The 72,089-nt window shown below is 37.2% G+C and overlaps 3 protein-coding genes across 12 annotated transcripts; 2 read left to right on the top strand and 1 right to left on the bottom strand.

Moving 5' to 3' along the window:
* The first annotated feature begins 18,090 nt into the window (after positions 1 to 18,090).
* Positions 18,091 to 23,421, top strand: LOC107625892 (uncharacterized). The gene is made up of 2 exons (XM_016328622.3): positions 18,091 to 18,494; positions 22,019 to 23,421. Exons 1-2 carry the CDS (start codon positions 18,231 to 18,233, stop codon positions 23,297 to 23,299), a joined length of 1,545 nt encoding a protein of 514 aa, XP_016184108.1. The 5' UTR covers positions 18,091 to 18,230; the 3' UTR covers positions 23,300 to 23,421.
* Positions 23,422 to 34,629: 11,208 nt separating this feature from the next.
* On the top strand, positions 34,630 to 36,940 carry LOC107625894 (Polynucleotidyl transferase, ribonuclease H-like superfamily protein). 2 transcript variants are annotated; one of them, XM_016328625.3, is made up of 7 exons: positions 34,630 to 35,140; positions 35,244 to 35,303; positions 35,430 to 35,542; positions 36,047 to 36,115; positions 36,357 to 36,408; positions 36,564 to 36,700; positions 36,797 to 36,940. In XM_016328625.3, the coding sequence occupies exons 1-6, from the start codon at positions 34,859 to 34,861 to the stop codon at positions 36,693 to 36,695; spliced, it is 708 nt and encodes a 235-aa protein (XP_016184111.1). In that variant the 5' UTR covers positions 34,630 to 34,858; the 3' UTR covers positions 36,696 to 36,700; positions 36,797 to 36,940. The 2 variants fall into 2 exon arrangements, with proteins under 2 accessions (XP_016184111.1, XP_016184110.1); XM_016328624.3 differs by having other exon boundaries at positions 36,564 to 36,940.
* A 26-nt stretch (positions 36,941 to 36,966) lies between these two features.
* MEE44 (Nucleotidyltransferase family protein) lies at positions 36,967 to 48,799 on the bottom strand. Of its 9 annotated transcripts, XM_021116271.2 has the most exons (20): positions 47,618 to 48,799; positions 46,348 to 46,890; positions 46,145 to 46,264; positions 44,106 to 46,064; positions 43,921 to 44,037; positions 43,496 to 43,678; positions 43,330 to 43,392; positions 42,469 to 42,540; positions 42,278 to 42,380; positions 42,123 to 42,193; positions 41,288 to 41,407; positions 40,009 to 40,068; positions 39,727 to 39,767; positions 39,547 to 39,624; positions 39,379 to 39,463; positions 38,725 to 38,901; positions 38,333 to 38,580; positions 38,038 to 38,100; positions 37,343 to 37,923; positions 36,967 to 37,239 (listed from the first exon to the last, which is right to left on the bottom strand). In XM_021116271.2, exons 1-16 carry the CDS (start codon positions 48,461 to 48,463, stop codon positions 38,770 to 38,772), a joined length of 4,593 nt encoding a protein of 1,530 aa, XP_020971930.2. In that variant the 5' UTR covers positions 48,464 to 48,799; the 3' UTR covers positions 36,967 to 37,239; positions 37,343 to 37,923; positions 38,038 to 38,100; positions 38,333 to 38,580; positions 38,725 to 38,769. The 9 variants fall into 9 exon arrangements, with proteins under 9 accessions (XP_020971930.2, XP_088359994.1, XP_088359992.1 ...); XM_088503868.1 differs by having other exon boundaries at positions 38,415 to 38,580; positions 42,123 to 42,380; XM_088503866.1 differs by having other exon boundaries at positions 37,343 to 37,920; positions 42,123 to 42,380.
* Between the last annotated feature and the right edge of the window lie 23,290 nt (positions 48,800 to 72,089).

Consider the following 72,089-nt stretch of genomic DNA (forward strand, 5'->3'; position numbering starts at 1 on the left):
CTATATACTTTTAAATATTTACCATTTATTGAAGGAATTCTTTTTCCTGATCCGACTTCAATAATCTTATAGGCATTTCCAGAATAAATCTTGTCAACTACATAAGGTCCTTCCCAAGTTGGAGAGACCAATTACCATAAGTTTTTGACTTTTTTTTTCTATAGGCAAAATTATTTTTCACACTAAATCTCCAACTGCAAATGTCTTTGCTTTAACACGGCGGTTGTATGATTTTGACATAATATCTTTTTGTCGAATCACCCGCTCTAAAGCTCTCAACCTTTCGTCATCTAGTTCATTGAGCTCATCATGCAAAGAATTCCAATAATCTACTATTGGTATGTCATCTTGTCTAGCCACCCTTATACTTTGCAGATTAATATCAATTGGCAACACTGCATCATGACCGTAAACTAACTTATATGGGGTGGTTCCAGTAGAACCTCTCGGAGAATTTTGATAAGCCCAAAGAACTTGACTGAGAGTTTGGTGCCAATTTCTTGGCTACCTTTCAATGTGTTTTTTAACTAATGCAATCAAAATTTTATTCGCTGCCTCCACTTGTCCATTGGCTTGGGCATAATACGATGTAGAAGAAAGCATTTTTATATCCCTAGACTTGGCATATTCCATGACCTTTTTTCCAATAAACATGGTTCCTTGATCAGTGGTAATAGACTGAGGAATTCCAAACCTATACACAATATGCTCCTCAATAAAATCAATTATTTCATTGTGAGTCACCTTCCTTAAAGGAAGAGTCTCTACCCATTTAGAAAAATAATCAACACCAACCAAAATAAACTTATGACCTTTAGAAGAAAGTGGGTGAATCTGTCTGATCAGATCTAAAACCCAACCTCTAAACGGCTATGGCTTAATTATAACATGCAATTCTGACGCTGGAATATGTTGAAGGCTTCCATGTTTTTGGCATTCTTCACAGGACCTAGCATAATTTATACAATCCCACAGCCTTCACCAACCTATCCTCCATGCGATCCCATCGCCAACGCCTTCCGAACCTCCTCAATCCCAGTAGAAAATACAAGTAATATACAATGCAAGTAAAGCACAAGTAGAAGTATATAAGGCAATTAATTCAGATAGCAAGTAAGCATGTTATTCAATTAGGAAAGCCATTATAAGTAAACAAAGCATACAAGCAGATAGAAAATGCATATGATGAATGTTTGCCCTACTGGCTGTGATATCCATGGAGATGTCGCCCTTCGGATTTCTCATATGGGAACCCCCGAGATATAGTGCCCGGATCACTATCCAGGTACCGGCGCCTGCACACCCTATAGATCCGAAGGGATGCGAGCGGGATCTATTGCCACCGACCTCACATCTCAACGCAAGCGGGACGAACCACCGCCCTTACGCCGCCGCCGCTACCTCGAACAAGCGGGATCCAACCTCAGCCCCTGTCTGAGCGCATAGCGTCTCATAATCTCAGAAAATCATCGTTTCAGTGGTTTTCAAAAAGCATTTTTCAGTATATAGAGATCCATCACTTCAATCCGAGTCTCCGACTCACCTCAACCAATGTCCATTCATAACTCGGTATTCAAATATCAACAATTTATCATTCCTCATCTCATATATTATTCATCCTTCCTCTAACGTCAAACCCCTTATCAGCACACCAGAAACCTAGGCCTCTGTTTTCTAATTTATCATAAAACCACGTACTTGAACCCTTAAGTTTTATCCTATGTTCTAATACTCAAAACTACGCTCAAAAATCTTAAAATGGTGTTTTAGAAGCTCACAACCTTGTTGGGAAGGTAGGATAGTTGAAAAATAAGCAAAATTTGAAAAACAGGACGTGTGCGGTCGCACAGGGGTGTGTCCGTGCGCACGTCCAGGAAATTTTTAATAGTGTGCGTACGCACAGGGGTGTGTGCGTACACACATGTGTCAAAACTCAAATTGGTCTGTTCACTCGCACGACCTGTGCCAGCACCCCCAACAGACTGACCTTCCCAACGTGTACGTCCGTACAGCCCTGTGCGTCCGCGCAGGTTGAAGTTTTTCCTTAGATATGTGCGCGCACAAGCTGTGCTGGCGCTGCAAACAGAGCGCACTCCCCTGCCTGTGCATGCGCACAGGTGTGTGTGCGTCCGCACAGGTTGAAATTCTTGCAGGGTGTGTGTCCGCACGAGAGTGTGCGTCTGCACATATCAGTAATCATGAAATTCTGCAACTTTGCATAATTTCAGATTTTTAACACCAACTTTGAATGATCATAACTTCCTCTACAGAATTCCAATTTTCACAAACTTTATATCGATTTAAAGGGTTTTCAAAGACCTTTAATTCTAAACCAATTTCAATCAATTTCGAAAACCGAGGCAAAAGTTATGATCGATCAAAGTTCATCAAAATTCCAAATTTACCAAACTTCACCATATACACAAATTATTACCATACACATTCCAAATCATACCAAGCCATTTCACACACCCCTCTTCCATCAAAACTAACTTGTTGTGCCATAATATACCAATATTACTACACTTTCCTTCACATAATCATCCTTCTCCTTCTCAACATCAATTTATCACATAATACACATTCTAATCAATCTTTTCTCACATTTTGCAACCACTTTACCAATTCATCTATTCCAACCTCACACATTTTATCACAATTCACTTATCAAATTCATAATCAATCATCATCACTATATCATCACTAATTTACAATAAATCATCATACATCAATATTCACAATTCATCAACCATTATTATCCATACCTATCCTATAGGTCACTAGCCTAAGTGTCCATGAATATTTTATACTACATAGAAAAAACAAAAACCATACCTTGGCCATTCCCTTTATGCACCCAAATTCCAACTTAGCACAAAGAAGCTTCCAACCACAATCCAAGCTTTCAATTCCACTCCAATAAGCACAAATAAGTTCCAAGAGCTCCCAAAGCCACTATAACCCAACATATAAAAGGGTTCATTAAGTGAACCCATCATCCATAACACACTCACTAACACACACCACCAGATGAGAAGAGAAGGAGAAGTGAGACTCCATTAACACTATTTACATAGAGCTTCTCAAGCTCATATCTTGAGCTACAAAGCTCCGATCGCCGCACTGTTTGCGGCTACGTGTTCCTTGTGAAGAGCTCTACAAAATCCACCCAAAAAACCATCAAGGTAGTCAAGAAATATTCTCAGTTTCTCTCTTGAAAATGGTTGATGAATTGTGAATAATTATGTATGATGATTTATTGTGAATTAGTGATGATATGGTGATGATGATTGATTGTATGAATTTGATAAGTGAACTGTGATAAAATGTGTGAGGTTGGAATAGATGAATTGGTAAAGTGGTTGCAAAATGTGAGAAAAGATTGATTAGAATGTGTATTATGTGATAAATTGATGTTGAGAAGAAGAAGGATGATTATGTGAAGGAAAGTGTAGTAATGTTGGTATATTATGGCACAACAAGTTAGTTTTGATGGAAGAGGGGTGTGTGAAATGGTTTGGTATGATTTGGAATGTGTATGATAATAATTTGTGTATATGGTGAAGTTTGGTAAATTTAGAATTTTGATGAACTTTGATTGATCATCACTTCTGCCTCGGTTTTTGAAATTGATTGAAATTGGTTTAGAATTAGGTCTTTGAAAACCCTTTAAATCGGTATAAAGTTTGTGAAAATTGGAATTCTGTAGAGGGAGTTATGATCATTCAAAGTTGGTGTTAAAAATCTAAAATTATGCAAAGTTGCAGAATTTCATGATTACTGATATGTGCGGATGCACCCTCGTGCGGACGCACACCCTGCAAGAATTTCAACCTGTCCGGACGTATACACACCTGTGCGCACGCACAGGCAGGGGAGTGCGCTCTGTTTGCAGTGCCAGCACAACTTGTGCGAGCACATATCTAAGGAAAAACTTCAACCTGTGTGGACGCACAGGGCTGTGCGGACGCACACGTCGGGAAGGTCAGTCTGTTGGGGGCGCTGGCATAGGTCGTGCGAGTGAACAGACGAATTTGAGTTTTGACACTTGGTTTTATGATAAATTAGAAAATGGAGGCCTAGGTATCTGGTGTGCTAATAAGGGGTTTGACGTTAGAGGAAGGACGAATGATATATGAGATGAGGAATGATGAATTGTTGATATTTGGATACCGAGCTATGAATGGACAGTGGTTGAGATGAGTCGGGGACTCGGATTGAAGTGATGGATCTCTGTATACTGAAAAATGCTTTTTGAAAACCACTGAAACGATGATTTTCTAAGATTATGAGACGCTATGCGCCCGGACAGGGGCTGAGGTTGGATCCCGCTTGTTCGAGGTAGCGGCGGCGGCGTAAGGGCGGTTGTTCATTCCGCTTGCATTGAGATGTGAGGTCGGTGGCAATAGATCCCGCTCGCATCCCTTCGGATCTATAGGGCGTGCAGGCACCAGTACCTGGATAGTGATCCGGGCACTATATTTTGGGGGTTCCCATATGAGAAATCCGAAGGGCGACGTCTCCATGGAGATGTGTCGGGTTGGCAGTTGAACCGACAATGTGATATCATAGCCAGTAGGGCAGGCATTCATCATATGCATTTTCTATCTGCTTGTATGCTTTGTTTACTTGTAATGGATTGCCTAATTGAATAACATGCTTACTTGCTATCTGAATTAATTGCCTTATATGCTTCTACTTGTGCTTTACTTGCATTGTATATTACTTGTGTTTTCTACTGGGATTTAGGAGGTTCGGAAGGCGGTGGTGATGGGATCGCATGGAGGATAGGTTGGTGAAGGCTGTGGGACAGCGGTGTTTGTTTAGAATAGAAATTTCCTAAGATAGATAACCCTATTTATTTATGTTAAGGTGGAAATAATTATGTTTATTTGTTTTAGAATGCTTTTAAGTTGAATCTTGTGACGGATATAGAGCTTAGGATTGCCTTTCGCGTCCCGGGGTCTTATATCCTACATCACTGGGCACTATTACCATATTGAGAACCTCCGGTTCTCATACCATATCTTTGTTGTGTTTTTCAGATGCAGGTCGCAACCCACCTCAGTGAGTTGCTTGGGATGGTGACAGAAGCGGAGGATCCTGGACTATTTTGGAGTCTTTTTTGGTTTATCTGTTTATACATCTCTCTTTTGTATTTCGTTTTGCCTAAAGGCATGTTTATGAGAGAAAAACTTGTATAAGCTATTTCAAACTGTCAGTTTTCTATATGGTTTTGTATACTTGTATATGGCTAGCCGGCTTAAACTCCGCGAGTCGTGGCTAGTTTCCTACGATATTATATACTTATCTTTTGATATATCTTATTTGTTTCTTGTGCCTCAAGCTAGTAGCTTCGTTAGTATGTTTTGCGCTTTTGAAATCTTGTTTTTGAGCTATATCCTTCATCGGGCTTCTAGATTATATCATTTCTTCTATACATATTATACGTATGAGTTTAGAACTGTCGTAACCTCTGATTAACCTTTGCTTTACGACGCGAGGTAAGGCTTAGGCTAATTAGGGTATTACATTTAGTGGTATCAGAGCGGTTCGTCCTCGTGAGCCTGAGGGATGGACCGATTGTGCTTCATTGCATACTCTGTGTGTCTTTCTTTGATGCTATTAGGTTATCTACTTGATATTTCATAGCATGCTTGTTTGTGAGTGCCTGTTTGGGATAATTGAAACACTAGGCTTTTGATATTAGGACTGATCACCTCGATATCGATTGTTTGGTGTAGACAGGAAACCCAATGGCCACTCACGGACGAGGTCGACCACGTTCACGAGAGAGTAGGAATGAGCAACCGGCTGATAACCATGCCGAGTTCATGGCGGTGATGGCGAACCTGGCAAGCACCTTGGAAGCGAATGCTGCTGCGACTCTGCAAGCTGTGCGAAGGTTAATCCAACCGGCCGGAAGCGGAAAAGAAAATGAAGAAAGTGCTGAGGACAGCTTGAGTGGTGTCCCGAGGACTCTAGTTGCTTTTTGGAAAGCCGGCCCACTGGTTTTCAATGGTTCGACAAACCATACTGAAGCAGATAACTGGTTCCAAGCTGTGGAGTGTGCATTGCTAACTCAACATGTACCGTATGACAAGTTCGTGGAATATGCGACTTATCAACTAGTGGGAGGAGCTCATCAATGGTGGCAAGGAGAGCGCCGACTACTACGCCGATAGAACATGAACATTTCCTGGGCGTTATTCAGGGAGGCTTCTATAGGAAGTACTTTCATGAGTCACTAAGGGAGGCCAGAGAATTGGAGCTCTTGCAGCTGAAGCAGGGGTTCACGACTATAGCAGAATACACCGGCAAGTTTGAGGAACTCTGTAGGTTTTCGAGGATAAGTCAAGGTACTCTGGAGTCTTACGAGGAATGGAAATGCATCGGATACGAAGTGGGGTTGAGAGAAGACATCAGGCGTGTTGTGGCTCCACTGATGATGAGGAGATTTTCTAAATTGGTGGACACAGCGAGGTTTGTTGAGGAATATGCAAGGACGGTAGCCTTGTCAAGGAACACCCATGGAGGGAATTCTAGTAGGGAACTCGATGATCACCTCGGACCAAGGGGACAGAACTTCAAGAAAGATAGACATACTCCCCAGCAACTGCAAGGTCAGGGAAACTTCAGAAGAGGAAACAAAGCTCAGTTTCATCAGGCAAAAAGAAATGGTCATTTCTATAATTGTGGGAAACCTATGCATATATCTAAGTATTGTCGCCATGGGAGAAAACGAGATGAGAGCCAGAATCAACAGTCAAGCTGTGTGTTTGCTTTGGATGCACGTGATGTGACAGGGTCGAATCCTCCGACGAGAGGTAAGCGTATACTTTGAATACCATATATTGCCTGGACATGAGTGTAGCTTGGTTTTATCTTTTGCAAAGTCGTCGTTAGGGCTACAAGGGTTTAGAGTTGTGTGGGAGTAAACTATGGGGAAGTAAGATTCTTTTGGCGGTAGTCGAGGGCGTCGAACTGGTGATGACGAACGATCAGAGTGGACATACCGGAATAGTCACCAAGTATGGTTAGAAGTCTTGGCGGTTCCCTGTATAGGTGAGGGGTACGGTTCAGCGCTAGTGGCAATGGAAGTATCGACTAATGCCTTTGCGGTTTTAAACTATGAATTTTGCGGTTTTAAGGTTTAGAATGATTTCCAATCTGGTTTGGAACTTTGGTTTAAATGATTCGATTTTGAAAGTTAGTCAGAACTCTTGATTTAAGAGATATGGTTTAAAAGAACAGTGGGTTCTCTGATTTTGTTCAATTGTGAAAATAGTTTCCAATTTCTCCGATCGAAAGAGATTCAATTTAAAAAAAATCATGATTTGAAGTAGGCAACTTCCGAGTAAACTATTTTGACTCATTTCAAAACTTAACAGTGACTTTGTCTAGAATAAACTGTTTTGAATGATTTGGTTTTGAAACTAGGATTGGAACTTTTGATCAAAGAATACGATTTAAAAAGGAAAACGAGTTCTAAGATTTTGTTAACTTGTGATTTTGGTTTGCAAAATTTAACTTATCCAAAAAAGATTCAAATGGAAAGGTCTTGATTTACGAGGTTCAATGAATTTAGGAAAATTATGCCTTGAAATATTTGATTTACAAATAAACGGTTTTTGACTCTTTTGATAAGATTTTTAACAATGTACTCATTTAGATTGAACTTGTTTTAAAGGTTTTGAAAAATATTACAAAACTGGTGTTTGTTTTAAAAATTTTTTTCGGATTCTTAATGACGATAATCAGAGTGACGCAGTGGAAGATGTACGCTAAGTTGTCGACATGTGAATTCTGGAAGGAGGAAGTGAAGTTCTTAGGTCACGTGGTGAGCAAAGGAGGAATAGCCGTAGATCTTTCTAAGGGGGAAAGCGGTGATGGAATGGGAAGGACCGACAACGGTGACAGAAGTCAGAAGCTTCTTGGGTTTAGTCGGATATTACTGGAGATTCATTGAAGGAATTTTTCCCGGATTGCACTACCGATGACTAAGTTGACAAGGAAGGAAGTGCCATTTGTGTGGACGTCAGGGTGTGAAGAGAGTTTCCAAACTTTGAAGCAGAAGTTAACTTCAGCACCTGTTTTAATCTTGTTGGAACCGCATGAACCGTTTGAAGTATATTGTGATGCTTCCTTGAAGGGTTTGGGTTGCGTGTTGATGCAACACCGGAATGTGGTGGCTTACGCATCGCGTCAGCTAAGACCGCATGAGGTGAATTACCCCACTCATGACTTGGAATTAGCGGCGATTGTGTTTGCATTGAAGATTTGGAGACACCACCTGTACGGAGTAAGGTTTAGCGTCTTTTATGATCATAAGAGTCTCAATTATATCTTTGATCAGAAAGAGCTAAATATGCGCCAGAGAAGGTGGATGGAGTTGCTGAAAGATTATGATTTTGAGCTGAGTTATCATCCTGGAAAGGCGAATGTAGTAGTAGATGCTTTGAGTCAGAAATCCTTAATGATAGCTTAGATGATGATTAAGGAAGAGGAGCTAGTAGATAAGTTTGTTGACCTTAAGCTGGATATTGGTGAAGTTGCCGGAAGAGCTTGTTTGAACCAGTTACAAATCTCAAGCACGTTTAAATCAAAAATACAAAAGGCTCAGCAAGATGAGCAGAAGCTTCAACAATTGTTTTAACCAGTTGGTGATAAGAGGTGCAAAGAATTCTGTAACAGCCCAGACCACCCGCTAGCACGATATTGTCCGCTTTGGCACGCAAGGCCTCACGGTTTTGCCTTTGACGATAGGGATGGTAGCCGAAGCCTCCCACACTCACTCGTCAAAACGTGTCATGCTAGGGAGAGGTATCCACACCCTTATAAGGCATGCTTCGTTCCCCTCCCCAACCAATGTGGGACTTTACAATCCACCCCCTAAGGGAGCCCAGTCGCTGGCACATCGATCCAGGCTCCGGCTCTGATACCATCTGTAACAGCCCAGACCACCTGCTAGCACGATATTGTCCGCTTTGGCACGCAAGGCCTCTCGGTTTTGCCTTTAACGATAGGGATGATAGCCGAAGCCCCCCACACTCACTCGTCAAAACGCGTCATGCTAGGGAGAGGTATCCACATCCTTATAAGGCATGCTTCGTTCCCCTCCCCAACCGATGTGGGACCTTACAATCCACCCCCTAAGGGAGCCCAGCGCCCTCGCTGGCACATCGATCCGGGCTCCGGCTCTGATATCATCTGTAACAGTCCAGACCACCCGCTAGCATGATATTGTCCGCTTTGGCACACAAGGCCTCACAGTTTTGCTTTGACGATAGAGATGATAGCCGAAGCCCCCACACACACTCGTCAAAATACGTCATGCTAGGGAGAGGTGTCCACACCCTTATAAGGTATGCTTTGTTCCCCTCCCCAACCGATGTGGGACCTTACACTCCGTGCCTTGGAGGCATCATAATAGGAGGATTAGTCAAATACTGCTTGATGTTGTCAAAAGCTTCTTGATGCTCTGTTTTCCATTGGAACTCTTCCTCTTTTTTCAACTTGATCAGAGGTGCAAAAATTTTGGTTTTTCCTAATAGATTGGAAATGAACCTTATGAGGTAATTGACCTTCCCTAAAAATGCTTACAGTTGCTTTTTGTTAGTTGGGGGAGGAGCCTCTAAGATAGCCTTTACCTTATTTTTGTCAATTTCAATCTCGTTTTTCTGTACAAAAAAACCAAGAAAATTCCTTGCACTCACACCAAAAGCACATTTTAAGGGATTCATTTTCAATTTATGCTTTCTCATTCTTTCAAATGCTTTTTTTAAATTTTCTATATGCTCTTTTTTAGCATTTGATTTGACAACCACATCGTCAACATAAATTTTCATAAAATTTTCAATAAAGTCATGAAAAATTTTATTCATCGCCCTTTGATAAGTTGCACCAGCATTTTTGAACCCAAATGGCATCACAATCCATTCAAAAGTTCCTAAAGCACCTGGAAACCTAAATGCAGTTTTTAACACATCTTCCTTAGCTATGTGTATTTGACTATAACCTGAATATCCATCCATAAAACTTAACATTTCATGACCATCATTAGAATCTATCAACATATCAGCTATAGGCATTGGATATTCATCTTTTGGTGTTGCAGAATTTAAATCTCTAAAATCAATGCAAACCCTTAATTTTTCATTCTTTTTCATGACAGGAACAATATTAGAAATCCAGTTAACATACCTTGCTGTTCTTATAAACTTAGCCTTAAGAAGTCTTTCAATCTCTTCTTTAATCTTCTGCACGACTTCAGGAGCAAATCTCCTTGGTGGCTACTTGACAAGTTTGATATTGGCTTTCAATGGCAATTGATGTTCTACTATTTCACGATTCAAGCTTGGCATATCTGCATAATCCCATACAAAACAGTCGCCATATTCCTTCAAAATCTCCACCATTTCTTGTTTGAAATCATCAGGCAGCATCTTGCTAACATATGTTGGTCTAGGATAATCACCGTTACCAATATCTACTTCCTCCAAAGGATCTTGCACCTCAACCTTTTTACAATGTCAATGTTATTTTTTTCAAAACCTAAAGGACCATCATCATATATACAATCATAAGGTACACTGTCAATACACCCTTCTCTACATGCCATATAGGCCACCCTTCTCTACCTGCCATATAGGCTGACAACCGAGCCAGTTGGCTCGTCAAACTCATCATCTAAGTTTCTCCTGAGGCCGTATCCGCCCCGGCCTTAGGAACCAAAATAAAACCATTCATATCTATTTTGCACATCTCAATACTTTCAGGATTAAATACCTTGGTGTCAACCGTCAGTGGCTTGACTCCAGGATTATACATCTTGAACTCCACATGCATCTCATCATAGTAACATGTACTATTATCAACGGAAACTTCTTCCACTCCTCCATCTTCGTTCCAGAAAATCAACTTTTGATGTAAAGTGGATGGAATAGCACCCATTCCATGAATCCAATCATGTCCCAAAAGCAAGTTAAAACCAGCCTTAGAAGGAACAACAACAAATAGAGTTAGCCTATTAACAGAACCAACCTCAATTGACCGCAGAACCACACCTCTAACAGAAGAAGTCCTTCCATTAAAATCTGTTACCCCAATGCTACTTTTAATCAGATCTTTTTCAGTCTTTCCAAGCCTTCCCATCATTCTTTCAGGCATGAGATTGACAACAGCTCCCCCATCAACCAAAACCTTATTGACTATCCTTCCATCAACACGAGCCTTGATATGCAGTGGACGCAAGTGTTCCTTGTCATTTTCAGTAGGCTTCTCAAACAATCCTTCACCACACATATTGTCATATAGTAATTAGCATTCGCTTCCAGGAAAGACATCATAACAATCATCTTCTAATGACTCTACTTTCCAGACTTGACTATACTCCTCAGGCAGTATTGACACCACAACTATAGGTTACTTAACACCAAATATTGCTTCTAAGCTGTCATCAAAACCAGTGTCAAAATTATCAGTAATTAAATCTTCATCATTTTCTCCCTTGTTTTCAACCATTACCTTCTTTTCAGCAAGATTCTTCTTTACATTTTTATTGCATTTAGGGTTATTAGAAGAATTGCCTGTTTCTACAAACTTGGCCATGGTTGGCAAAGGAGGAAAATCTACACCATGTCCCTTGTATGGATCCAAAGGAACATACTCAGGTATATTCTCTTTTTACTCAAAAGTTGTAAAAGGAGAATACTGTGGAATATTTTGACAACTTGGCCAAAGAGAATAATTAGGAACCTGCTGCATGTTAGGATTATAACAAGAATAAATTGGCTTTGAGGGAATAGGCACATTTTTTGGAATATATATACTACCTTTGTCTTGTGCATGATTCATATTCCATAACTGAGACTCGTAGTACCTGGGCTTAAAAGGTCTAGGCTTCACCCATTTGTTTTTCCCTCTTGCAAAAGCAGTAGGTTGATTTTGCACATTTTTCACATTCTGGACTCATTTATTGTTTAAAATTTTGGTGGGAGGAACTCTAGTCTTTTGAGAAAATCCATCAGGTTTTCCATCAATCATGACTACAGTCTTCATCTTTTGGTTGACGGGTTGTACCCTAGTGTTGTTGACACACTTGTTCAAAGGAGTTTAACCGCCCAACTTTTGTTTTCCCTCGGCTATCTTCCGCTTTACCTCGTTAGTTTCATTTTCTTTTTCACCAATCTTCTTTCTCAACTCAGCCTTTTCTTTCTCTTCAACTTTGTACTTTTCAAACTCTTTTGTAGCTTCCTTTTCAAAAAGAGCATTACACTTTGGGTACATAGCAACGGTGCTATCAGATTCTTTAATTCTCAATAAAAAATCTAACAAATCCTCACCAGGACGAGGATAAACTGGCTTTTTGTCTTGCTAAAAAATTCTTAGGTCTTTATTTTCATCTTGAGCACTAGTCATTGTAGCATCAATTTTTATCATGTTGACTGACAAATTGAATGGCTCAACATAATTTGAATCAGCAGCAAACGGTTCAGCATCCACCTTCATAGCAGTTTTATCCTCAAACTTCAACCTTCCCTCCTCAATGGCTTTTTGTATCAAATCCCTGAAACGGACGCAATTATTAGTGGTGTGTGAGAATACCTGATGAAACTTACAAAATTTTTTATTCTTTATTTCATCAACTGAAGGCATCTTTTTTCCTTCTGGTAAAATAAGTTGCTTATATTTTAATAAAACTTTAAATATTTGATCTGCCTTAGAAATATCAAAAGAATAAGTCTTATTTTCAATTTTAGAATATGAAGAAACAATCAACATATGCAACCTTTTTAGAACATTTTTTGAAATTTTCTTTTTCTTTTTTAATTTGTTCTATTTGTCTTACTCTCTCAGCTAACTAGGAAAGATCTAAAGTATGTTGATTGACAAGTTTCTTCCTAACTCCAAATTCTAACCCATTAGTAGCCATTTTGACAACTTCAGTTTCTGGAATTGGAGTAAAATACTTATTTCTCATGTTTCTAAATCGTGCCAAATAAGTGTCAATGGATTCTCCTTCTGCACGTTTGACAAAGAATAAATTCGTAAGACTAACTTTCAATTCACCTCAAAAAAATTGATCATGAAAATTTCTTTCTAATTGTGCCTAAGAATGTATAGAATTTGGTCTCAAGTTGGAGAACCATGTAAATGCATTTTTTGTTAAAGAATAAGGAAAGTATCGCATCTTAAGGTATTCATTAGAAGCTGCTTCCCCAATTTCAACAGTATATCGAGCAATATGCTCTACTGTAGACTCATTTTTTTCTCCAGAAAATTTTGTAAGGAATTTTAGAATTTTTCAACCCCTTGGGAGCTCTGCTTGTTGGACACATTCAGGAAAAGCAGACACAAAATATGTACTATTTAAGCAACCAACATTAAATCCCAAATGGTTTAAAACTTGTTCAACATTTCTTGCTAGATTATAATGCCCCCTAAGTTATTTTGCCTAAGTCTTTCTAACATATCATCAGCATTTTGACCATGTCTAGGCATACATAATTAGGAATTACTCCACCATTTTGGTCGACATTATCAAGTCCTAAACCATGGTTATCATTTTCTTCTAAATTTACCATAGTAGCAATTCTATTGACTTGCCTATTCAATTGCTCTATCCTAGTGTTTGTGTTTTCTAAAAGAGGATTTAAAACTGTCACCATTTAATGAGTTAACATGTTTACTAGATCATGGTGACTTTCATCCATCTGTTATCTAATATTTGCTAAAGATCTAACGGTCTGACTAGGTTGATTAACAGGCATTGCTCTTGACATGTCAGGAAAAACTGGCCTGGAGTTTTCTACCCTAGTAACAGTGGGTGTAGTAGGATTAGATGCACTATTATTTCCTGTGTTAATAGCATGTGAAAAATTTTATTGCGACACATGTGAACCTGACACCCCAGAAATAGGTACACTTGACATGCCATATGCATTCTGGTAAAGAGGATTCTGAAAAGTTGAGTAGAGAGGCACATGCAATCCTTGTGTCACCATGGGAGGACATACCCCGGTGGCAAGCCATATGATGGCCACCCCACGGTATTTATGTGAGTTGCATTTAACCCTGGATGGGCATGGCCAACGCCATCATGCCTCACTGACGACAAGGTAGGCTTTGCGTTTGACATCATGGGAGAATTTTCGGATTCATTTCCTCTAGTCTCATCGCTGGAAGTAGAAGAAGATGTTGCAGATGTATTTGACATGTCAACTGACACTGATTTCTTGGTTTTTGGATAGGGGTGAGCACGGGTAGTGGGTACCCGATTGTCTGTCCGAACCCGAACTGAACCAATTAAATTGGTTCTGAAACCAACGGGTAATCGAGTCCAATCCGAACCAAACCAATGACCTTTGTTAGTGATTGGTTCGGGTATCGGTTCTGGGGGTGCGGAATCCGAACCAACCCGTAAACCTGATCATATATTAATTAAATAAAAAATAAATATATATATATATATATATATATATATATATATATATATATATATATATATATGGCTTTTAGTGGCTTTTAGTGAGATTATTCACTATTAATATATTTGGATTTTAATGAGTTTAGTTTTTAATGTATTTGGTATTTAACATGTTTAGATTATTTATACTAATGTTATATGTTTATTGTACTTGTTGAATTTTAAGATAAAAATTTAGTTTTTTTATGAATTTCAAAGTCATCGGGTACCCAATTACCCGAACCAAACCAATCTGTTCTTAATCGGTTTGGTTTGGTTCGGGTACATGCACAAAAAATGCAAATCCGAACTAATTACATTTTGATCGGTTTGGTTTTAATTTCACCTTGAACCCAAACCAAACCGACCCGTGCTCACCCCTATTTCTGGAAACACAATCTTCCCACTGCGTAACCACATGCAAATTCAAAACTCCTAATTTTTCTTTTGACAAACTACAATCTATTGACAAGGTCCCACCGGACGTGCCAATTTGTTTTACTCAAATTTTGTTTATGTTTAAAAGAAAACGTGGGTATCTTAATGTCGCAATTGTAACGTCAAATAAAATTAAAAGGAATAAAAGTAACAAATAAACATATAAATGCAAGGTGCCGGTGGCGAAGTAAATTGTAGAAATTGAAACAAATAGGAAATTAAAAAGAAGATGAAGGAAGAAACATGAACGTAAAAGAGAAGAAGACGTAAAAGTAGAGAAATTTTATTAATAAAAACTGGGAAAAAACAAAGTACAAGTGTTTGAGAACATTTTGGGTTTCTAAGTGTTTTCCAAAAAGAACTGAACTATTTACAATGTGTTTCTAAAGATTTATTTATAAACTACCCTAATGTCAGCTGACAGTTACCATTGGTACACCTATTGCGGGAAATTTAGATTGGCCTGTAACCGTTTTCGCACCTCTTGTGAATTTCAAAAATCAAATAGATAACTAACTGTCAAATGATCTAATTTAATTTAAAATAGATATAAATAGGGTAAAGTATACTTTTTGTCCCTGAAGTTTGCTAAAAGTTTCAAAAATATCCCTAAGTTTTGATTTGTTTTAATTTTGTCCCTCAAGTTTTCGATTTGCATCAATTTTACCCTTATTACTAATTTTTTGATAATTAATATTTTTCTTTTCAAATATACCCCTCCCTTATTATACCTATCATCGTCATCATCACAACCCTCTGTCTCTCTTTCTTTCTCTCTTTTCATCTTCACCGTCCTCTCCACCCCATCATCACTACAACCCTCTGTCTCTCTTTCTTTCTCTCTATCTCCATCACCACCATCTCCGTTGAGCCCCAATCTTCGATGACTACTACGCTTTTTCTTCTTCTTCGCACAAACCCAGCAACAACGAAGCCATCGCTCTTCCTCCTTCTCCGTTAGCAAACCCAGCCTCATTAATTATTAGTACTAGTTGGGTTAATACATTTTTTTGTTTCTAGATTTCACACAAAGCAAAGCAAAATCCTTTTGCTGCCACACCAACCTGAAACCCTGACCCAACAACAAAGTTTCTTCCTTTTTTTTTGTTTCCAGATTTCACACAAAGCAAAGCAAAATCCTTTTGCTGCCACATCAACCTGAAACCATGACCCCAACAACAAAGTTTTTTCCTTTCAATATTACTCGTACTATACCTCATTGGAAAATTAATAACACAAAAATTAAATGACAAAGAACCAAACATGATCCATTTCAACACACTTCTCATTTCTCAAAATGCCAACATCCAAAAGAAACAAATTTATCATCATGACCATGATCATACTCCAACCTCCTCTCCTCTCCCAAAAAAAATAAAAAATTAAAAAAAGAGAGAAAATAAGAAGAAGAGCAGGATGAGAGAAAAGACCACATCTTTAAACACCTGCATCATCAAAAAGTATGGTTTTTTTTTTTTAAAAAACTTCATTGTTGGGCAAAAATGCATGCTTTTTGAAATTTCAATGAACATATTGAGAGTAAAAAGTGGTAAGAGCATTGCTAGAGGGATCCTGCGAGAAGAGTTCCTCCAAAAACCGATTCTATAGAATCTATCCCACATCTCATTCTCTGTTTGCTAACAGAGAAGGAGGAAGAGCGATGGCTTCGTTGTGTCTGGGTTTGCGCGAAGAAGAAGAAAAAGGGTGGTAGTCATCGAAGATTGGGGCTTAACGGAGATGGTGGTGATGGAGATGGAGAGAAAGAAAGAGAGACAGAGGATTGTGATGATGATGGGGGTGGAGAGGACGATGAAGATGAAAAGAGAGAAAGAAAGAGAGACAGAGGATTGTGATGATGATGATGATGATAGGTATAATAAGGGAGGGATATATTTGGAAAGAAAAATATTAATTATCAAAAAATTAGTAATAAGGGTAAAATTGATGCAAATCAAAAACTTGAGGGACAGAATTGAAACAAATCAAAACTTAGGGATATTTTTGAAACTTTTAGCAAATTTCAGGGACAAAAAATATACTTTACCCATATAAATATTATATATGAAGACATTACCATGTAACTATTTATTTTTTTATAATTTTCTTATAAAGATTATATTTTATCTAACAGTATTAAATTAAATGTAATAGTTTTTTTTTAATTATACATATATTTTCTAGAAAAAAATTATTATTATTTGCTAGATCCATTTTTTAGTTAGTGTAAAAAAATAAAGATTACAAAAATGTGGTGCGTGACTATGATTGCTATAATTTTTAGGATTAAGGTCTTTTAAAGTAAAGAGTTAATCACTCTTAAACTAAAATAATGAGACTTATATATGATAAAAATTATAAAATCAATAGAAAATAATTTATTACTTTATTATTTTATCGACTAGATCTAAATTTTAATTTTTTTTCCTTTAAAAAAAGAACGGCCAAATGTATGATAGTCGAATATTTTTTTTAAATAAATATAATGTTTATTAATATTGACATGTTTTATAAAAAATTACGTTTTTCTTTTCTATTACATATAAATGTATCTCATGAGTCAATGGGACATATTTAAAAATTTGTTATTTAGAGTAAATGGTTAAAATAGTTTTTAAAAAATTTTTTAATCAAATTTATTTTTTAAAAATTTTAAATTAGTTATTTTAATGTAATATATTAAGTGACACCATAATATACACATAGTTATCCTAATTAACGATTAATATGATAAGTTTATGAAATTAGATCAAATTACAATGCTTTAAATTTTTTTTTAATTAAATTTTAATTTAATCTAATTTTATAAACTCATCATACTAATAATCAATTAAGATTCTTATGTATTTTGCAGTATCACTTAAAGTGTCACATTAATAAATTTTAAAATAATTAATAAAAAATAACAAAAGAAGTAACTAGATTAATTTAAATTTTTTAAAAAATAATTTTAATTAAAAATATTTTTAAAAACTATTTTAAAAAACGAAATAATTTTTTTAGCAACAAATTTGCCCTTTTATTTTTATTATTTATCACGGTGACCGTATAAAAAGATTAGCTAGTAGCTAAATTTTGTTACTTATTTGACTTGGCACTGCCAACAAGTAATTTTCTTGGATTGTGTTTATTTTTGTAAATATTATATTATTTAAAAAAATCATGAAAAACTCTAGTGAAATGAGAAGTGAAACGACGACCCAATCGTGCGTTCCATCCGGCTACAGGCATTGGCAATAACAAGAGCATCTCCCTTCTTGATTCCCCTCATCATCTTCTTCTTTCTCTTTCTCTTCCTTTTGCGACGACTTCGCTTCGTTGCAGAGCCATGGATTATTCTGCGTACCAACAACAACAGCAGCAGCAGCAGCAACAACAACAACAAGCATATTCATATGAGTATGATCCATCTCAAATCCAAGCTTACGATCAATCCTATGCGTATCAACAACCATATTATCCCTACACTCAACAATACGCGTATTATCCTGATCCAACTCAAGCTCACCTTCAATTCCAACCCGAATCCGCACCGGTTCACCCTCCCGGTGTCAATCCTGAACCGGCTCCTCAAAGACCCACGCACGCCCCGGTATAATTTCCCCCTTTCTTTTCTCTTTCAATTTAATTGATAATTTTGTTGAGTTTTTCTCAGTGATAAAAATATGATTATTTATTTATTTGATTTGGATAATATAGGATTTTGCAATGAGTGCATTAGAGAGCTGAGAGAAAATTGAAGGGCAAATTACACTGATCTCCCATGAACTTTCCTTTTTAAAGGAAGATAATGTTACCTTATCCCTTTACAGAGGTGTTTAGTGTCGCATTTTGTGAAAATACAAGGATATTGGATGAAGTATTACCTACATATTTAGGAATGCCAGTATATGCTATTAGAGATCGAGGGAAGTTTGGTTGAATTTCACTAAATTTCATGGGAGTGAGTGTAATTTGCCCAAATTTTATTATGGGACTACTTAGTCTGAAAATGATAGAATCTCGGATAAGGTGGTTTGGTTATGTACAGAGGGCTTGTAAACCATAGGTAATAAACAGCAGTAATGTGGTATTAGAAATGAATACATTGGAATGAATATTATGGTAGTTTATTATTGTGAAAATGGTGATGAATTTGTAATTGGTGGTATTGTTTTGTTAGTGGAAAGAACTTGTAGTCCATAGCTAAAAGAAAGTATCAGAAAGAGAATTTGGGTTATAACTACTACGAAAAGGGATGATAGAATCTAAATCTAGTGTTAGGTGGTTTAACTATGTATGGAAGTGGGGACTATGTAGATTAGTAGAAGTCTCAGACTCTTGGTAAGAAGAGTGGATCAAATGGAGAGTAGTTGAGAAGCTAATATAGAATGAGGCAAGGAAATCTATAAATGGAATCGTCAAGAAGGATTTAGATTTCTAAACATATTAACGTAATTTGTTAGTTGATAGGAGACTATGGTGTGATAAATATGCTTACTACATCTAGTTGGACAAGACTTGGCTCTTCTTGTTACACATTTGGTTATGTGTTATGAGAATTATTAAAGGAATGGAACGTGTTGCTATTGGGTATGGATGCCATAACTATGTTGTTCTTGAATATTTTCTTTCTGCCGCAATATTGTCTTTGCTGAGATTGATATCATTGACTATCAGTTGATTCTTCTCACATCATACTATTTCAGTGTCTTTATTTTGGAAAGTATAAATACTATCACTATTTTAGAACAGCTTTTATTAAAAAAAGAATATTTTATAGCATAACTTCTATATGTCCTTCCTCCTTTGGTACATTTTGTTCCTTACCTGCCTAACACTTTGTATCAGGTGTCGAGCATAAGGGAACAAATAGCAGTTCCATAGAAAGTTTTACTCATCTATTTCTTACTCTAGTTATGATAACATTCTTACTGAGCAAAATACCACCCAAACTTCTATGGAAGTTTTATTACTTGTACCGACATTTGGTGCTTGATATATAATTGGATAGTACATCTATAAGCACCTCATCAAGTTTTTACATTTTTTCTGGAATTTTGACCAACAACAAAAGCCATGTTTTATTGTACCACTAGGTGAGTTTGCTATATCATTTAATCAATGCCATTGGGATCAATCAAGATTTTTTTTTCTTTTTATTTTTCATTGATACAATAAGGTCTTTGTCTTTTTCCTCCCTAGGTCTGTTTTTAGATGAACATGAGTACAGGACTGCATTTAAAAGTTTGTTAACTCAAAACTTCATTGTTAATGTTCTTAGTTCTGAGTGTCTACATATGTTCAAAGTGCTTTCTAATTTTACTAATTCTTCCCAATGATTGTGGCAGGGGAAAAAGAAAGCCATAGCAGCTTCTTTTTCTCAAGTGTCTCCCTGTTTGGCACTAAACAAGATTAGTGGGAGGAACATGTGGTAGACTCAGTTCAGCATATTTGCTGCTACACTAACATGCTAGTTTCTCAATTCCACCTAAAAGACAATTGTATGTTTGAAGAATTAAATAGAAAAGGCTCATAAAAGATTTTGTAGCACTTAATCATTTTTAAACATTTTGTTATGCTTTTAGAGAGAATATCTTGCTGTGCTTCCTCAGGAATGGGACTTTCTCTGGACAAAAGGCCAATATTTGAATAGGTATTATATCCTCAGCTTTTCATCTAAACCATTCAGAAGGTGTTGAGAGCTCTGCAAAATTGGCCACAGCACCCTAGAGTGACCAGATAAAGACAGTAATTGCAATGTATGAGTTAATAAATGGCTCTAACCTATGGTGCCACATCATTACATCAATGCCGGATGGTGCTGGGTCTTTGCTGGTTGCTTTAGAGCTGATGTGGGCATCAGATCGTCATGTTTCTCTTTTTAACTGTCTGGCTGTTTAAGCTGAAAAAGCAGGCCTTACAGTTAAAGAAAAGAAACTTTTTTCTTTTTTTCATTCATTGGATATGATTTTGGTTTGATATCTTTGTTTCTTCTTCTGTCAGAGGGTGTTTTATCTTCAGTTTCAGACTTAGGGAAGCGTTGAGCATGTTTTCAGGACCTTGAGAAATTGTCCAGGAATGCTTGATCAACAGTATCTTGAGGCTCATAAAATTGTCAATGGGTATGATTTGGTCAAAATCCCCAGTTGATGGGTGGGTATTGATTGATTAGAAAATTATGGAGAAATGGTATATTAACCATTGATGTTATCTCCATAATCAGGGAATTCCATGTTTGATAAATGGTTTATCAACATGAAATTTGATTCTCCAAAATGGGAAAATAAAGCATTTTCCGTGTTTAGGGCCCTCATGCTTAACATTTTGGTGATGTTTCTATATTCTCCTTGCATTGCTGACTTGTTAGATCACAGAGACAGGGATGGTGGAAGAATATGGGAACATTTCTAAATACTGGATCCAGTGTTAGTAGCCTTCAATTTAGTTTTGGAATTAAGGTGGACCAGGGCATGAGGCCCAAAACTGATTAGTTTTGGATTGAAAAATGGCGAAGGAAAGCATCCAAAAGAATAAAATTGTTAAACCTACATAGCAAAGAATCTAAGCAAATTGTAAAAATTGCTTTTCCATTTCTTTTGTTCCTTTTTCGTGCAATTAGATCTTTGTTATGTTGTTGCTTGACAACAGTTGAGGGTTTTAATTTTTCGTTGAATTGATTATTTATGTTTTCAGGTGAATGACAACTTGTTATTTTGAAATTGATATTTTGATTTTTGATATACATAGATTAAACTTTGTATTTCATAGTCATGGTTCTAAATTTCTCCTTCATTATTAACTTTCGGAAGCAGATACTTCCTTTTCTTCATTTTAATCTCTGTCATGATACTGTTTCTCTGGTATGTGCAAGCTTTGGTTAGTCACAAGTTTTCCATCAATTGACTTGCATACCATAATGTTGACGGATTATTGTGGATATGAGGAATTGCTGAAAGTTTATATTGTTATAACTGTTTATTTTGCTGAGTATCACTGCCCTTCTGATATGGTGTCATTTGTATGGATATCAGATATATTGTCATTCTAATTTGTTCCTTTGTTTAACAATGTTTTACCTGAATATTGCAACGATGTAAATACAAGCTTGTGTTCATACTTGAATTCCTATTACAGACTGCGCCATTTCAATACAGAGGTAGGGGTGGCAGGGGTGGTAGGTCGTTTAGAGGGGGTGGGCGAGGCCAGTTCAATCGCGGGAGGGGACGCGGACACTTCCCTGCTAACTCTTCTGCAACTGTCGTATCTGATGGTGTAGATTTGACTTCTGCTGCTGGGGTTACTTTAGTGGTGCAACCTTCGTCATCAACATCACCCAAACAAGCTCAAGTGCCTGGCGCACCACCACCACCACCACCACCTAAGGCATGGTGTGAAATTTGTAAGGTTGGATGTAATACTCTGGAAGTCATGGAACAACATAAGAATGGAAAGAAGCACAAGAAGAATGTGAAAGCCCGTGAAGAATTAGAGAGACAGAAGGCAATAAATGAACAAAAGAAAGAACAGATTCATACAGCTCAGCCTAAGACAGTCAAGGAGTCGGGGAACAATGGAGGCCCGCCAGAAAATATTGGCACTGAAGTTGCAGCTGCTAATCAAAATGACGAAGCACAGCTGCAGAATAACCTTGGAGAGACTTCAGCAGTTTCAGCTGAAGAGCCTGAGGGAAAATTCAGGGATAACACTGCTGGACGGGGACGGGGATTGAAGCGTAAGATGAGAGGGGGACGAGGATCTAAATCAATGAGGACTGGTGATGGATCAAGAAAGCCAGTGCAACCTCAAGCAGCCGAGCAGTTTGTGCCTTTTAAATGTGAATTGTGTAATGTCAAGTGTGAGTCCGAGGTTGTTTACCAGAGTCATGTGACCGGGAAAAAGCACTTGTCGAATCTCAAGCGTGCCCATGGCCCACAAGCTTTGTCCGGAATACTAGGGCTTCAACAAGCACTTAACCCCCCTGACATCAATGCCCTCTCAAATGCAATCAATGCTCAAGTCCAACAAGGTGATAATGATCCGCAAGTCCTTTTGGCTCAGCTTCTGATGAATGTATTATCTCAAGCACAAGCACAGGCACAAGGACAAACACCAGGAACTGCACCGCAGACTGGTCCCGTGGCTGCTCAGATGCTGGGTGCAGTGCCCTCTATTGCTGGATCCAGTTATGAACCCCAGCTGTCTCAGACACAAGCCTTGGAAATTATGGCACATGTTAATGCTCCGGAGGATTCTAACATCGGTTCCCAAAATGCAGGTGGAAATCGTGAATTGAAACAGCAGCATGAGTATCCCCAGCCTAGTTTAATTGCGACTTTATCAGACAACTCAGGGGCAGCAAATGACCAAATAGCTTCAGAGTGTGAAGCTTCCACCTCACAGAACCAAGATAAATGATAGAACCACTCTTATTTTATTTTCTCTCTCTCCAGTGAATTTTGCACTTTCTTTGGGTTTAAATTTCATTTTATGTTGTTTGGACTACGTTTCAACCAGATATATATATCTATGAATGCTGCATGAAATTCTCAAATGAATGTTATTGCTACGTTCCTCTATGTTGCTTGCTGCAACTTCTTGGTGTTTGTTCCTGGGATGCATTGGCGAGCTTGTTCATGAATGAATGATGATCCTTTTAACATTTAAGCAGACAAAAACTGAATATATTTTGACCATGTAGATTGTAATAATTGTGAGAAGATACTGATGTAAGATGAAAATGAAACATATCCGGATTTTTGAAAGAAATTTAGCATGAATTGCGGGATGCGCAGCGTTACAAACTTCGTTTTAATATTATTGTTAATGCTTTTAAAAAATTCTGTTTAAATTCTATATCATCTTCATCTCCCCGCCAGTAAATTGTCTAAAGAAATGTCAATAAAAATGTTCAACTCAGCCCTATATAAATATTTCTTCTTACACTTTCAATCATTTTGATTACAATTTTTATTAAGTATTCCCAATTTCCCATTATCCAATACTCAGTTCCAATAAATCAATGTACCGCTAACAATAACAAAAAAGACAAAGAAAAAAAAAAAGTGATTGTATTTCATCCGAAGTCGGTGCTAATTGAGGCTCCGTTTGTTTTATGTTTAAGTTCCGGTTATATACAAGCATAAATAAAATACGGGTCAATTTTACATTTTCAGTAAATATTATTAGTTTTTATTAATATTTGGTTAATAGTAATTTATATGTATAGAAATTTTGTATATAAGAGATATATAATTTACTCTTATATTTATCAAAATTTATAGTTTTATACATATAAATCAATAAAGTTTATATTGATTAAATATGAGTGAAATTTTACCTTAGTCCCTAACAATTTCACAAAATCTCTTTTCATCCCTTTAACGAAAGCATAATCCTATCATGACTCTTATCCATTACTTCTATCAGATATTCGGGCTCTTTCGTTAATAAAAGAGTATAACCTCAACCTGACCTCTAATCATTACCCATATCTACCACTATTTTTTGCATTCTCTTTTTCTCTTCACCATTTTTACTACTATTATCACCAATATTCACTATCATTCTTTATTTTTGCTGCACCACTTCACTGCCATCATTTTTTTTCTTTTTGACCAAACCAAAACCACGAAGTTATATCTCTCCCCCTACTTCTCTGTTCACCATCGGCAATCCCCTACCATCATGGCTACCCTCTCTCTCTTTTTCTTATCCTTATCCTTACAATCCCTCTATCACTAGCTTGTTCCTGTCTCTATTTGGTTTCACACTAAATTTCAAATCTGCATCTCAAGTAGAGAACCTTACATCGAACAAATTAAAACACCGACGTATCCCATACTTAATCATAAAAAAATCGATATTTTAAGTAAATATCTATACTCAATCATCAAAATCCAGAAAATGATAACTCCTAAAATCATATCCCAAACCAAATTTAAGTATTTAAGCAAATAAAACTACTCAATTGAAAGGAGGTGGTAGTGAGTTGGTGCAAAGAAGAAGAAGAAGAAAATAATGTTATTGGACAATTTATTCATTAAATTATTGACTTAACGGTTTACGTAGGCAAGATCCGATCCGTTAACTCTAGATGAAGGCATTAATGAAAAGAGCAAAATGTCTCAAGGAGTTAATCGTTAAGGGTCCTAATGAGATTATATGTCACGGTCCTAAAATGAGCCATGACTGGCGCTCAGGAGAATAATCACATACCAAGCCTAATATACTCAAATATAAGTTGAATAAGAATGTTACAAATATTTTACAAATTCTAAAATAAATAGTTATACATTTTTAACAAAAATTAAAATAATTAAAAATGGTTAGATCGTGCTTGTGACATATGGAGCATATAACATCTAGGGACTCAACAAAGAATAGGTACACAGTGCAGATCGTTAGTCTTGAATAGAAAGTCTCACATAGTCAAGTATTTGTTCCTGAAAAATGTTTTTAGAAAAAACGGGGTGAGTTTTACAACTCAGTGACTAGACAATACATTTATAATCAACATGAGACCATATAAACCATTGTTATTAAAACCAGACCGAACCGACCGATTCAACCAAAAACCGATGAACCGGACTCTATACCGATCCAGTTCGATGATTGGACCGCACAAGGCAACGAACCGGTGCGAATCGGTCAAACTCAGAGTGAATCAATAAAAACCGGTTAAATTCGGTAAAGACCGATCCAACCGAACCGCTTTAATTTCAAAATTTTCTCAAAATGAAAGAGATGGGGTTCAAATCCCCTCTTCAAGGAGAGAAATGGTAGTCACAACCACCAAGCTGACTTGTTTGTTATTAATATATTTGCAAATTAAATACATATAGATATCTTTCAGCAAATAATTTACTTCTATTTAATTTATTTTAATTTTAATTATAAACTCACTCATTTTTAAATTAATTATATTTTTATTTAACAATAATTATAAATTCACTTATTTTTTTCTTTTCATAATTATATAATATCTATTAATATTATTTTTCAATAAATACTTGTAGTATATATACTAGTATAATAGATATAAACTAATTAATAAATTATTAAAATTCGAAAATAATAGTTATTTTAATATAAAAATAAAAAAAATATTTATGATAGAGTAAAATTAACAAAATACTTATTGTTTCTGTTCTATATTGTTTTAGAATAGCTAGATATTTTTAAAATATTAGTGAAATATGTATTTTAAATTTTAATTTTAAATTTTTTACTATTTTTATTTTTTATTTATATTGGACCAGGTCAATCGGTTCAACCAATGACCTACCGGTTGAACCAATGACTCAATGACCTAGTAAGCTGACCGGTTCGGTTCTGACAACTATAATATAAACATTATTACCAAATTAATTTTAATTAGAAAATAGTAGTTAATAATCATAAGTGAATCAATAAGAAAGTTCTCATACAGAAATCAAATCAAAATTTTACACTTGGGCGACTCCACCTCTATGGGTAGCCCTTTCCTCTAGTGTGTCCGTACGGAATAACAGATTCAACGTGTGGTCTACACGTTAGTTTAGCAACGCCCCTACTAGCTGAGGTCTGAGCCAGATGCATCTAGGTTAACGTCATAACTACTGTTAACTAAGGTTTTCTAATACAAGCCTCCCAAACCAATTCAAAACATATAATTTCAAATATAACCAATCTTTGATCTTTCAAATATATGCAGTATCAAATCAAATCAAATAATACTTTCTCATCAAAAATCCTTTTTAATCATATGAAATGTCGAATATACTTTACAAATTCAAAGTATATAAGTGAGTATCAACAATACTTCAATGTTTCAGAAACACATATTCAAATAAAATTAAATATTCTAAAATAATACAAAACTTCATCAAACGTGTATACAGTCTCATGTGCAGAATGAAAATCTGAATTTTACAAAAATAAATATTTAGTTCTAATAAATCCATTATTAAAATCAAATTCAAATCTTTTGTTGGTAACTTGTAAGTATAGTCATAAAATCAAGCAGCATATATCGAAATAATTATAGATGTAAAGCCAAATAATTATAAACGTAAAGCTTACTCACAGTGTGGTCCTAAGGGACCGAATAGACCAAACCCGAAGTGCTGAATTAAAGGATACGAAAGAGCGCAGAATTTGGACTGGAGTAGTAGTAACAATTTCAATTCTCATTGCAGTAACGTTAACAACAACCTTAGTAGCAACAACATAGGACAACCATGGTAACAATGGCAGTGAATCCAACAGTCTAAGGTAGTTTAAAATTGAGCAAAGGCATAAAGGGATATCAAGCAAGATAGGACAAAGTCAATAATAAGGCTTTACAGCAAGACAAGGTAGAACAAGATTAGTCTTACCAAAGGAAACAAAGGAAACAAGGGGATGGAGCATCAGCAATTCCGGTGGCCCTCTCCAGCGTCAACGGTGAAGGACACAGCAGAATAATGGTGGCGGTGGTTCTTCTCCTCTGGCAGCGACTCCTGCAGCAGCACTACAAGCTCTGACGAACAGGGGAGAGGCACGGGTCAGCCACGGTGGAGCAGAGTAGAGGCGGAGGTAGCTTCGGGGTGCACCAGCGGTGAGCTTCAGCGATGACAATGTCTCCCTCCGACGCAGCCCCTTCGACAGCGACAACCGTTACTCCAGGGCCATCCCAGTAGCGACGATAGTGGTGCTTCCTTCTCTCTATCCATCTCTCTCCTTGTTCATCTCTCTCATTGTCAATGATGACAACAACTCTAACCCTGACCCTTTTTCCTTCTTTTCTTCCTTTCTTCTGTTTTTTCTTTCTCTTGTTCACTCTCTCTACTTTTCTTCTCTATTTTGAGAAGTGTGTGTTGGTAATTTAGAAAATTAGGATTAGGATCTTATTTGGAAAAAAGAAGAATAAGGATATTGTAAGCACTGTAAGCAAAATCGGATCGGACTGGCCGGTTCGACTGAAAAATCGGTGAACTGGATCCTATGCCGGTCCGGTCCAATGATCTGATCGGATGAGGTGATGAGCCGGTGCGAACCGGTCAAAATCGGTCAAACTCGGTAAGATCAGTTCGACCGAACCGCTTGAGTTTCAAGATTTTTCCAAAATGTTGAAGATGGGGTTCAAACCCCCCTCCTCAGGAAAAATATGATACTCACAACCACCGGGCTGTTGAGCTTGTTATCAATACATATGTAAATTAATATATATATAAATATCTTTCAGCAAATAATTTACTTCTATTTAATTTATTTTAATTTTAATTATAAACTCATTCATTCTTAAATTAATTATATTTTTATTTAACAATAATTAAAAACTCGTTTATTTTTTTTATAATTATATAATATCTATTAATATTATTTTTCAATAAATACTTGTAGTATATAATAGTATAATAGATATAAACTAATTAATAAATTATTAAAATTCGAAAATAATAGTTATTTTAATATAAAAAATAAAAATATTTATAATAGAGTAAAATTAACAAAATACTTATTGTTCCTGTTTCATATTGTTTTAGAATAGCTAGATATTTTTAAAATGTTAATGAAAATATGTATTTTAAATTTTAATTTTAAAATTGACTATATTTTATTTTTTATTTACATAGGACCGGGTCAATCGATTCAACCAGTGACCCACCAGTTGAACCAATGACCCAGTGGCTCAGTAACTTGACCGGTTCAATCACCGATTCGATTCTGACAACTATGATTGTAAGAATTTTACATTATACTTTGGTTAAGGATAAAAAGAGATTTTCATAAATTTATTAGAGATCAAAATGAAATTTCACTCATTAAATATTGACCAAAAATACTAAAAAACACTGACTTCCAAAAATGGATCAATATTTACTATTTTTTTTTTTTGGTGACTTAAAAGAAAAATAAACAAAACTAAGAAAGAAAAAAAACAAGAAACTGCTTAAGAAAGGCAGTCCCGCTGAATACTACTCTCAAACTCCTTCCAAGGCAATGGAAGCTCCACTTGGGGAGAAATAGTCCTCATTGCAGTCTTTGCCATGGTGTCTGCTACTGTATTTGCATCTCTCAAGATCAACCGAAGATCAGCACGCCATTTCCAAGACATGATATCTCGGATTTTTAACACCAAAGGATCAGTAAACCCAGAGCAATCTTGTAAATTATTGACAATAGTAAAAGCCTCCACACAGTCTGTCTCACATATAATGTCTCTTTGTCCCGAGTCCCATGCTAAAAGAAAGCCTCTCCAAATAGCAAACAACTCTCCTTGCAAAATGCTACGACTCTCAATTGTTCCCAGACAGCCTCGTTGCCACCTTCCCTTCCAATCTCTGCTAACACAAGCAAAACCAACTCGAGCACCACTGCCAGGATAGCTAGCATCACAATTAATCTTAAAGGTACCCACTGAGGGGGGAATCCAAGAGCCACTAATGGTTGAGGGGATAGATAGTCATTGCAACTCAAAAATATTTCGGAGCTCCTTTTCTAAGGACAAAGCCATACCAATCACCTTGTCTGTGGTCCAATGCTCGTGAGGATGAAAGATCTCGTTGTTTCTCGAACACCAAATCCACCAGAGACCAGAAAAGAATCTAAAGGGGCGCTGTTTGCTATTATGTAAGAACCAACTCATCAAATCCACTGGTTGATCGGAGATCCCTAAAGCTTGCCAAACAAGTTGGGCTTTTGGACAATCCCGAATACAATGTAAAACCGACTCCTGACTTGAGAAACATCGTGGACAGCTATCCGTGTGCGAAATGCCCCTTCTAAAACGAAATGCAGCAGTAGGAAGAGCCTCCCGAAGACATAGCCAGGCCAAAAATTTGTGCTTTTCCGGAACATGTTGACGCCAAAGCCAAAGCCAATTACCCCTATCCTCCCAACTAAACATCTTCTTACTGAGCCATAAATAACCACTATGAGCATCATAAACCTTTGAGGCCGCACCAGTCCAACACCAACCGACCTCTGAACCAGCTTGAACATCTGGGTTGTAAGAATTAATGTTGCTCTGCAGAGACTGATTCAGAGGAGAATAGATATTCTCAAGGTTCCACTGTCCAGATGACCAAAGGTCCAAGATCCTGAGATCCGAATCAGAAATGTGAACATAATCCATCTCCTGACACAGTCGCCCCTCTCTTCTCCATTTAGAAAACCAAAAGTTCTGTTCCAAATCCCCAATGCACCAACTAAAACCTTCCTTTAGAATATCCCAAGCTCGACATATACTCTTCCAAACATAAGATCCACTTCCTCGAGACCGACTAAAACAATCATCCTTAGAAGAATGGTATTTCTCCGTCAACAGTTGAACCCATAGCTTGTTGGGATGGTGAAAAAGTTGCCAAACTAGTTTTCCAAGAAGAGCAATATTGGCACAAAAGGGATCTCTAATTCCCAGACCTCCAAACTTTTTAGGAGTGACCAACACTTTCCAGTTAACTAGATTCAGACCTCTACCATCAGCTTGACCCTTCCATAGAAAGTTTCGCATCATGGATTCTATCTTATTAGTTACCCCTTTAGGGAAGAGAGATACTTGCATGCGATAAGTAGGAATCGCAGTCACTACCGAGTTGAGCAAACAGAGTCTGCCTGCCTTATTAAGCAATCTTCCTTTCCAGCTGGCTAGCCTTCCCCGAATCTTGTCCAAAACATCGTTGAAAGTTGCGCGTGTCACCCGAGAGTGATTAAGGTTCACCCCTAAATACTTGCCCAAGTTCTGAACGAATCTGATGGAGGAGACTCCAGTGAAAATCTCTTTTCTTGTCGCTGAAACATTCTTGGAGCATAGCGCTTTAGATTTTTCCACATTAACCTTCATCCCAGAGGCTCTGCAGAAATTTTCCAAAGCTACCATTACAGTTTGAACTTGCTGTTTTTCAGCTTTACAGAAAAGAAGCAAATCATCGGCAAACATCAAATGAGAAATTCTTGGACCCCCTCTAGAAATCGCAACTGGCTTCCACACGCCCTTATCAACTTGCTGATTAATAGAACAGGACAATCTCTCCATACACAACACAAACAGATACGGTGATATAGGATCTCCTTGCCTAAGACCCCTGCTCGGAGTAAAGCTATTTAATCTATCCCCATTCCAGAGGATAGACAGTGAGGAAGCAGTGACACAACGCATAATCAGATTGACTGTCGGAGGAGGAAAGCCAAAACTCACCAGGGTTTGTTTCAGAAATCCCCAATCCACTCTATCGTACGCTTTCTCCAAATCAATCTTAAAGGCCAGGGTGCCTTTCTTTGACTTTGTCTTCTTCATGAAATGGAGAACCTCTTGTGCTACAATGATGTTGTCAGGGGTTCCTCTCCCCGGGATAAACCCTCCTTGAAGGGGCCCAATAATCTCTTTGAGATGGGGACGAAGTCTATTGACCAGGACCTTCGTTATAACTTTGTAAACCACATTACATAGACTAATTGGTCGGAAATCCTTAATGGAAACCGGTTTTTCTACCTTCGGAATAAGAACCACAAGAGTTTCCATCATCCTTGGATCCATATCCAAACCAGAGAACGCATGACGAACCATAGTCCAAACATCAAAACTAACAATCTTCCAGTATTCTTTAAAGAAGAAAGCCTGAAACCCATCAGGGCCCGGCGCCTTAAAAGAATGCATACTGAAAACAGCCGACTTAACTTCTTCCAGAGTAACTGGCGCTGTGAGGCTACAATAGGCTTCATCATTCAGGGAAGGCAGTGGCACATCACTAAGACAACCTAAGTCTACATCCTCCGACTGGCAGAATAGGCATTTATAGAAGGATTCAGCTTCCCTTCTAAGGACATCCGGGTCCGTTTCCCACACCCCATCTTGAAGAAAGAGACCATGAATCTTATTATGCTTTCTCCGCACAAGAGTCTGGACATGAAAGAACTTGGTATTTCTATCCCCAAATTTTACCCACTGCTCTCTGGATTTTTGAAACCATAGAAGTTCCTCCTGCACAAGCGTGTTATTAAATTCCTCAATCAGCTGTTTTTCTTTTTGCCGCATAGACAAATCTTCCATTACTTCAAGTCGCCTCTGAAGGAAATTAATCTGTCTCTCCAATTTGCATTTCCTAACGAAAATATTGCCGAACACTTTAGAATTAAACTCCAAAGAGTTCTTCTGCACTTCTGAAAGCTTGCCGTGCATCTCTCTGTAGCCAGCCTGCCATGACTGGTTCACAATATTTCTGTACCCCGGATGAGTTGCCCAAGCTGCAATAAACCGAAAAGGTCTATTCTTTTTCGGTTGGGGACGACCTGTACAGCGTACTAGGATAGGACAATGATCAGATTGAAGCCTATTTAAAATTTCTGCGTAAGCCTCTGGAAATAGAGATAGCCAGCCACTATTGATACAAACCCGGTCAAGTTTTTTCGCCACCTCAACACCATTTTTAACCCTTCTGTACCAAGAAAATTGTCTTCCAATAGTCTTCAAGTCAAACAGATTACTATCCCCTAGAGAGGCAGCAAGCCGATCTGCATGATGACTCGAGAAGAGGCAACCCTTAGATTCATGAGAGAATAGTACTTCATTAAAATCACCAAGAATAATCCATGGCCCGCAGAAAGACGAAGACTGAGTAACAAGATAATCCCATAGCAAAACTCTGGTATTAAATTGAGGACTACCATAGATACCACTGCACCTCCAAATCACATTATTTACCTGAACCTCAACTGTAACACACTGATCGAAAGCATCAACCCATTTGCAGTGAACACCCTGTATTGCAGAAAGGAACCAAATACCCCCCTTGTGTCCTGACGCCTCCACTATACCAATAGGGTGATAACCAAGTCTTTCCCAGAACATTTTCAAGTGTTGAAAAGGACAGTGAGTTTCAACCACAATAAAAATTACAGGTTTAAATTTCCTAACCAGCTCTTTACAATTCACCCGGGCTAACTTATTAGAAGCACCCCTAATATTCCAAGCTATTATATTTAAACTATCCATAATATAAAATATAAAAATATAAAACAAGGAAATCAAAGTGCTTCACCAACCTCAAACCGAGGCTTGCCCAGCGGAAGTGACTCCCGTGACCTTCAGGTTTGCCGGATCTCCCTGGAATATCTCCTTAATCCCGCCTATCGACGTAGTAACAGCCGGCAATGCGCCTTCCTTCTCCAATGGAACCGCCACGGTAACACCCTCCTTCACGGTTGCAGGAAGACATGACGATGCTTCCACCACCGTGCCTCCATTCTTCTCAACTGGCGAGCTCTGTAGGGACCCCGGCCTTGGTCGTTTTCGGAGAGAGGACCCGCAAGGCACTGGGGTGTGTCGGGTTGAGGAGATCGACGTCTCACCAACACGGGAAGCGCTGTGTCCGACCTTGACTCGTGACCCGACCCTAGCACGATAGGAGCTTGATCCATTCGTGTGAGAGAAGTGAATGGTGGGCCTGATTACTCTACCCGAATCGATTCTGGATTGAATGCCTCTTTGGACCTTGTTAGATTGCTTTTGACCCAGCTTGGTTTTACCTTTCCTCACAACTTGCTCCCAGCCTGGTTCATCATGCATGCAAGCCTCCTCAACATTATTTCCTTCCAAATTATTAGCCTCCAAATCTTCTTGCAAATTCGATGCAGGATTCTCGCCAGTAACGCCACCTACCACATTAGGTTCTACTTCATTTGAATTGTGACTTTTGGTCTCAGGATGTGGCACTGCCTTTGTACCGTCCCGTGGCTTGGTGGCATCGGAATCAACACTCTTTCCTTCCCTAGAGTCTCTACCCAAGCACTGTGCCATATCGTGACCATAACGTGCACAAGAGTTACAAATTAAATTTAAACTTTCATACTCCACTACATGAGTTACGCCTTCCACAATGATATGCTTGATCACTGGCAGTCCTAAATTTATTTGAACACATACTCGGGCATATCGTCCTCTCTCAGCCAATTTAGTGGCTAAGTCCACTTTGATGGGAACTCCTATTGCAGAAGCAATACGCATCATGGCCTGTTCCTGATAGCACCAGATTGGGAGCCCCGAAATCCGAACCCATACAAGCGTAGACCCGAAGGATTGCTCACATGGCCGAAAATCTATATCCCACGGTTTTACAGCAACATAGTGCCCCTCAATCAACCACGGACCACCAAGCATGACCTTCTCACGATCTTCACATGCATCGAATTTTACCATGAAGTACCCAAACCCCACATCAAGCAGATCAAAGCCACCTTTGATGCGCCAAACCATCCGAAGCTTGTGTGAAAGAGCTGTGTAACTATAATTTTTATCAAGAACCTTAATCACTAAAGCTTCTCGATAAGGCTCTGCCAAACAAAGCTTGGCTTCTTCAGTGAAGTTTACACATGGAGGTTGGGAATCGCCTTGCTTGCCCACCACCGTGGCTATATTATCCCCAGATAGAGATCCTGCAAGTGCAAACGCCTTCGATTTCTCTGGACCAATGACTTTATCTCTAAAGGAGATCTTTGTAGGATTTGAAAAACCCCCTCGTGAAAAACCCTCCTTGACACCGGATGCACCCCCACCCACACTCTCCCCCTTATCTCTTCCGACGGCATGGCCGCCATGCTCACTGTGTTTCGCCCTCAAACACTCGTTCCCGCTCTCTCCTTCTCTCATTCTCTCTGAGTACGGAGTACGTACTCTTTCTCTGCTAGGGTTTCAATATTTACTATTTGGTATCGTTAAAAAAAATACGACACAGATTTTTACATTTTTATTTATAATTATGTTTTAAAATGCCACTTTTATCCCTAAATCTAATTCCTTTTTTCTTCTTTTTCCCCAGGCCTCCATCGTCCTCCTCTCTCTCTCTTCCCTCCTCCCTCTTCATTTGTCATTGTCATTTCTCTCCGCCACCACTCACTCAGCCATTGCTGCCCTCCTTTCTTCCTTCTCCTCTTCTTTCGCTCTTCCTTCCTTCCTCCGCCATTGCTTTGTGTCTCTGTCCCTCTCTCGAACATACACACACACACACTCTCTCTTCAATGTTGACGCTGCAGCGATTTCTGTTTGAACCAATTCACAAGCCTTTCCTACTCAATCCTCCTTCTTCTAAAATGCCGTCGTTTCAGCAACACCGTGTTTGGAGGACCAGCATCATAAAGGGTGCAATAGCAGAGTTAGAAGGAGACCTAGAGCTTCCACCAAACGTGGTTCGGAGAAAGAGGGACCCAAATTGGAGAGGTGGCTTCAGCCTCGGAATTGATTTGGGCATGGCCCGCACTGGCCTCGCCCTCACTAAAGGCTTCAACATTCGCCCTTTAACCGTAATAACTAACTCTCTCTCTCTCTCTCTCTCTCTCTCTCTGCAATTTTCATTTCTGAATCATGTTATTTTGTGTCTTATGATCGTAATAATAGTTGGTTTAGGTTTTGGAACTGCGAGGACAGAAGCTTGAGCTCAAGATAATTAACATAGCTGAACAACAGGTGTGGATTCTTTAAATTTGGTTAATGCAGATTCTTGTTTCTGTGTTAAGGGTTTTTTAAAAGAAAAATTGAAGATGATGATTGTGGAAGTAACTGTATGTGTATATGTACGTATGTTTTATATAGGAGGCTGATGAGTTTATAATTGGACTTCCGAGATCTTCTGATGGGAAGGAGACGCCGCAATCCAACATTGTTCGTAGTGTGGCAGGAAGACTCGCCGTTCGAGCTGCCGAGAGGTATGCCTATTTGGTCTCTTTTCCAGTTTCAAGGAAAATGAACATTAAGTGGATGAATTGGTGGTTCTACAATTTGCAATGCAGGCACATTCTTTTGTGCTATTTGGATATATATCATATGGATTTAATTAAAATATATTATCAGTGTAAAATAATTTTATGTTATTATCGAATCATATACTGTCACATCATGCAAATAGAAGCATTTGATTGAGTGTGAATACAAAATCTTTCAAGATTAACATATTCTTCTAAGTTATGAATTTATGGTCAATTGGAACTTCAATGTTTAATGACCCTAGCAACTATTTTAAGTAGCTTTTCCAATATCACTTTAATTAGAAAAGGATGAGGAATTAATGATTGGATTCTTCTGCTTATATTTATATAATACAGGCATTAAATTTGAATAGGTTTTCAGGAGAGTGCCTGATGGATGCTGTGTTGATATAATTTTATCATTTGTCGTTTAATTCTGTGTTTCATATGTTGCTGTAATTTCAGGGGTTGGAGAGTATACCTACAGGATGAACATGGAACAACAACAGAGGCAGTAAATCGGATGATCACTATGTATTTACTTTGAATCTTCTTTATTGATTGTCTTATATCCTTTTTAATCTATCCACTAAGATGGCTAATTTCCAGTAATTTGAATGGTTAGGATAAAGTCAAATGAAGTTTTCTTTAGGAGATATCACATCATCCTAGTTTCCATGAAGCCAATTTGACCTAGTAGAATACAACTTTGTTATTGTTGAAATTTAAGTTTCTTGGCGGATTGAATATTGATATACATCTACAACTCTTTCAGGGGTCTAAGTAAGTCCTCTCAGCAGAGGAAGCTTGATGCCTATGCTGCCATGGTAAGTCAATATCTTGATTGTTGCCTTCCATGGCAATAATTCATTCATTCATTCATATTCATCATGTTAGGGATATCTTTCTTTATTGGTCTTTCTGTTATAAATGCAAGCAGAACAAAACGCAGTTCTAAAACATTTTATATATTTTTCTTCAGATGGTATTGGAAAGATACTTATCCACATCAGGTCAGGGTACCGAACTTGTTTTGCCCAAGAACCTTGAACTACAAGAAAAACTTCGAAGGGGTCCTCCCAAAGATGCCGATTTTTTCTCGGATGAAGATTAATATAAGTACATGCTTTTTGGCTATTAGCTTCTATAGAGAATCCTAGAGATTTTAAGTGGTCAAACACCCATGAGGAATCTTATTTGAGCTGTTCTTTTCAGATTGCAAGCTAGCTTGAGGATGTTGTGGGGAAAATATTCCAACAATTAGTATCATGACGATGGATTAAATTATCCTCGTACGAGTAATATTGTTTCTTTAATTTTGATATTGAAAACACATTCCCACGAGGGTTTTTTTCCTTTCCTCACGTACATTCATAACATTAACATAGGAAGAACTTCGAAAACTCATTCAATTATAACATCATACAGTATTTTTTGGGCAAGTTATAATTATTTCATTCAATTATAACATCATACATTTTTATTTTTGAGCAAATTACAATTCTCTCTGATTATACTTGAAAAGGATCTCACTTTAGCGGCTCAATGCCCTGGAATAAAAATTTAATTGTATCTAATCAACTTTATCCAATTTGTCCTACTATTGCTTTGGCTTTTCAGAATGAAGGAAACTGCCAGTTTTAAAACAGCACAAAAACCTGAAATAATGGAAAACAGAATTTGAGAACAAAGGAAACATAATATCAGAGGGCAAAACAAAACATATTGAGATGAAAGAAACTTCCACCTAGCATACAGTACCTCGGGCATACATCTGCACAAACTAGAGTGAAATTTATGTTTACAGCAAGCTCAATGTCATTGCAAACAATAAATTCAGCTTTATGTTTACAACAACAAAGTCTTGTCCCATTAGGTGTGAAATCGGCTACATGAATCAAACGTATTGTATCCTATCATGTATTATATCTGTAGCAAAACCATTGATATATAGATCTCTCTTGACCACTTCATGCATGCTCTTTTTAAGTCTTGCTGCTTCTGAATTCTGATCACCTCTATATTTCATTTGATCCACCCAACTAATAAGAAGTTGGTCTTCTCCTCACGTGTCTGAATTACCTAAGTCGAAATTTCAATGCACTACAATTTTTTCTCTTATATCATTGTTCCTTATTCTATCCACATGTACAACACTCATCCATCCAGGCATATTCCCATCTCGGTTACACTTTACTTATGTTTATTCTCATCCTTTACTATCCAACACTCTGTTCTATACAATATAATTGGTCTAATAACAGTGCGATAAAATTTATCGTCGAGTTTCGAAGGTGCTTTTTGTCGCATATAATCCAGCACATTTCACTTTGACCAACCTGCTGGAATGTTGGAAGCAAATTTGAGTTGAGTTCACTAGAAACAAATACAATGCAAACAAAGACAGACAGACAAACATGCATTCCTGTAGTTTTAAGAGAAAGAGAAACACTAACCCTGACATCATAATTGTGGCAAGACTGCTGTGTGTGATTATCGTCTTCCGCTCTTTGCACCAGCTGCAAAGAAAATGTTCAAGAGCCTAAAGCTAAGTAAATGACGCAAAAACTTCCACCTCATGGAACTAGATTGAAATTAATTGCTATTGAAATAACTATTAAATGTTTGGTTCCATGGGCAAAAATCAAATGTCCGAGGAAGCATGGTACAAATGCTACATACTATACTAGTATACAACTATTAAAATTCTGTATACCAAAAGCAAGAGAACATCTTTGAGCTGGGGCTTACCGAGCACTTGGAGGTCAAGGCATGAAAAAATAAACGTTCATCAACTTCTGCAACACCAATATATAGCATTTGGAGTACCAACCTTCAGCTAGTGATCAGCTTCTAGTACCACGAATGGAGGCCAAGGCATGAGAAATTAACTTCAGAATATCACCCTTCACTTAGCAATCAGTTTCATCCCGTCCATACCGCTTAACCAGAATACCAGACCAATCCAGACATCCGCACAGCTTGCACCACTCAAGAACCTGCCAAAGAGAAAATGAATAAGATAGAGTAAAAGATACTCAAACGATCATCTCAACATCCTTCATTGTAATGAGCAAAAATTAAAGTCGACTTCATGATAAATATTAGTGTCATGGTCTCCAGTCATTGGTGACTTGAACTACCTTTCAGACAAAAATAACTTTTCCAGTCTTCATGAGATGAGAATCTTATGAGTTTGATACATCAAGATTAGGGATGATTTTTGGAAGCAGTCTGTAAGGTGGCTTTGAACATGATTCGCCATCACTGTTTAGGAATGTGAGTTCATTCTCAAGAACAGAATAAGCTTCTGAAAATGCCTGCACCAAATATTATTTAACTTCTTAAATACAAGCATAATTCTTAAACAAAACCTAGTACAGGCAGAAGATGAATGAATGACACAATTAAAAATAATTCAAGAATCCACATCAGTGTATCCCAATCCAATTCAGGGTTAGTGACTTAAGAGGCTTATCCCTTTCCTTTTTTGAGAAGGAAAAAAATATCCCTTATACTTGCAGTTCTTAAAAAGTTGGAAATGTATTTGTGATCCAATAAGATTTCAAATTCAGTCACCTAAAATATAAATACATCATAATAATCAGTGACGAGAATAAAATACGAGTATAACAGATGGTTAACTAAGCTCCATCATTCTCCAATACTATATAAGAGATTTTGCATGCCAGCTTTAGGTGAGTTTTCTTTTTTGTCATCATGGCTTAGTAAAGGCCAACTTTTGCAATAGAAATAAGTCAAGAGTAATTGGTTATAACTGCACTATTATTTATTACCTTAATGCATTGATGTATCCTGAAGCAATTCCTTCCAACATTATTTGTTGGATAAAGAGGATCATCTATGTGTATTGGATCAATACTGCAGAAACAGTAATTATGACTTAATTGCAGAAAATGAAAATGATATAATACTACAGAGAGAAAGTTTAGTTGCTTTATTACCTACAACCTCTTTCTCTTTTTATGTAGAGCCCACTTCCCTGCACTGATATCCGCATTTGTCGAGGATCAAACACATTCCTATAAGAAAATCATCAAATCAAGTTCTGACCAAATGACCTTAAAATGTCATTTATGTTGACTGTAATAGAAAAGCAGCATATAAAATTATCATCAACTTACCCAAAAAAGTAAAGAAAATCCATTAGAAGGCTTCCATAGCTCTGCAAGAAAAATAAGTTTATTTAGTAGCAGCGGAATGCCTGGAACAAGAACTAACGGAACAGTTGACTAGACAAAAATGGAGCTAATTCTGGATATTGCTTCCTTCCCATTGTTTCAGTCAACTATTTGAAGTCAACATAAAGCTTTTCGATGATACAAATTTATAAGGTTTGCATAGCTATCAACAGCTAGATTCTATGATAAAGAAAAATTTTGAATAACAGAAAGACCCAAGTTTACTTGGTTGATTGACCGGCCGAGATGGTGCTCATGCTGAAGAAAACGTATAATTAGTAAAACCTGTATATAAAATCAAAAGAAATGCAAGATTAGCAGACACATACTCCAGTTTTCTACAAAATAAGATCGGCAACATGGATTAAACAATGCCATAGTATTGTATCATAGATCATATCATGTTTCAACCATTTATATTTAAATCATTCTTAAATAAAAAGGACAGAGGCCTGTATTTTCCCCGATATTTGCTTAAATACCGAGGACAAGATTCTAGGTAAACAAAAAATTATCTGGTCATTTGCAGTTAATTGCAACAAACCAGAGAGATCATAGGGATTTAACTCCTTTTAAATATACTTATAAAAGGAGAGGAGAAAAAGTAGCAAACTGAATTTTAAATTCTGAAACTCCACATCTTTAGGACAGTAGTTATAGGATTAGATATTATAAATAGGAAGGCTGGAAAAGCTAGTAGGCAGGAAATAAGTGGAGTGAAAATCTAGAGGGAGAGAATTGACCACTCGAAAGTCAATTATTCTTGTTCTTTCTTTCATTTAAATCTATAATATTATTCTGTCAGTGGGGTAATTATCACATCGATAATTCCTTCCTCTGTTCAGTTATTCTGTTCTTTCCTTCTACCCTTATCTTCTACACTCAGTTCTGCCCTAACGGTAAGGATACTAGAGAAACCGTAACAATTGGTATCAGAGTGTGGTTGTTGGCGCCATGGAAAGGGCTACCTATAGGCTGGATTAAGGTGAACACCGAATACTGATAGACCGTAGAAAAGTGGCTACCGTTGGGTCAGTGTCGATAGAGTGAAGCCGCCGTGGACGTCGGCTCTCCAGGGCCGGTGTATTGTTAGGGACTTGGGTATTATGGGTGCTCAAAGTCCCACATCGAGTAGTATGGGATGCTTGATGTTGTATATAAGGAGAGTGGTTCTTCCCCCTTAACAGCTAGCTTTTAAGGCATGGTTTCCCACTTTCCTTAGATACCTAACAATGTTATCGGAGCGTGGTTGTCGGCGCCCATAATACCCAAGTCCCTAACATTAATCACGACTGGTGACGGCTGCTTATGCAAATCCTTCAAATAACTAATCACTGGTGAATAAAAATTGAGCTCATAAATTAAGATAATACATGCCCTCTCATCTTCAAACTTCCTCTAATATCTAAAAGGGCCAACAATTTGCATTACCAAAGGACAAAAAGGATTTGACAAGTTCACTGAGAAATTAATATTAGATGTAAAAGAAAGCAGTTATACATACCAAACAATACGAACTTAAGCCACCAGAGTAGGACTGATCAAGGCTCCGGTCTGCCAAAAATTGTTTCAGTACCAAAGCAAGTGGAATAGCAGCAGGAAATTGGTCTGTCAATGCCTTAACCTACAAGTAGCAATATCACAATTTTGATTTGCCTAAAAAGAGTGAAAGGCACATAATACATATCGCTACAACAACTATTAATTTTACTATAATGAATACATTCAAGAACAGAGAATAAGAGAACCGCTTAAATGATAGGCATCCAATTATAATATGTAACATGGAAACTATATGCTCACAATATGCCAGAGCACCCATCTAAATACTACTCCAAAATCCAAAATATATTTTCAATACATAGAAAACTTTATCCACAACCAAACAAACAAAAAGGTAGAAGATTGAGATCATATCCTTTTTTATTCCTAACATTTTGAAATCCGCTTCACTTTGTCCTAAAATATTGACATCAATTTAGTCCAAACATTTTTAAGTTTAACACAGTTTGGTTTCAGAAATAATTGACATCTATTCATAACAGAGTTTTGAAATTTCATCTAGTTCATAAGATGACATTATCTGACCTCAATAGGCAAGAATAACATAATTACAACAGTACACTGAGATCAAATTTATTAAGGACCAAACCAATGTTAATTTCAAATTGTTAGTATTTATAAAAGAGATTTAGAAAATATCTAACGCTAAGCATTGGCACTGAAGATTCAATACTTTTATCCTTTTAGTGCAAATGAGGATATATTTACATCAAAAGAGTACTATAACAATGAAAAAAACAAACCAGAGTAATTTTCTATAGCCACGGAAAAATTACCATTTCTGTTGTTTGGAGTCCCGTATGTGATGGTGACTTAAAGCTGATGTCAAGTCGAACTGATTTGGACTCTTTGGAGGCATCAAAATTTATTCCAGAACTATTAGGAAAAGATGAATCTTCTAATTGGATAGCATCAGAATGACTGTCATTACCATGTTCATTATGAGTACAGTGTGGTTCTTCCTTTAATGATTGTACCATAGAAGAAGATATAACCTCCTGAGGTACTTCCACAACAAGCATAATAATAGGTATCTGACACCAAAAGGATACAGAATGTAATCAAAATAAAATTAAGGATAAAAATACTTCATAGTTTATAGCTTAGGAGAAGAAATGTTACAGCTGTGTTTTCCACTGTCTTCAGTGAGTCACTCTTAACCCAATCCTGGTTGGCAAGATACCTAGCTGCATGCTGGTTTACAAACAAATAGAATGTCAATTTTTTTTATATGCTGAAAAAATTTGTATTTTCTCATTATTATTAATTTATTATTACATCAAATTTACTCCAAACAAGAAAGCAAAAAATTCTACTTGAATTTCATCTTAAAAAAAGGAACAAGCAAGAACAATTTGTTCTTAAATATCTGTCAAATTAAACCTATTCTTCCAAACAGACAGAATTGGATCACCTAACAAGTTGCAGAACATAGGCATTTTATATTGTGACCGAGGAATAAAGGGAAACACATTCTGCAGTCTCCTTTTACGGATAGCTGTAACTTTAGACAAATCTGTGTATATAATGATCAACATGTGTATAATCAATATAACACCATAATTTGTTGTACTCTCAAACACCTCACAGCACATTATTTCCACTTCTTTCACATAACATAGTACTTATTAGGATCTAACAATTAATCAACGAGCTGGTGAGTGCAGATTATTTTAAATCTGAGTACTGCACTATATATATATTTCACCATACCTTCCATAAATTCTATACATATCCTACTTAACATATCAAAAATGCTATTTGTAAACCAAAATCAGCCACTAATGTATTTGTGTATAAATATATGTGTAGTTTAATTTATTTTTAATGTGTATTTGTATTCTAACATGTATTTTATACTGGTAGCTGACTTTGGTAGCTGATTTTGGTGTACATTTAGCATTATTCTTAACATATAGATGTACACACCTAGCAGACAGATAAAATATGGGCAACACAGGGCCTCATTCATCGTCAACATACCTGAAGACATGTTTCTTTGATACCATTACGACCTTCAAGTATTCCAGCTTCTTTAATAGGTTCCTGAAAATTTTATTCAAAAGATTAAAATGAAACAAAAGGGAAGTTAACCCTTCAAAGTAAAAAGAATAGCTAAACACATGAGAGAACAAAGAAAACAATTTACCAGGTTCCTCACTGGAGGGAGGACAACCACAAGGTCAACATCACTTGTGGGAAGAGACATGCCAGTTGCATTTGAACCAAATACATTTGTCCTGGATCTTGGCCACAGAACCTGCAGAGATCTGGTAACTCTCTTGACAGCCCAATTAATGTAAGGCCTCCTACTCAAATTTTCTGCAGCAACCTTGGATTCCATAATAATAATATTATATAACTATTAGAATCCTTTGTCTTCTTCTGGCACTAACATGAAATATGAGGTTTCTTGACATTGGAATTTTATTTGGAAAATTTTCAAATATAGGGCTACCATGCAGATATATAATGATGGAGACAAAACAATTAACAGATCATGAAGCTGTAGGAAGCACTGTGCAAGTATGCTCAATTAACACAGCTCAAAAGATAAAGCTATGAGTCCTATACCTGTTTACAGAAAGAATCAATCTCATCATGGAGAAGGCCATGCATCAAAGACAAAGATGAACCCCGTGCAGAACAGCTTTGTAACTCGGGAGGTTGCAAAGGAATGGTCACGTCGGGCTGTATAACGAAAGAAACCCAATGAATACCAACACACACAAAGTAGGACTTAGGTGAGAATCTCTTACATGCTCCTGGTCACGTGGTATCTGTGACATAGCAATCAGGCGGTCCTGCAGAAGGGCTGCAGGTAAAGGCTGAATCATAGATCTCACTGCAAGATTATTGCTTCTCCAAGACGGCCAAACAACTTCGGCCCCATCCATTCTTAAGCAAGCTTCATCCAAATTACTTCCATCATGATACCAACCTCTCATTCCCCAATGCCTTGGGCTGGAACTACCAGATCTAACACTAGGGAAACCCCTTTGTTTCCTGGAGTCACTCACAGGGGACGGTGGAGGTGGACGTGGAGCCCGTGGAACACAAAGCACTACAGGTGATGGTGGCCGCTTTATACGAGGCTGCTCCCGCCTTGTCGGGGGAACACAAGGGCTTTTATGGTCAACACTGCGCTTAAAGTCAGATCTTGACCTTTCCCTTGATAAGTTAGGAATAATTATTGGCCGTAGAATGGGATATGGATGTGAATCACCCGCCTTTCCTTCCATTTCCCCAGATAAATTATTACCCAAAGAACCAGAAGTATCTTCATCCCCTGCAGCATCTGCAACAGAGGAAGAATGCAATACCTTTCCAGGTACTTCATTACTTGACATCACATAACTGACAGTTTGAGGACCAGTCCCTACAGGATCAAAAGGCGAACAAAAGGCAGCAGCAGTGGGTGAAGTCAGACCATTTGTACTATATGAAGATGAGAAAGCAACCATGTCATCCACTGCCCTATTCATATCAGCTTCACGCAGAGCCCATAAACTGTCATCAGAGCTAAGAGAGGGTGGCCGGGAGAAACCATTTCCTGGATAATCAGAAGAGTTCCAATACATTATGCCACCACCGAAATATTGGTTATAATCTATTCCAGAAACAGCATGAACCTCGTACTCTTCTTCTGATACCCAATGATTGTCAAATTCATCTGCTAGCTCTTGCGCATTTGCTATATCAGGAGGTAAATCAAATATATCCCCAGAATATTTTCTTTCATCATCTGGAGTTGTTGCATCAACCTGGACGCTGTGAACAGCCAATCCTTTTGAAAAGGTACACTGCCGCCGGGTCATAAAACCCGAATCATAATTACCGTTTGGCGGTGCAGCCATGCCACCACGAAAAACAGGAGGCCAGTCTAAACTCATAGGAATAGGACGAGACAGTATTGGGTTGCGTCCACCTTCAATAGGAGTGTTTCTTGCCTGCTGTAATGTGGGAACAAATGAGTGGCAAAAGTGATTATGCCAATTCCGCCCAACATCCAAATGCAATCTATCAGTAGCAGGAGGGAGATGAGAATTAAAAGATGGAAAATATACAGAAGGTACACCAGGCCACTCATATGGACTACATTTAGAGAAAGCTGAATTTCTACATTCAAATAGGCATCTATCTCGCTCCTTCAATAGCCCAAACTCCTTTACATAAACCTCTCTGGTTAGTTTGTCAGGAACAGATGGCTTTACATCAGCTTCTGGAACACAGACGGAGTTAAGAGAACCTGTATCTTCTTTACTGTAGAAACTACCATGCTTCAATTCATGTGCCGGAGGATTTTGAGCATTACAATCTACATCACAAGTTGAACAATCTATTTCCTGAGACATAGTTTTCCCTTGATTTGATGCTAAACAAAGCTGAGGACCTAAACCATTGCAACTTTTAGAAAGATCCTCAACATTTTCTTGCTCAATCGCCTCGGCAAAACTGTTCTTTGTACTTGAGGAGTGGATGTCACTACCATTCAAATAATCATTTTTGGCATTAATGGAAGATTTATCAAAAACCCTATCACATACTCCCACCCCACCTTCAGAAATAATAGTAGTAGAGGCAGCATCGATAATGGACTTTTGAAAATTGCTAGCTTCTCGGCCAGTGGTTGTGCTTTTACATTTATTTTTCTCTTTCCTACTTTTTCTTGAATTAGTTCGAAGTTTGTTAGCGTCCAACCGCCGAGTATGATCCTGCTGGCAGGAAGTTTGTCATAAACCATTTAAATCTTCAGCGAGAAATACTATCCAAATTAAATGGGGCAAAAGATAGAAACCTTTTTTGCAGTTGACGATATGCTCCCAGTAGAAATCTCCTTTCCAAGAGGATCATTAGGAGGTTCCTTGGATCCCACTAAATCAGCCTTCTTTTCATTATCCACTAAACAATCAATGTCCTGAAATATTAGAGGGATGAAATCAGGATTTTAAACAGACATGCATGATATAAAATAGTCAGACAACTCTTAAACAATAGTACCTTTTGTAGCCTTTCATGTGAAATACCATTCACACATGTGAAAGGGACATGATTTTGCTTCTTAGTGTTGCGGGTTCGTCCCTTCTTTTTACGATTAAACGCACTAGGCTTTTCCTTAGACCTTCCTGATGAAGATTTATCAAGCTCCTCTGATAGAAGTTCAAATTTTGTGCAGTCCAGTGATATAACCATTAGGAGTCCTCGTATTTTTCGCAATATACAATCAGAAACAGTACAGACAGAACCCAATGAACTAAAGAATAGCTCTCCTATATCGTAGTCAATATTAAGAACTGACGTTATCACCATATTAACATCTAGAAGCACGAGCAAAGAATTAAGGGCTCTGGCTAAAGCAGGTGGTTTGTTACAAAAAGCTAATGGTGTAACAACTGTTCCAAGTTCTACATCATTGGGAAATGCTCTGGTGGTCCTTTGAGCAGATGCAGTACCGTTATATTGAAGAAATTTATCAACTCCCACACTGTATAGCCAAATCTCATCCTGAGAGGCATTATGTGCCACTTCCAAAATTTCACGAGTCTGAAAACTTATGATTCAAAAGTTAGCCCCATGCTTTGAGAAGGTCTCATAAACATACTAACCCAAATTACATGTATGAATATTCCAACTGACGACATCCCCTGATGTGAATCCGTAGAAAAGGAAAGAAATAGAACCATTCATCCAAGATTAAACAATGGGAAATATGACTTAAATATAACAAAGTATAGATGGATTCATTATTAAATATGACTTAACTATAATGGTATAGAAGGCAAAATTCTTTGAAAAATTTTCCTGACAAACTATATCAGGTTAAAATTTTCCAAACTACCAATTCCGAGCAGCTCAACTTTGAAAAAATTGTCTTCCTAAGTATTAATTATCATAGCAAATCCACTGAACATCTTCCTAATTATCCCCAACAATACCGATTTCGGTTTAATATTCCGAATTTCCCTAAAATTTCCCAATAATTAGCTCGACTTTCAAAATATCATCTTCCTAAGTAGTAATTAATTATCACAGCATTTGCCCTCAAATCTTCCTAATTATTCCAGCAACACCACTTTCAGCTTAATATGTTCCTAATTTTCCTAGTAACTCCATCTTTTAACTTTCACATCTTCCATTTAACGTTTTATTTTTTTCTTAGCTCAAATATGGAAAATTATTAACCATTTATGATTTATCATCAATTATTCAATTCACACCAACACTAAACCAAAATTAACAACTTTTTTGAAAGTTCCCAAATGGAAGGTACCAAAGGTTTTGCAGCTCTGCTCAAAATTGTTGTTAAGGCCCTCTTCCTTGTCACAGCATCCAGATTACTCCACCAATCCACACATCCCTTCTTCCTCCAAAACACATTCGCTGCGACCCCGGCCAAATTCATCTTCTCCTTCAATTTAACACCTCTTTTCCTCCCTCCTCCCCCTCCAGCTCCTCCTCCACTATTCAACCATGCCAGCCGCATCGCAACCTCAATCCTATTCGCCAAAAACGCCTCAATCCGATAATACCCCATTGCCTTTAGCCAATTCAGCTCCACCCAATTATTCCCAATCTCATTCTCCTCCCCTCTCAAGAACCCGCCATTGGAAATTCGGTCCATAACGTCCACAAACCGGTCAATGTCATCCACCAAATTCTCAGCAACGGTAAAGGCGTCAAGGCAAGCCGCGGAACAGGAGCACGCCCCGGCGCCTTCATTTCCCTCGGCCGACTCGAACAGCCGGGCGGAGTCAAACAGAACCCGCCCGGCCACGGCCGAGTCGGCGGAATCGGCAGCGCGTGCAAGGAGGCCACGGGAGCGCTTGAAGCAGAGAGTGGGGAGGAATGGAGGATGAGTGGAGGGAAGGTCAGGAAGAACAATGAAGGAGCCATGGCCGTTGGATCGGAGCTTGGAGATCATGCGGAGGAGAGTTTGGACGAAGGTTGGATCGACGATGGTGAGTGCGGATTGACGGTGTTGGAGGGAGAGGGATGAAAACCATTTGAAAATTTGGGATCTAGGGTTAGGGTTAGGGTTTGAGGATTGGGATTGGGAATGGGAGTGGTAGAGGGAGATGTGAGAGGTGAGCGAGTCGATGAGTTGGTGGTGAGCCATTGGAGCGAGTTGCGAAGAAGAAAAGTTTTGAATAGTTTGGTTTTATTGTTAGGGAGTTACATTTTTACATGACATGAATCTTCATGACAGTGGAATCAGAGATAGAGAAAGAGAGAAAGAGGAAAATGAAATGACGAAAAGGGATGCGAGGAATGTACGCTGACGCAGGTGTATGAGGGACCTCTATTTTGGTTGGTTAGTTGTGTGGTGTTTCGTGGCTGCCAGCCTGCCACGGTGGTTTTGTTTTTCGTTGTCACGGTGCTCTGTGTGTTTTCCTGTGGGCTGCGAAGGAGACAATATTTTACAAATTTTATGACTTGTTTAAGACTCTGAGGTAGAAGAAGACTAGGCTAATATTTTTAATCATAAAGGGTTTAGAAATATGCTTAGAAATATGTTTAGACTTATTTATACATGTACTAAACTTATATTTTCAACTTTCTTTAATTTAATTCATTTAAAAACTTAAATATTTCTTTTTTTGAGAAAATAAATTATCCAAATATTAATGGACATTCACATTTATTTTTATCATAATATTTTTTAAATGTTCATTTAAAATTATGTCTCATTAAAATTTTATTAAAAAAAAACTCAATAGAAAAAAATTTTAGTAAAAGAAATAAAGTACAATATCCTTAAAAATTGCCTTGTTAAAAACTTTGTCAAGCAAAAACTCAATAGGGAGAAAAATCTGACCAAGAAAAAAAAAGTGCATTCTCTCCCTTTGTCGACATTATTTAATATCTCAAAATCAGCGCATCCCAATCTGATGTACCAATCTTTTAAAGAGGGATTTGAAAGTGACTTTGTAAATAAATCTGCCAGATTATCATTTAAGCGGATCTGTTGGATATCAATTGTTCCTTGATTTTGAAGGTCATGAGTAAAGAAAAATGTGGGAGAAATATGATTTATTCTATCACCTTTGATGTATTCATCTTCAAACAAAATAGTTGGAGCTATTTTATGATCAATCAGTCCACATGATGACAGAATATATTGGATTAAACTTCTAAGTCAAAAACATTCGCGACTTGCTTCATGTATCGCTAATATTTCAACATGATTAGAGGATATTGCTGTTATCGTCTGTTTCATGGACTTCCATGACATATGTGAATAAATTTCCTGTTTGAGATCTTTTTTTGTGTGGATCAGACAAGTATCCTACATCTGCATAGCCAACTAATTGTGACTTGGATTTATATGGATAAAATAGTCTCATATCAATTGTTCCTTGAATATATCGAAAGATTTGTTTGATTCTATTCCAATGTCTTCTGGTTTGAGAGGAACTATATCTTGCTAGTAAATTCACTGCAAATGATATGTCAGGTTGTGTATTATTAGCAAGATATATGGCAGCTGTCGAAAAGAACAGAGAGGGTATCCCGAAGATGCGTGTTACCCATTGTGACAGACGGACTTTAGTGTTTATCGTTGAGGAGTTAGAGCCGTTGGAGGGTTGGTCGCAAGGTTCATTCCGTGTTCGGCTAACGGTGGGTACGTGTGACTGTGGACTTTTCCAATCTCTCCACTACCCATACCAACATGCGCTAGCCGCTTGTGCCGCCGCAAGCATCGAGTGGGCTCCATATTGACAGAGCTGTTAGTAATAATCATTGGCACCTACTCTTTTCCAAAAGCTTACACTGAGATCCTGGAAAGATATCATTCGGACCATTTCCCGATTTTAGTGAGATGCTTTGGTGCTAAAATTAAGAAAAATAAGAACCGTCCTTTTAGGTTTTAAGCTGCTTGACCACCCACCTTCAATTTCATAGCATTGTTCAACATGCTTGGAATAAAGGGTCCTCGGATGTGATTAGAAGCCTAAAAGAGGTCCAGTCAGAGGCCCTTACTTTCAACAGAAAAATTTTCAATAATGTCTTTATCAAGAAAAGATCTTTGGAGCAGGAGATTAATAGAACTCAATTGATCTTGGATGGTGCCGGTGATGCAAATTTTTGGTTAAAAGAGAAAAATCTTCATGATGAGCTTAATCCTGTTCTTATTCAAGAAGAGCTTATTTGGTATCAAAAGTCTCGTGAGCAATGAGTGAAGTTCGGAGATAAAAATACTAGGTACTTTCATCTGCAAAATATTATTCGAAGGAAAAGAAACAAGGTTCATGGGTTATTCCTAGAGGATGGCACTTGGTCCACAGAATCCGATGTTCTCTAAAAAGAAGCTAATGCCTTCTTCCAAAGACTTTTTTGTACCAAAAAGGATGTTAACATCAATGCTCTTGGTGATCTCCCGCTGCCCCAGCTGAGTGTTGAAGCTTGTGATGCTCTTACAGCAATGGTTACTTTGGAGGAAGTGAGAAGAGTTGTCATAGAGATGGGTTCTTTTAAAGCTCCAAGCCCCGACGATTTTCAAGCCATTTTTTTCAAACAATATTGGGATGTTATTGGCATGGATATCTGGAATATTGTTATAAAGCCTTTTTGGGAGAGCTTCTTGATGCAGCAGTCTTCGAAACTCTCATTGTTCTTATATCCAAGGTAGACTCTCCTTCCTTCATGAAAGACTTTCGTCCCATTAGTCTGTGTAATGTAATTTATAAAATTATTACGAAAGTGTTAGTTTCAAACTTTCGTCCTTATGTTGTTGATGTGGTTGGCCCCCTTCAAGGAGGTTTTATTTCTGGAAGGGGTACTACTGAGAATATCATAATTACGCAAGAAGTTATGCATTTTATAAAACATACTAAGTCCAAGAAAGATGTCATGGCTTTTAAGATTGATCTTAAAAAGGCCTATGACAAAGTAGGCTAGAGATTCTTACATCAGTCCTTTGGTGCTTTTGGTTTTTCTAAATCTATTATTCAGCTCATAATGAAGTGTGTGAGTTCCTCTTCTTTATCAATCCTATGGAATAGGGATCGTCTAAATAATTTTAGTCCTCAAAGGGCCTTAGACAAGGGGACCCAATGGCCCCTTATCTTTTTGTGCTTTGTATGGAGAGGCAAGCATGTCTTATTAATCACAAGGTCTCTGAAGGCTCTTGGATCCCTGTTGCTTTATCCCAAAAAGGCTTTAGAATTTCTCACTTGTTGTTCGCCAATGACCTTCTTCTTTATTGCAAAGCGACTAAAACTCAAGTGGAGTTTATTATGAGAACTCTTGATCTTTTTTGCAAACCTTCTGGCCTAAAGGTTAACCTTGTGAAGTCTAAAGCTTAGTGTTCTAAGTCTGTGACTGCGAGAAGAAAGGGCATGCTTGCTGAGGTTTCTCATATTCGTTTCGCACAAAATATGAAAAAACATCTTGGGGTGAATATTTGTCATGATAGGGCGCTCAAGAGAACTGTGCAAGAGATCCTTGAGAAGATTAAGGCAAGGCTTGCTAATTGGAAAGTGCGACTTCTCAATAAAGCGGGTAGATTATGTCTTGTCAAATCGGTCATGTCCTCTATTCCTGTGTACGATATGCAAGTATCTCTTCTTCCGATTAATGCCTCTAACAAAATTAATTCTTTGATGAGGCAATTTCTTTGGAAGGGCCAAGATGAGGGAAGAGCGCTTAGTCTTGTCAAATGGGATCAGGTTGTAACTCCTAAGAAGTTGGGAGGCCTTGGTATTATAGAAACCAGATGCGTTAACTTTGCACTGCTTGGTAAACTTGTGTGGCAGCTAGTAAGTCATAAAGATACTATGTGGGTGAAGATTATGATTGATAAGTACTTACAGAACTCTTCAAACAATACCCCCCCCCCTTTCAAATCGGGCTTCTCATTGTTGGAAGAGCATTTACAAAGCTTTTAATGTTCTAAAAGATGGTTTCAAGTGGAGTTGTGGCAATACTTCTCAATCTCTATGGCATGATCACTGGGTTCTTTTGGCATTCTTGGAGAGATCCTTCCTTACATTCATATTAGTGATTGGGAGCTCACTTTGCAGGATATTGTTCAGAACAATAAATGGAATTTAAACTTTCTAGCCACTCTTATTCCGCATTATATTCATCAAGGTATTAAAGGTTTAAAACCTCCTTATGCAAGTAGCTCTAAGGTTGGTTGGTTTTAGGAATCTGCAGCTTCAAAAATACACAGTGCAAGGGAGGGTTATTATTGGCTTGCTAAGAGAAGTTTTTCTTGGAATGATAGTATAGATTGGAACTAGATTTGGAAAATGCCTATAGCTAAAAAGGTTAAAGTTCTCATTTGGCTCTCCCTCTATGAAGCCTTGCCAACTGAGACTTTCCAGATGAAGAGAAATCTCACCATTTCTGACAATTGCCCGAGGTGTTATCAGGGGGCTGAAACCATCTCTCATTATTTCTTTGGTTGTCCTTTTTCATAAGAAGTGTGGTCCATCCTTGATCTTGGTCTTTTATTTTCTGGGCCCTTTTGTCTTTTGAAGATTGGTGCTGTAAAGTTATGGTTGGTAAGGACTGCATGGCTGCAACGTGTATATGGTGGATATGGAGAAGTAGATGTCATGCAGTGTTTAATTCTGATGAGCATTGGTCTGCCAAAAAGATTGCATTTCTTGCACACCAAACTACCCATGATCATATGAATGATGCACATTACAACAATATATCCCCTGACGTGCGTCTTTGCTGGGCTCCTCCTCCCCTAACGTCATTATGATTAATTGTGATGCTAGCATTCATGTCGACAATGATATGGCTGGATTTGGCTGCATTCTTAGGGATTCGGCTGGTTCTTAGATCAAGGGATGTTCAGGTCTTCTTCCCCCTTGAAGCATCTTTCATTGTGAGTTATTCGCTGTTTGACATGGGCTGGTTTTAGCTTGGGAATGTGGCTATAAAGATGTGGTTTACCAAACTGACTGTCTTGACATCTTCATTTTGCTTCATAACAATTTGGATTTGTAGCATGTTGGAGATAAAGACCTTGTGGATAAAATCTATAACCTCCTACTTAGACGTTGTGTTATTCATTTTGAGCATGTTCCCCGTCAGACAAACTGGGCAGCTAATTGATTGGCTAAGTGGGGTGCTATGCACGACATTGAGTACATCGAGTAGCTTGAACCTGGCATGGAACTTATGCATGTTTTGTTTTCTAATTTAACTTTGTTTTGTTTTTCCCTGTGTGGGATTGTTTCTCTGCTGTTCTTGTTTTTCTTTGTTTTCTTGTCAGTCACAAAAAAACAATCGGTTGGAAGTTAAAAAAATAATTAACTTATCAGTCCCGCTACGCATCCAAGTCTTTTTGGCAACCAAGTCCAACCAATTTGGTTTAAACCTAACAAAAACTAGTTTCATTAGTGAGAGGGTGTAGACACGCTCTAACTCCCAGTGGCATCACACGCTTCTTCTTCTTCGCGTTCTTTCTTATTCTTCGTGTTCCTTCTTTTACTCTGCATGCAATTGCTACGCTTTATTTTTCTTTTCCTCTTCATTTTCCTGGCAATTTTCACAGCATTATGTATGTCTTCTTTTTCTTTGTTTGGTTTTTTCCTTCTCTTTTTCTTATTTTTATTCTTGTTAAAAAGGTAAAACAAGAAGAATTATAAGAATTTGAGACAAGAAAAGAAGAAGAAGATGATGATAACGAAGAAAAAGAGGATGAGAAGTTTTGAATTATGCAGAATTTATTAGAAAGTAACACCAAAATTTCTTAACAATAACACCAAAACTTCTTAATTTTGACACCGAAATTTAACTACAAAAACACGGCTTCTTTAATGCTGCATTTTTTTTTGCTTCTTATAATGATGATGATGATGATGATGATGAGGAGGAGTGTAAACCCCATTAAATTAGTAAATAATTAGTCAATAAATTAGTTTTTAATAAAGATAATTAGAAATATGAATATTATATTAAATTAGGATAGAGCTCATTAAAACGAGAATTTTGATACCAACTTCGAAGAATTCGACCCAAGATTGGATCGAACGGGCCGAACTAGTTGAATTGGGCCCAAACCAGGCCCGTGGGCCCAACCGGCCCAGCACATTTAAAGGGGCACCGTTCCTTTCTTCCCCATTTCAGCAAAAACGCTGAAAGCCATCAAGCAGGAGAGAAGAAGGAAGAAACCCCCAACACTTACGGCAAGATTCAAAACGCTGTAACTCCTCCGTCCGAGCTCCGATCGCCGCACCGTTTGTGACCATGCGATTATCATGTCGAGCTCTACGTTTCTATCAAAATAATTTTATAGGTAACCCGCTTATTCACTTTCAGCCTCTTCTTCCCCAATTTTCAAGAAATTAAGTGGAGGTATTGAATTTCTTTGCTCTTTGATGTTTTAGGATCCAATTAGTTTGAGAAAAACATTCACTCTTGCTTATGTGAAGCTTGGGTAAGGTGAGGATACCATAATTCCATTTTAATTTTACTGAATTTGAGCTTTGGATATTAGGTTGTGAATAAATAATTGGAGCTTGACATTGTGAATAACGGAACTTGGAGGAAGCTGTTTTATTGAGGTTTTTAGGGTTGTGTTGGTTTTCATAAGTCACCTTGATTACTATGAGAAAACCGGCCAAGGTATGGTTTAGGTTTCTTGCATTTAATATATAATGTTCTGTGAAAACTTAAGCTAGGTGACCATAGGATAAGTTAGAGTGCAGGTGTATATTTAATGTTTAGTATCTTGACAATGGACATATTTGATTTGGCTTGTTGGATAATTGGTGATTTGATGAATTATTGTGGTTTGATGCTTGTTGGTTGGTTGGTAATGTTTGATGGATTTTAGGAAAATGTATGTGTATTACTATTGATTTAAGGAATAGATTGTTATGGTGGTTATTTTGATGATAAAGAAGGGTTTGTTATGTTGAGAATTGTAGGTATGACTATAAATGGAAATTGAGATTTTTGAATGAAATGAAGTTTATGAGGTTTGTAGAACTTTAATTTTGGGCTGAACTTCGGCGGGCTATAACTTTGTTTCTGGAATCCCAAATAGATTCCAACTGTTTTAAATGAAAATTGGGTTCGTGAAGTTTATGTCATTCGAAGAACGGAAGAAAAACGATTGAGTTATACTCGTCGGAAATTTTGGTGTGGAATATGTGGTTATGCAGGTGACATTTCCTGATTATGCAGCTCTCTGGGTGATCTGTTTTTTTTTTTTTGGAGAATGTACGTCCACGTGTACGCATGGCATGAAATTTTCAATTGTGCATACGCGTATATCCCCATGCGTACGCATAGTGGACCAACATGCATGTCCACGTGAACGCATGACCCATGCGCACGCGTGACATGAAGTTTTCACCTACGCGTACACATGACAAAGGGATGCGCGCGTGAGCTGCAATTTTTACACTCCTACGCGTACGCGTGGCCCCTGTTCCAGCGAACATGATTTTTGAGTTTTAAACCCTATTTCAAACTTCTAAAACCTCTATTTTCATTCCTTTAGTCATAAATAGTAGTATTAAACCTGATAATCAGATGAAGCTAGGAAATAGGGATAACTTGGAGTTGAAGTAAAGTTGAAAAGTGATGAATTGATTATGAAATGTTATGGATAATCATGTATGATACTTGGCTTGATAATCAAATTAATGATCATGTATGATACTTGGATTGAATGATTAAATGATGAGATACGAGATTCCCTGGATAAAGTACTATGGCTTGCCACCACGTGTACCAGGTTGAGAACTCGATATGCTGTTGACCCTACGACATAAAGGTAACCAGACACTTATAAATTCCCGGGAATGGTACCCCCATTGAGCGATTTGATATATACATGAGTAAAAGCTATGCATAGACTCATGGGGATGCACGTCGGGAGACAGTCCAATGGTTTAGCAAACCGAACTTGTCGGGTTGGCTTGATAATCGACAGATGAGACTCATCAGCTATAGGACAAGCATGCATCATGTGCATACTACTTGAATTACTTATTTGTGCATTAACTGGGTGTGCCTAAGTGTGCTTGCCATGTTAAACGTATATTTGTTACCTGCAGTATTTGTAACCTTCTTGTGCTTGCCTTTATCTATTTATTTGTCTGTGAAATACTGACGAAGATGGAGGTATAGAGGAATGGCAGTATGGGACTTAGATTTAAGATTAAGTTAAGTTAGGCTTAGATACTTTTAGAAAACCACCTTTTATGGCTTCTATTTAATACTTTAAGCTCTATAATCTGAGTGCCGGCGTTCTAGGATTGCCTCTGGCATTCCCAGGACTTTATATCTTATGTGTGTGGCACCATTACCATACTGAAAACCTCTGGTTCTCACCCCATACTATGTTGTTGTTTTTCAGATGCAGGTCGAGAGGCATCTCGTTAGGCGTCTGGACTTCTGAAGCGAAGTGGTTATCAAGTTATTTTGTTGTATAGTGTTGTTTATATATGTACTTAGCTTTCTCTCCGCATAACTTGTTCCTTTTGACCCTCTTAGAGGCTTATGGAGAAACAGGACTTTGTTTATGTACATTCGGGTTTTGGATATGTATATATGTATGTGTAAATATTCTCCGGTCAGCCTTGACTTTGCAGGCTGAGTTAGGAGCTTGTTATTTTGTATCATTGGCACTCTATTCCTACTTTTATTATCTTATATTTGATAGTTATAGTTTTCTTAGCACGCAAGTTAACTCGTTTCTTGAGCGTTGCTCTTTTATTTTGCGACTTTTATTTCATCTATTATTCAAGGCTCCTTGTATATTATACTCTTTCTGCTATTATATGTATACATTATGTTGTAGAGGTCGTAATACCACACCACATTTGTTTTGCGGCTTAAGCGTAAAGCTCAGTGTGGTAGGGTGTTACAAGGAGGAGGAGGAGGAGGAGTTTTGAATTGTTATTCTTACTTTTTTTTAAGAGTATTGCTTTTCATATTAGACTTGAATAAACATGTATTAAAATTTTATTTAATTAAATGAATCTAAAAAGTAAATTGCATACTAAAAGATCACAAGATAGCACCGAAATTATATGAATGAACATGTTTGTACTATATTACAATCTTATTTAGTTGAATGGATGTAGGTTCACATTATTCTTGCCAGAAAAAAAAAACTAAAATTTCTTAATTTTGACACCGAAATATTGTTACAAAAACACAGAAATTTTTAATTTTGACACCAAAATATTGTTACAAAAACACAGAAATGTCTTCTTATGCTTCTTATGCTGTTGTTACGTTGCTGTGTTTTGTTTTTGTTTCTTCTTCTCCTCCTCTTTTTCATGTTATTGCAGTCATTTATTCTTTTTTTTTTTGTTGGTTTTATTTCTCAAAAGAGAGTAAAATAAGAAGAATTATGAGAAAATGAAATAAGAAAGAGAAGATGAAGAAAAAAAATGAAAAAGAAGAAGAAAACGAAGCAGAAGATGAGGAAGAGAAAGAAGAAGAGTTTTGAATTATGCAGAATTTATCAAAACAAATAACACCAAAATTTCTTAATAATAATACATATATTTCTTAGTTTTTACACCAAATTTTGCTACAAAAGTACAAAAATGTCTTTTTATAATGCTGTATTTTTTTCTTCTTTGTATTCTTCTTTCTTTCTTTCTTTTTTCTGTTACTCTTATTTCTTCTTTTAGAAGCATTACTTCTCATATTAGATTTGAATGAACATGTGTATGTAATTTTATTTAATTGAATAAATGTAGGTTCTTCTTCTTCCTACTGATTTTGCAGCATTATGTGTTTCTTCTTTTTCTTTGTTTGATTTTTTCTTATTTTTATTCTTGTTAAGAAAGTAAAACAAGAATAATGAGAATGTAAAACAAGAAGGATAATATGATCAAGAAAAGAAGATGATGATGATAATAAAGAAGAAGAATAAGAAGAAAAAGGAGGAGAAGGAGTTTTGAGTTATAATTAAGTAATTTCGTGCATTCTGGATTTAAATAAGCCTTAGAATAATCTTTGTAGAATTTTTCAACTTCTTCAAGCGTGTTAAAACTTAAAAGTCATCCCAACCTTTGGCACAAGCTATTCATCAACATCCCAAAAAAACTAAAAATACACCAAAAGTATTTCTAAAATAAACCAATTTATAATTCAAAATACATCGAAATTGGGAACGAAATAGATTCATCAAAATAATAATTCAAATTCAGAACTTGTACATTACATTCAAATTCAAACCATCAACCATGAACAACAATTTTCATAAACAAAAACAAAATTATTTAACTATAGAATCATAAACTACTAATGAACTACATTAACTAAATTCGAACCACACATCAGCCACTTGATTCGATTCAAAACAATAATACAATTCGCCCTGGTTCTGTTGACAGTCTAAACTTGAAAATACACCAAAATTATTTCCAAAATATACCAATTTATAATTCCAAATACACCGAAATCGACAACGGAACAAATTCATCAAAATAATAATTCAGATTCAGAAATTGTACATTACATTCAAATTCAAACCATCAACTATGAACAACAATTTTCACAAACAAAAATAAAATTATTCAACTACAGAATCATAAGCTACTAATGAACTATATTAACTAGATTCGAAGCACATCTCAGCCATTTGATTTGGTTCAAAACAATAATACAATTCCTGTGGTTCAATTGACAGTCCAAACTTGAAAATACACCGAAAGCATTTCCAAAATACACAAATTTATCATTCCAAATACACTGAAACGGGGAACGAAACAGATTTATCAAAATAATAATTCAGATTCAGAACTCATACATTATATTCAAATTCAAACCATCAGCTATGAATAACAATTTTCACAAACAAAAACAAAATTATTCAACTATGGAGTCATAAACTACTAGCAAACTATATTAACTAGATTCAAACTGCACCTCAGTCACTTGATTCGATTCAAAATAATAATCCAATTCGCCCTGGTTCAATTGACAGTTTGAACTTGAATAATTCATTGCCTTCAAAAATGAAATACCTGTTCAAAGCTGATTTCACAGCTTGATTTCAAAAACTTTGATCTAAATCTTCAAATCAGATAAATGAGCATTTATCTTGAATGAAGAGAACGTAGAGAACGAAGAGAACATAGAGAAAGAAGAGAAACACAGAGAACGCAAAGATGGAAGAGAACATAGAGAACATAGAGATGAAAAGAACGTAGAGAACGCAGAAAACGCTCAGAAAATTCGAAAAAGAAAATGAAATACGCATGAAAAAGGCAGTTATATATATTTGTGCATGAAGTCATAAGTTTGTTAGAGGTAGTGGCGCATGGAGGTGAATTAGGCTAAAACTATTTGGTCAGACTTGGTTGGTTAAATGACTTGGATGTAGAGATTAATTGTTAACTTATATAAATTTTGACACCTACTCAAATGAAAATACTAAAAATATCTTTTTATTAAAATATTTTGTTTAAAAGAGTAATTTATTTATTTAGCCACATTTTAAACAAAGACAATACTTTTATAACATATCAAAATCTAATTTTATAATCTATCATTCAAGAGGAAAAAAATGTTTTTGTATGAAAACAATTATAAAGGCCTGTCGGTACACTTTTTTCTTGCCACGCTTAAGTGGTCAATGGCCACGCTTTTTTTAGGGTGGCCACTGATTTGTGATTTGGCCACCATTTTTTTGTCACGCTTAAAAAGCATGGCCATAGAGAAAAATCAGCACGCTTTTATGAGGGTGGCAATTGATTTATGATTTGGCCACGCTTTTTTTTGTCACGCTTCAAAAGCGTGGCCATATAGGAAAACAGGTACGCTTTAAAAGCGTGGATAGTTTGTCTTCCAATGGTTACATTTTTAAAGCGTGCCCATATCCTGTATTTATTTAGGCACCCTACAAAAGTGTACTGATAGAGGTCAATTGGCACGCTTTTGAAGCGTGACCTTTTTCTGTTTTCGTCACTTTTTAAAAGCGTACCCATTTCCTACATCTATTTATATGTGTGTGTGTGTGTGTGTGTGTGTGTGTGTGTGTGTCCAGAAACCCTAATTCCCTAACCTTTGCTGTCACTCCCTCTGTTTCATATCCTGAAATCCAAATTTCAGATTCTCTCCCACCTCTTCTGTCATCGCCATCCGCCACGCTCCGCCCCTCTCACCGCCATGCTCCTCCCCCCTCCCACTCTCAGTCACAAACTCATAATCCTCTACTCCTCTGCCGTCGCCGTCCAGCCGCCCAGCAACTGTCGTTTTCGTTAAAGCTCCACGTCGTCCAACAGCTGCGTCTCTCAGTGTCGTCATTCTCCACGCCATCGATCTCAACAGCCTCGTTCTTCTCAGCAAAAGTTCTCTGTCGTTCTTAATCTCTCCGCCGTTATCAGTGTGGTGATGGTTCATCGTTCTCAGTCTCTTAGTGGTGCACGAATTGTGAATCACACTTTTCACAACTCGTACCACTAACCAGCAAGTGCACTGGGTCGTCCAAGTAATACCTTACATGAGTAAGGGTCGAATCCCACGGAGATTGTTGGTTTGAAGCAATCTCTGGTTATCTTGCAATTCTTAGTCAGGAAGTCAATTTTATTTATCAGTTGAATTGCGAATAAACAAGAGAGCATGGGTTAAAGGTTACTTGTTATGCAGGAATGGAGAATATGTTGGAGTTTTGGAGATGCTTTGTCTTCTGAATCTCTGCTTTCCTCTGTCTTCTGATTCACGCATGCACGTCCTTCTATGGCAAGCTGTGTGTTGGGGCATCACCGTTGTCAATGGTTACATCCCCTCCTCTTGTGAAAATGATCCAAATGCTCTGTCACAGCACGGCTAATCATCTGAGGTTCCCGATCATGCTGGAATAGGATTCACCCTCCTTTTGCGTCTGTCACTACGCCCATCACTCGCGAGTTTGAAGCTCGTCACAGTCATTCAATCCCTGAATCCTACTCGGAATACCACAGACAAGGTTTAGACTTTCCAGATTCTCATGAATGCCGCCATCAATCTAGCTTATACCACGGAGATTCTGATTAAGGAATCTAAGAGATATTCATTCAATCTGATGTAGAACGGAGGTGATTGTCAGACACACGTTCGTGGATTGAGAAAGGTGATGAGTGTCACTGATCATCACCTTCTCCATAGTTAGGCGCGAATGGATATCTTAGATAGGAACACGCATGTTTGAATAGAAAACAGAAATACTTGCATTAATTCATCGAGACACAGCAGAGCTCCTTACCCCCAACAATGGAGTTTAGAGACTCATGCCATCAAAGAGTACAAAGTTCAGATAAAAATGTCATGAGATACAAAATAAGTCTCTAAAAGTTGTTTAAATACTAAACTAGTAGCCTAGGTTTACAAAAAGTGAGTAGACTATGACAGATGGTGCAGAAATCCACTTCTGGGGCCCACTTGGTGTGTGCTGGGGCTGAGATTTAAACATTTCACGTGCATAAGGCTGTTTTGGGTGTTCAACGCCAGGTTTGGATCCATTTCTGGCGTTGAACTCCAACTTTTAATCCTTTTCTGGCGCTGGACGCCAGAATTGGGCAGAGAACTGGCGTTGAACGCCAGTTTACGTCATCTATCCTTGAGCAAAGTATGGACTATTATATATTTCTGGAAAGCCCTGGATGTCTACTTTCCAACGCACTTGGAAGCACGCCATTTTGAGTTCTGTAGCTCCAGAAAATCCACTTTGAGTGCAGGGAGGTCAGAATCCAACAGCATCAGCAGTCCTTTTTCAGCCTGAATCAGATTTTTGCTCAGCTCCCTCAATTTCAGCCAGAAAAATACCTGAAATTACAGAAAAATACACAACTCATAGTAAAGTCCAGAATTATGAATTTTTTCCTAAAAACTAAAGGAAACAAACTAAAAACTCACTAAAACATACTAAAAACTATATGAAATTAACCCCAAAAAGCGTATAAAATATCCGCTCATCACTTAGCCTCCGTCGTTGCATCTCCCAATGGAGCCTCAACCTCAGGTATGATTTGTTCCTTTTTTATTGTGATTCCTTATTTATTCTGAACCTTAAATTCTATTGTGAAATTTTCAAGCCTTAGGATTTCTTATTTTTTTTAATTTTATTTTTAAATTTTGTTTATTCATCATAATTTTTCGTTATGATTCTAATTTTTTATGTTGTTTTAAATTCTGTTTATTCATCTTCTTCCTCCACCTCACCCAAAGGTAAACCAAAAACAAAAGAGAAAAAAAATACAACTTTACCTCTTCCAACTGTACTGGCAACATATATTGGTGATGAATTTCTTGCCATGTATCATAGTATAAGAAGTTTAGCTATTAAAGAACCATTTCCTGATGCTTGGAACAATCTTATCTTGCTATTTGAAAAGGTAATATGATACTCAGTATCTTGATTATACATTTTCTTTTTCCCTATCCATATGATCCATGCTTCTTCTAAGTTTCTTACGTTGACATGTTCTCAAGTGTCACTTATGATCTTGCAGAACAGGTCATCACATCTGCAATATACATCAAGTGAAGTCTGATTTGAATTATTAAGACCATTAAGGAGAATCAGTGAAGAGACGAAAGAACAATACAAAGGCGATAACCCAAATTACAGTAAATTTGAAGGCGAAAGTAATCACTTTGCAGATACAAAGTTATGGTCTCTTATGGTCAAGACCATAAGTTTCCTCTTCATAACATCAAGGTATGTCTTGGATTCAGTTTATTTTGCTCTAGAATTTTCTAGGCATTTTGTTCTGTTTAGGTGCTATATGTATGTTTTGATGTCTGTGCATGTGTTTCACTGTTAAAAGTTAATTACATTTAGATTTTAAAAAATGGGCATTGAATTACATATTATGCAAGAATTGTTCTGTCTTTTTTTTCCTCTCTCTCTTTCTTTCTCTCTCTCTCTCTCTCTCTCTCTCTCTCTCTCTCTCTCATTTCTCTTGATTCTTTTTCGAATTTGATTTTTTTGTGTGAGTGTTGGTAACTATTGTTGCTGTTGTGATAGACGCAAAAGCTCCACCTTACAGGGAGCTATGGCATGCGTGTGTAGGTCCTCTTGTTATAGTTCCAAGAGAAGGAGAAAGAGTTTTCTATTTCCCTTAGGGACACAGAGAACAGGTAAATCACAAAAATGATTTACTATGTTTGGTTTTGAAAAAGTCCCAAAAAAAAGTTACAAATTTTTTTAGTGGAGCTTGAGCTCAGATTTGGTCAAAATTTGCAACTGCTTCACTTAAGTTTTTTTCAATTTGAGCTAGATGGTTTGATTTTTTTTATTTTTTTTTTAAGAAATAAAAGATTTATTTTTGGATTTTGGGATTTCTTTGAAGTTTGCGTTTTTGGGGTTTTGTTAACTTATGAGGGGTGTGTGTTTGTTTTTGGTGGCACATGAAATTAGGTGGAGGCATCAACAAATCAGGTGGCTAACCAACACATGCCTGTGTACAATCTTCCTTCCAAGATCCTTTGTCGGGTCATCAACGTGTAGCGCAAGGTAGTATTCCTTGATCCATGTTATGCTATGCTAATTTTTTGGTCCTTGGAAAGAAAAATAAATAAATAAATAAATAATTCATGTGCTTTCTGAACTAAGCAATCCTCTCTGGTGTTGTAAGTTTACGAAGAATGTCATGTTATGTATGTTTGTTTTAGGTGGAGCCCGACATGGATGAGGTGTTTGCCTAGATTACCTTGCTTCCAAGAAGGTTTGGTGATTGCTGAATGCGGACTGCTGAGAATGTGCCTTCCATGTTATAATTGGTAATGAAATAACTATACTGACTCAAGTGATTGTGATTCTCATAACATGAAATTGGGTTGAGTTGGAGACTTTTTTTTAAAATTAAACAAAAGTACCATGTAATGTTCAATTTGCCTCCTTTTCAATTTTGGATGTGCTATATGATTCATGACAGTTACTTTTGTTGCCCTTCTTTTTGGTTTGTTATTTCATTGTGCAATTTCTGATTTATAACTTGATTTTTCCATATATATTTTCAAGTCACTATGGCTGCGTTTGTTTACAGAGACAGGAAACTGAAACTGGGACACTGAGACATAAAATTGTGTTTGACAGAGGAGACATGGACAGAGACAATGTGTCCAGAGACACTGAATTGGTGTATTTTGTGTCCATCCTGATAGGAAAGACACGGAGACACTAACAAGGGATACAACTTATTTTCCATTTTTTCTTTCATTATTCTTGTTAATTTTTCATAATTATATTTTGTATTATTATATTTTTCGTCTCAAATTTTTTGAATGGAAAAAATGAGAATAAATTGAATTTTCATAATTTGTTCTAATTTATCACCAAACAGAATACAAGAACACAAAATTTTGTGTCTCCGTCTTTTATTTCTTGTTCTTAGTGTCTTGTCTTGACTTGTTCTCAGAAACAAACACAGCCATCAATGCTTCCTCAACCCACTGCTTTTTATAATATCTTTTAATGAGGATAGGGATACATTCATTATTATCTAGGTCTTTTGTAATTTGTAGGCAATCCTAGGTTATCTAATTTCTCTTTGCTATTTATTTATATACATACACTACTACTATTTGAAGTCTTATGCTGACTTCATTTACAGATCTATCTATTACTATGAATGAATATTCCTTTTCATCATACAATTTTGCAAATTGTCTTCATAGTTTTATTTTCTTTCTTTCTTATACTACTTATCCATATTATATAGACAATTAGACCCAAACACACACAGAAAAGAGGAAAAGAGAAGGGTCACTCCTAGTAAAGTCTTCATGCCGCCTTTTATTTTATTATTATACAGTACATTTAGTTTCTTTTTTAATTACTATGTGATGAATATATATGGCTTTAATTAATTAGATTCATATTTATTTCTACCACATCTTTCAAATTATTGTTCTGTGTGTCCATAGCTAGCACTTTTTTTTCCTCTTCTATATTCTCCCTGCTTATTATCATCTCTCCTGTTTTTTGGTATTTGGTTTCCATTTGTCTTTGATGCATGTTATTGGCTATTTAGGAATATTCCTTGAAATTTTTCTGCAGGAATTTTGTGAAGAGACAGCTGACATGGTTTCGAAATGAAAAAATATATGACTGGCTTGATGCTTCTAAACCTCTGGTATAACTACTATTGAACCTTTCTTACCACTGATCGTTACTGCATGTGCATATATAACCATTTTCTTGTAATTTCTTATTTATGCTAGAACAACTATAAACCAACTTAACTAGTTAACTTTATGTCCTCATCCCGGCCTATTTTAATTACTGCTAACCAACATCTGTGTCTTAACTAGTTTAGATTGTGTGCAGAAGATATGTGTACAAACACAATATTAAATATATTTTTTGTGGAAAAACATTAATATTTACTTTCTTGTGAAGGGCATTTTTTGAAGCGGGAAGATTGTTCTCATATTATGGACTGGATAGGGGAGACCCAAAGGTGAAGTAAATGGAGCTTCTCTTTCGGGATTCATCATCAATTGGCCACAAATTTAATAGTTTTAATTATCTCCTAAGTTCTAATGATAAACTTATTTTGTCCTAATTCAATTATTAGTTGTTATAGAATTGTAATTTTTTAATTATTATTATAGCATGTAAATAATTCATGTAAATCAATAAAAAATTAATTCTTGTGCCTTCTAATTTTCTCATTTTAATTATTATTATAGAATTGTAATTTTTTAATTATTATGCATTCTAATTTTCTCTTTTTTTTTTTTTAATTTGACAAAGGAATAAGCCACGCTTTGGAAGCGTGGCAAAAGGTTTTAGTGGGCAAGCCACGCTTTTAAAAGCGTAGCTGTATGTGCTCTATCGGCACGCTTTCAAAGCGTAGCCAAAACCAACCTAATCGGTACACTTCAAAAGCATGGCGATATGCATACTTTTTTGTACGCTTTTAAAGTGTAGCTATAGGGTTATACATATGGCCACGTTTTTAAGCGTGGCAATAGATAAAAGCAAGGCAAACAAAGCGTGCCGATAGATTGACAAAAGCATGGCGATAGAGCAACCGGTACGCTTGCAGATGTGACCCTTTTTAAAAGCGTGCTAAAAGCTCAAAAAGCGTGGCGAAAAGTTGTCAGCACGCTTTTTAGCACTTTTCGGCACACTTTAAAAGCGTGGCAGAAAGTTTATTTTCTTGTAGTGAGTCTTCATTAAAATATCTACCATAAATTTTTAATATGTTAAAAATAATGATTATTTTTTGATTTAAGAATATCAAGAACTCAAGTAACAATATTGGTATTTAAAGCTACGATATTGAGTCTAAAAAGTGTTTTAGATTGAGTCGTTGAAATGATCAGTAGTCTGATGCAATATCATTCTACAGTTTGAATTTCTTAATAGCTGTCTAATTTTGTTAATTAATTAGAAGTGTAAACTTAGTTTAAACTTTCTTGATTATGCACAATGAGGATATCAAGCTACTTGAGAGTATTTTTTTTATTTTACACAACAAACACCAACTCACACACCTATAATTAATATTAATTTATTAGCATGGTTCTATATTATTCTTCTATGAGGATTTGAACTCCATGTAACTTCAAATGAGGCAAATAAAGTTGCCATCTAACCTAGATTTCGGCTGTTGAGCAGCTTCAAATATGCCCTGCGATATAATTTAGTGTTTCATTTTTTGAACTTCGGTCCCGTTTAAAACAAAAAAGAAGTTTAGAAAGGTTTGTGCCTCCATGTAAGCTAGAAATTTCCTCTTTAGTTAGTTTATGTTTATGTTTATTTTGCAAGGGAAATTGTACATAAATGATAGTAAAGGAGCTATTTTGGAATTTTGTATAAGGGCTGCTGCATGCAGCTGGAAAAGCATGAATAATGACTTTGAAAGTTCTGACAAATATATATGGTAACCTCACCCGTTCTAATTGGTTATGAATAGTATCAAATAATATAATCACTATGCAAAAGAAAAAGTCCCCTCTCTCTCCTGCTCTGCTAGGGCAAACCAAACAGGGAAGGGGAGGGTAGTGAACAGCATCTGTAAAATTGTGTACAACTCCATTTGTAAATTAATCGAGGCCAATCGCCAAGTGCAGTAAACCCAAGATCTTCAGCACTTGGGTAAATCTGAAATGGAAGCATCAACATCAGCAACCAATGAAAAAGATCCAACACAGCAAGAGACCAATGAAGAAGAAGAAGCACTAGTTGTCTATGATGAGGGAGACTGGTGTGCGAAATCGTGATCATTACTTCCTTGGTAACGGCGCTAAAAACTCAATTCGCACGTTGATGATCTTAATTCTGTTTCACAACTTCATACAACTAACCAGCAAGTGCACTGGGTCATCCAAGTAATAAACCTTACGTGAGTAAGGGTCGATCCCACGGAGATTGTCGGCTTGAAGCAAGCTATGGTCACCTTGTAAATCTCAGTCAGGTGGATTCAACTGATTTTATAAATTGATAAGTAAAAGATAAATAAAATATAAAATAGGATAGTGGTACTTATGTAATTCATTGGTGAGAATTTCAGATAAGCGTATAGAGATGCTTTCGTCCCTCTGAACCTCTGCTTTCCTGCTGTCTTCATCCAATCCTTCCTACTCATTTCCATGGCAAGCTGTATGTTGGGCATCACCATTGTCAATGGCTACTTCCCGTCCTCTCAGTGAAAATGGTCCAAGATGCTCTGTCACGGCATGGCTATTCATCTGTCGGTTCTCGATCATACTGGAATAGGATCCATTGATCCTTTTGCGTCTGTCACTACGCCCAGCACTCGCGAGTTTGAAGCTCGTCACATCCATCCCTTCCCAGATCCTACTCGAAATACCACAGACAAGGTTTAGACTTTCCGGATCTCAGGAATGGCCATCCATGGGTTCTAACTTATACCACGAAGACTCTAATATCTCGGACTCGATCCCCTGTATTAGATATCCAAGAGATATCAATTCAATCTAAGGTAGAACGGAGGTGGTTGTCAGGCACGCGTTCATAAGTTGAGAATGATGATGACTGTCACGATCATCACATCCATCATATTGAAGTGCGAATGAATATCTTAGAAGCGGAATAAGTTGAATTGAATAGAAAAACAGTAGTACTTTGCATTAATCTTTGAGGAACAGCAGAGCTCCACACCTTAATCTATGGTGTGTAGAAACTCTACCGTTGAAAATACATAAGTGATGAAGGTTCAGGAATGGCCGAATGGCCAGCCCTCGCAAAAGTCTAAGATAGCATAAAACTAATCAAAGATCTCTTTTCCAAAGATATAGTAAAAAGTCCTATTTATACTAAACTAGTTACTAGGGTTTACAGAAATGAGTAAATGGTGCAGAAATCCACTTCCGGGACCCACTTGGTGTGTGCTTGGACTGAGCATTGAGCTTTACACGTGTAGAGGTCCTTCTTGGAGTTGAACGCCAGTTTGTAACCTGTTTCTGGCGTTTAACTCCACTTTGCAACCTGTTTCTGGCGTTTAACTCCAGAATGCAGCATGGAACTGGCGTTCAACGCCAGTTTACGTCATCTATCCTTAATCAAAGTATGGACTATTATATATTGCTGGAAAGGCCTGGATGTCTACTTTCCAACGCAATTGAGAGCGCGCTATTTGGAGTTCTGTAGCTCCAAAAAATCCACTTTGAGTGCAGGGAGGTCAGAATCCAACAACATCTGCAGCCTTCTTTAACCTCTGAATCTGATTTTTGCTCAAGTCCCTCAATTTCAGCAAGAAAATACCTGAAATCACAGAAAAATACACAAACTCATAGTAAAGTCCAGAAATGTGAATTTTAATTAAAAACTAATAAAAATATACTAAAAACTAATTAAATTATACTAAAAACTATGTAAAAACAATGCCAAAAAGCGTATAAATTATCCGCTCATCAAAGACATTGAAGAAGGAGTCCAAAAATGCAAATATAGCATTGTGGGAAAATTAATCACTGAAAAATCTATCAACCCAAACTGGGTACAAAGTGCCATGTATAATATATGGAGAAAACCAAAAGGCTTCCAGATGAAAGAGATCCAGAGTAAACTGTACCAGTTCTTTTTTAAAAGGAGGGAGATATGAAGAGAGCACTAAAAGGAACCCCATGGACTTTCAGAAACTCGTGGCTTCTGCTGGAGAAATGGGAAAGGAACATCATTCCAGAAGAAATGGACTTCTCAGAGACAGAGGTAAATGTGCAGATTTGGAAACTACCAGAACACTACAAAACTGTAAAACTGGGAAAGAAACTCGCAGTAACTATAGGGGAAGTAGTAGAATGCAGCGTATTTGAAAGTGGAAATGGGCAGGGACAGTTCATCAAAGCAAAAGTGAGAATGAAAATAAATAAACCAATAAAAAATGGAGTCAATATTGGAAGCATAAAAGATGGCATAACCTGGGTGGATTTCAAGTATGAGAAGCTCCCAACTTTCTGCTATTTCTGTGGGATGCTAGGACACGGTGAAAGAAACTGTGAGAAGAAAGAGGTGTCAGAAGAAGGTATAAAATGGCAGTCGAAAGAGTTGGGTGACTGGATAAGAGCTGATACATTCGGAATGAAGGTGGAAGAAAAAGAAGAAACAGGTAAGAAGAAAGAGAGGGAAAAGGACAATCCATAGCAGGAAGGAAAACTTAGAAGAAACCAAGAAAAATTGTTAAGCAAGCTGGAAAACCTTACAATGTCAGATTTTAGAGAGGCAGAAAAGGTGAAAGGGAAAGATATTGAATCCAGCAGAGAGGAAGCTCATAAAGAAATCGGGAAGGAAAAGCAGAAACAAATAGAAGAGAAAGAATCATGGAAGACAAGAAAAACAGAAATAGAACTTGCAGTCCTAAAGATACAAAACATAGAAGTGCAAAAGGAGGATACAAGGAAAGAAGTTCCAGAAGGAGACAACAGCAAAGATGTAAAAAAATCAGAGAATAAAAAGGAGAAAGGAGAGAAGAAGAAGGGGAAAAGAATGGTTCGAGATGTTGTGCAAGAACATAGCAGTAGGGAAGAGAAAATAAATCCATAAGGGAAGAGGAAGCTTGGAGAAAGAGCACTGATGGAGATTGTAGAAGAGGAGACTCAACCAAAAAAGCACCAACCTAGCACCCCAATGGCAGAGGCTGCAAAATAGCCCTGCCGAGATCAATGAGGCTAATAAGCCGGAACTGCCGTGGGCTTGGGAACCCATGGGCAGTTAGAGCTTTGAACAAGCTCGTAAGCCAAAAAGATCCCAACCTTGTTTTTCTAATGGAAACAAGGAAGAAGGCAGATGAAGTAAGTAGATTAAGAAGAAAAGGTGGGCTTGATAATATTATAGGGGTAGACTGTGAAGGAGAAGGAAGAATTAGATCAGGAGGGCTGGCAGTTATATGGGGGGAAAAATACAACAGTGGAGATAATCTCAATATCCTCAAATCATATAGATATGGTAATTCAAATAGAAGGAGCCAGCAATCTTTGGAGAGCCACAGGCTTTTATGGATGTCCAGAATCAAACAACAAGCACAAATCTTGGGAATTGTTTAATTCTCTTGGCCAGTCCAACAACATGCCATGGATGGTCTTTGGAGACTTCAACCAAGTGCTGGAACAAAGAGAAAAACAAGGAGGACTACCGGTGACCTATACACAAACCAGAGGATTCAAAGAAGCCTTAGAGGTAAATGAACTTCTTGACTTAGGCTTTGTAGGACATAATTGTACTTGGTCCAATAACCAACCTAGAAATCAGAATGTGCAAGAGAGACTCGATAGAGCTATTGCCAATATAGATTGGAGGGAGGCTTTTCCAAGAGCGGTAGTCCAGCATCTTCAAAGATATAAATTGGACCATTGCCTGATACTTGTAGATATGCTGGGAGAATCAGAATGAAAGACAAAGAGAACACATATTTTTAGATTTGAGCATGTATGGTTGGAAAATGAAGAGTGTGAAGAGGTAGTAAGGAGAACATGGATACCAGGAGCACCTAATCTACAAGGAAAACTAGGAAACTGTAGCAAATCGTTAGAGGAGTGGGGCAAAAAGAACTTCGGTCAGATTCCAAAGGCCATTAGAGAGAAGCAGAAAAAGCTACAAGAAGTGCAAGCTGGAGATCAAACACAGGCAGCAATGATACAATCAAAGAAAACCCAAGAAGAATTGGATGAGCTCCTAAAGCAAAAAGAAATCTGGTGGTCATAAAGGTCAAGAGCAAATTGGCTAAAGGCAAGGGATAGGAATACAAGTTTCTTCCATAAAAAAATATCTCAAAGGAAGAGAAGAAATAGAATACAGAAAATTTCAGATGATGCAAGAGTAATTTATGAAGAAGAAGAAAAAATTGAAGAGGTGATGATAACCTATTTTAAGAGGCTGTTTGCTGCTGAAAACACAGAGAAAATTGAAGAAACAGATGAGGTTATTGAGGGAAGGATAACACAAGAGAGATTAGATATAATTCAAAGCGATTTTTCCAAAAAAGTCAAGATAGCCTTGAACCAACACTACAAGAAAAAGGCGTATTTGTAACAAAAAAAATTGTTACAAAACGTCGAAATTTTGAAACAAAAGTTTTTTGTAACAAAAAAAGGGGCCGTTGCAGTAAGTCCCGTTACAAAAAGTTTTTGTAATGAAAAATGGAACTGTTACAATTCAATATGATGTTTTGTAACAATTTTTTCTGATACAAAAAACCAGAAGCCGTTACAAAAGTGGTAACAAATTTTGATCTTCAAGGTATTTTTCATGACAATCTATTTTTTCCTATCAAAAAATTTTGTTACAAAATATAACTTGATTTTGTAACATTTTTTTCTTTAGTTACAAAAGTAAAATAATTATTTTGTAACAT

The sequence above is a fragment of the Arachis ipaensis genome, chromosome B2, assembly GCF_059453495.1.
Source record: "Arachis ipaensis isolate K30076 ecotype BB chromosome B2, ASM5945349v1, whole genome shotgun sequence".
Lineage (NCBI taxonomy): Eukaryota > Viridiplantae > Streptophyta > Magnoliopsida > Fabales > Fabaceae > Arachis > Arachis ipaensis.

Bases quoted from the DNA above. Each gene is read 5' to 3' on its own strand.
- MEE44 (XM_088503868.1), bottom strand. From the start codon at position 48,463: ATGGCTCACCACCAACTCATCGACTCGCTCACCTCTCACATCTCCCTC. The intron at 41,408-42,122 runs GTAATTTTTCCG...TGCTACTTGTAG, and splicing joins GACTCCAAACAACAGAAATG to GTTAAGGCATTGACAGACCA. The intron at 38,902-39,378 runs GTAATAAATAAT...TATTTGGTGCAG, and splicing joins GGATACATCAATGCATTAAG to GCATTTTCAGAAGCTTATTC.
- LOC107625894 (XM_016328624.3), top strand. From the start codon at position 34,859: ATGTTGACGCTGCAGCGATTTCTGTTTGAACCAATTCACAAGCCTTTC. The intron at 35,543-36,046 runs GTATGCCTATTT...CTGTAATTTCAG, and splicing joins GCCGTTCGAGCTGCCGAGAG to GGGTTGGAGAGTATACCTAC. The intron at 36,409-36,563 runs GTAAGTCAATAT...ATTTTTCTTCAG, and splicing joins TTGATGCCTATGCTGCCATG to ATGGTATTGGAAAGATACTT.
- LOC107625892 (XM_016328622.3), top strand. From the start codon at position 18,231: ATGGATTATTCTGCGTACCAACAACAACAGCAGCAGCAGCAGCAACAA. The intron at 18,495-22,018 runs GTATAATTTCCC...TTCCTATTACAG, and splicing joins AAAGACCCACGCACGCCCCG to ACTGCGCCATTTCAATACAG.